This window comes from Nicotiana tomentosiformis, chromosome 10 (assembly GCF_000390325.3).
Source record: "Nicotiana tomentosiformis chromosome 10, ASM39032v3, whole genome shotgun sequence".
Classification (NCBI taxonomy): Eukaryota; Viridiplantae; Streptophyta; class Magnoliopsida; order Solanales; family Solanaceae; genus Nicotiana; species Nicotiana tomentosiformis.
In genome coordinates this window covers 40155578-40227666 of record NC_090821.1, presented here as the reverse complement: position 1 = coordinate 40227666, position 72089 = coordinate 40155578, and the positions used below count along the sequence as shown (strand labels likewise).

At 38.0% G+C, this 72089-nt stretch overlaps 1 protein-coding gene across 2 annotated transcripts; it reads right to left on the bottom strand.

Annotated features, from left to right (window-relative positions):
- Nucleotides 1-45021: 45021 nt before the first annotated feature.
- LOC104096221 (N-methylputrescine oxidase 1, peroxisomal-like) lies at nt 45022-53010 on the bottom strand. 2 transcript variants are annotated; one of them, XR_001969275.3, is made up of 13 exons: nt 52481-53010; nt 51168-51277; nt 50775-51080; nt 50346-50458; nt 49902-50232; nt 49598-49813; nt 49260-49496; nt 48753-48938; nt 47334-47474; nt 46549-46817; nt 46076-46157; nt 45378-45607; nt 45022-45265 (listed from the first exon to the last, which is right to left on the bottom strand). XR_001969275.3 is itself a non-coding variant. In XM_009602560.4 (12 exons), the coding sequence occupies exons 1-12, from the start codon at nt 52701-52703 to the stop codon at nt 45482-45484; spliced, it is 2340 nt and encodes a 779-aa protein (XP_009600855.1). In that variant the 5' UTR covers nt 52704-53010; the 3' UTR covers nt 45318-45481. The 2 variants fall into 2 exon arrangements, 1 of the variants encoding a protein (XP_009600855.1); XM_009602560.4 differs by lacking the exon at nt 45022-45265 and having other exon boundaries at nt 45318-45607.
- Nucleotides 53011-72089: the final 19079 nt, after the last annotated feature.

Sequence of the window (72089 nt, the reverse complement as noted above, 5' to 3'; positions counted from 1 at the left end):
GTGGTTTCGTTATACTTTGGAGTTTTGGGCATACAGAACTTTTTCGGGATTGGTTTCAGTGCTGCACTCGGAGTGAGGCTTTTGGACAAATTTCTTGGAATCCAGGCCTTTCAATATCGGAGGTGCTCCTCGAATTTGATCAACCCTGGAGTTATAGGTCTCTAATATTTTGTCGTTGGCTTCAATCTTCTTTTTACCCCGATTCTACGCTTTGTCAGTTCCTAAGGCATCTTTATTATTTCAGGGTTGGTCCTGGGTTCAACTTCACCCGGCCTTTCTGTGGTTGGTTCATTTCTTCGGATGTTTTTCCGGGATGGTTTAGGCTCAACTCTGCTGGGGGCGCGTCTTTCATTCTGTAGCTGGTCTATCGCTGCATGTTGAGCTTGTAATATTTCAAAGATCACCCACAAATTGATCATATCGCCTTCACCATTATGCGTAACCTGGGCTATTGATTGGGCTCCTCCGCGAATGCTGTTCTCGGGGTCGGTAGGCAAGTTTGCGTCGAGAGCCACATGCGAGTTGGCATCGATTAGGTCCGCGACCGGAACTCTGTTGGGGTCAACAGGAGGCACCTCATTGTTGGGCACTATATTGTTGTTCTCTCCATGGTGGCCAGACTCAGCATCAACGTTCAAGTGGGCAGATTGAGAGTTTGACATTCATAAATTGACCTAAAATTAAAATCTCAAAGAACAAGCGTAAACCAGAGTGCGTTATGAAAATTTGTATCAAATTATCACTATTATCCTTAGCCCCACGGTGAGCGCCAAACTGTTTACCCTTAAAAACGGATAACAATTAAATTTATATATTTTTTAAGAAAATGTGGGTTAATTCAATACAAGTGATCAATGACGTTAGATTAAGCAAATAAAAGACGTAATAAATGACCAAACCAATGATAAAGAGTGATCCCGAGCTCGGTTAAAGGCTTAACGAGGAACCTGCCTTCGGTTCCGAGCTTACACTTATGAAGAACTTATTAACAAAAATAAGAACTTTGAATAACTTTTAGAAATAGAGAAAATGTGAATAAATTGCCTTGGTATGCGTGTTACAATGTGTCTAATGAATAATAAGCTTCCCCTCTATATAGCAGGGGAGTTTTACCCTAAGTACAATCATAAGAAAGGTAAAAATCTTCCTTTTCGCTAATAACTGATTTTCTGCCGATACGGACCGAGATTCACGCCGTGATATCTGATTGGGAACGGACATTACGGCCCTTTGTTAGTCGTGTACGGTTGTTTGGTAATGCTCTCCAAAGTCTTGGGACTCGAACCGGATCCGGAGGACGCAGTCCTGATGCCTCCGAGGGCAGGTGTTTTGCTCAAGCCCTGATACGAGGGACTTCTCGCTCTGATTCTGATTCCTTACAGTCACGTCCTTGCTCCGTTTGCCTCACCGAAAAATCGGGTCGCTCATTGAGCTCGATTTTACCCGTATACAGAGACCTTTTATGTGTTAATATAGAAAAGTTGTTCGTTGAAAAAAAAGTATTATACTGCCCATGTTTTAAAAAAGCCACGAAGCTGATTTAGGGCTATTAGCCAAAATCTACCCCCACATGCTATTTTTCTTGCAATATGTTCTTCTATTTGCGTTATTTGAACTATGTATAATAACTATAATGTTTCCTTCGTGTCGAAGAATCATTAGAAATTTAAAAATATACCTTTTAAAAATTGATTGTCGTTTAATTATTTAGAACTATGAAATTAACTAAAATTTTAATTATTTAACCTTGTCTTTTGTGAATTATATTCGAAATCCTAATTATGTAGTATTTAGAAATAATATCAGATTCTACCTTATATAAATCCTTTATTAATTTGAACTGCTCTAAGTTCTACGGAAATTTGGCAGCCATCATTAATATTTAGGATTCAGCACTAATATTTGAGAATTTGACACCAAAAAGATCGCTTACTTTGATTGACATAAGGATTGATATCTTAGGAGTTAGGATTAAATGCAAGTTTTTACTAGAGGCACGAGGAGCAACAGTTTACTGGCATACTTGCAAGGCTCGAACACTGAAGGAAAATATTGATTGTTTTATACTCTTTAACAGAATATTTTATTTCTTCAAAACTATAATCCCATATTGAATAATACGTATTATCAATCCTGAATATTTCATAACTAGATTTTGAAAAAGAGAGCAGATATTCAGCACAACTTGGTGGGTCAAAATGCTCAAGTGATCTTTTAGTAAAAAATTTAAAACAAAAAAGAATAGAAAAGAGTACTGAAAAGTTCTTTTTTAAAAAGAAAAACCTCAAATAAATGAAAATATAAAATTTTTGAAGCATAATATGCAAATGAGCATTAAAATGTTTAACTGACAATTCGCACAACTTGTTTATAATTACTTCACCTTTTTAATAATTGCACAACTTGCTTATAATTACATACTTTATTTCTTCTACTTTTGTTTAAGGTTTTATAGTCCAATGTTTTATTTTTTGTATAATGGTTTTCCATGCATATGTAGGTTACAGAAAGAGCAAATCTTAAGCTACATTATTTTGCTAGCTAGTTCTCCCTCCCTCCCCCCCCCCCCCCCCCCAAAACATATGTTGCATTGACTTAACAATTTTTTTCTGTACAGCTCTTGATCGTTTGTAATACTACGAAAAGATTTATTTATTATGACATATTTTATGAATTAACCAATTTTAAATTTGCAATTTTACGTTGTAAAGTCAACATTTTAAGTTGTATTGACAAAATTTTTTTACTCTTTTTTTTTTTTTTTTTTGGTGTGTGTATTGAAGATAGGGTTTCCATATTACTTTTGACTTTAATGCCGAAACAAAGAGTTGCTGTTAGTTTATCCATATCACTCAATGATAGCAAGATGTTAGCTTTTTGGTTTAAGCATTTATTTATTTATATATATTCTAGGCCAACGGGCAATTCCAAAATGTGCCAGTGTTATTTGACAAAGGTTAATGTTTTGACTTTCTTTTTTTCTTTTAATCGAGGAAAATAAATTAGAGCTAAACTATCTATGGAACCTTATAATGCAAGGTAGGATTTCTAGAACTTGGGTATATCACTAAATTATACCCAAAATAAAGGAGAAAATAGAAGTATTAAGTAGGAATCGATTTCTCTAGATAAATAGTTCAATATTCAACTAAGTTGTAACGACCCGACCGGTCGTTTTGCTTTCTAGATCTTTGTTCCCGTATTTAACACTCCCCGTATGTATTTTTACTATTTTATGACTTGCGGGGATGGTTAGTTTGATTTTGGAAGGGTTCGGGTTGAAATCGGAATACTTAGTTCCTTAATAATGGCCTAAGGTGATCAAGTTTGACTTGAGTAAATATTTTGAGTAAAAGACATCAGAACCAGGATCTAATGGTTCTAATAGGTTCATATGATGATTTTGGACTTGAGCGTGTGTTCGGATCGAGTTTCGGCTGACCGGGAGGGTTTCAGCGCTTAATGTTTAAAGTTGGCACCTTGAAGGTTTTAGAGTTTCTTAAATTTGGTTTGAAGTAAACCTTGTAATATCGATGTCCGTTTGGGATTTTGAGCCTAGGAATAGGTTTGTATGGTGATTTATGACTTGTACGCAAAATTTGACTTCAATCCGAGTTGTCTAAGTATGGTTCGTCGTATTCGGGGCTAGTTGACAAAGTTTGAAGTTCATAAATTGATTTTAGGGGTTGATTCTTAGTTTTGATGTTGTCTTATGTGTTTTGAGGTTGCGAACAAGTCCGCATTATGTTTATGAACTTGTTGGTGCATTTGAAAGGGGTCCCGTGTGGCTTGGGTATGTTTTGGATCACCCGGAGCTAAGTCCAAATTACTGAAATTGTTGTTCTAGTTTCCTTCTTCGCGAACGCGAAGAAGGCCTCGCGTTCGCGATGAAGGAATTGGGGCTGGGGTATTTAGTGCTTTGCGTTTGCGATAGGGCAGTTGCGTTCGTGAAGGCTAGAGACTAGTAGCCATCGCGTTCGCGATGGTTGTAACGCATTCGCGTAGAAGGAGGGAGTTGGGCCTGCGAAGCTAGGTCGTTACTCTTTGCGTTCACGAAGGGTTGACCAGGTTGACCTTCGCGTTCGCATTAGCCATGTCGCATTCGCAAAGAGTGTTGGGCAATGGTAGATTTTTGCCTTCGCAATCGCGAGAGGCCTATCACGATCGCAAAGAAGGGAGCACCGGGTAGAAACATGTTTTAAATCGGGACTTTGGCTCATTTTCTCTCATTTTACTTTGGGTTGGCCGATTTTGGAGCTCTTAGAGAGATATTTCTCACCTAGCATTTTAAGGTAAGTAATTTTTACTTAATATGAGTTTAATACATAGATTATGGGTAGATTTATTTTTTAAGGTAAGTAATTTCTACTTAATATGAGTTTAATACATAGATTATGGGTAGATTTTAACATGTAAATTGTGGAAATTATAGGATTTTGTTGAAAAATCTAGGTTTTGGTTAAAAAAATGGGCTTAAACCACGAAAATAATTATGGAATTGAGTAAAAATTATATATTTGAGTTTGTAAAGTTATGGGTAACATTTATCTAAAACAAATCCGGAATCCGGGTACGTGATTCTGGGGGTGACTTTTAGGAATTTTTTAAATTGGGTTGGGTAATGACTCGAATAGTTAAATTATGAACTTTTGAGCACATATTGATTAGTTTGTACGATCTTTGGCTAGTTTCGGATTGCTCGACACCAATTTGAGTCTATTAATGTGATTTGAGGACCGGGAAGATGGCTTGGAAATGAGGTAAGTCTCTTGCTTAACCTTGTAAGAGGGAATTAACCCCATAGATGTTTAAATTATTATTTGCTAATAATTTATAGGTGCTACGTACGCACGAAGTGATGAGAGTCCATACGTAGCTAAAATCATGTTATGTTCGGGTAGATGTAGGACCTTATTATGCAATACTTATACTATTTGAACTCAACTTGTTAGTTTAATTACTTGTATTAATAAGTGAAACTTGATTAGAAATTATATTAGACCGAGCTTCATTACTTTGAGTTTTGGCAGAATGTTTAATTATTGATAAAGAAATTTATGTTCCTTTATGTGCTTATCTTGGCGTTGTAAACATATGTTCCATAGTCCGGAGAGTTTTTATGTTCCTGTGGATCGGGCTGTACGACCTCGGCATAACTCGTGCGTTATGTCACTAGGAGTTCGATTATACAGGATATTTCCTTCATGACTTGAGAAATAATAAATACTTGATGGAGTATATTTGTTGAAGTTGGCATGTGATATTTATAGCTTTTAAATTGATATTTTTTTAAGGAATCATCTATTTAATGCTTCTTATTCCATTATTACTATTGTATTTCCTGCCTATTTATAATTCTTGCACTTTATTTATTGACCTCTAGTAAGCATCGATGTCCACTCATCGTCATTACTTCTTCGAGGTTAGACTAGATACTTACTGAGTACGTATTGTTTTACGTACTCATGCTGCACTTCTGCACTTATTATGCAGGTACTGAGGAAGGTACATTTGGTGTTTGTCCAGGCGCGCACCCACATTATTTGGAAGCCTAGTGGTGAGCTGCTTTCCATGCTCCCTTCTGCAGCACGCGGAGACTCCTCTTGTTGTACTTATTATTTTGGTCTATTTTACTTCAGACAGTAGTTGTAGAGGATTTTGTATATTCTACTAGATTGCTCGTGTACTTGTGATACCGGATTTTAGAAATTTCTAGTAGATGTTCATGGTTTTGTCTATTGATATTACTGCTTCACTCTCATAAATTTATTTTATGCCTTATATAACCATGTCCTTTTATACTTATTTTCTTTATTAAATAAAATCTATAATTTTAAAAGTAATAAAGTGAATAATTAAATGGATAGTTCACTGTTGGCTTGCTTAACTGCGACGTTGGGCACCATCATGGGCTATAGTGGGAATTGGGTCATGATAGCTTGGTATCAGAGTAATAGGTTCACATAGGTCTCTCAAGTCATGAGCAGGCTAATAGAGTCTCGTGGATCAGTGTGAAGACGTTTGTACTTATCCTCGAGAGGCTATGGGGTATTAGGAAACTTCTCTTTCTTCATCTCCTATCGTGCAGTTGATGTTGTGCTAAGTATTTTTCTCTTATTCTCACACAAATGGTGAGTGCGTGCACTACATCAATACCCAACGGTAGAGGGGCTGCTCCCCTAGCCTTCAGAGGTAGAGGTAGATGCTGCGGGAGGGCCGCAACTCCTATTAGAGGACCAAGGCGTCCTAGGGTTGCTCCTGTGGTACCACTTGTGGATCCAGTGGAGGATCATGTGATCAAGGATCAGGATGAGATGCCTGCAGCTGAGCCGGCCCCGGCAGATTTCATGACTGCGCTGGAATTTTAGGAGGTCATGGGCCGTATGTTACGGTTCATGGATTCTATGACACAGGCTGGTTTATTTCCAAAGGACCCAGCCACATCTTAGGCAGGAGGGGGAGCACAAATCCCTACCGCTCAAGCTCCAAGGCATGCTGCTGCCATTTATCAGACCCCAGGTGCACTACCTACGCATGGGCCCCAGCTAGTCGCAGCGGTTATGCCAGAGCGCAAACCAGTCGTGACCGTTGAGCAGTAGAAGTGTCTAGAAAGATGGACCAGGCTGCATCCTCCTACCTTTGGCGGTGGGCGATATGAGGACCCACAGGACTTTATTGATCGTTGCAGGGACAGGCTAAACAACATGGGAGTATTAGAGTCCAACGGGATGGACTTCACCATATTTCAGTTGGAGGGTAGGGCCCGTGTATGGTGGCAGTCCTATCTTTGTAGCAGGTCAGTAGGTTCACCTCCCTTAACTTGGGACCAGTTCACACGCCTCTTTCTGGAGAGGTATATTCCACCCTCTCAAAGGGAAGAGCTACGGGATCAGTTCGAGTGGCTTCAGCAGGGTCAAATGTCTGTGACCGATTATGAGGCGAGATTCTCTGAGTTGTCTCGCCATGCACTTATGATACTTCCCACAGATGTAAAGAGAGTGCGGAGGTTTATTGCGGGCTTGCACTATGCTATCCAGGCTACTATGGCTCGAGAGGTTGAGATGGGGACTCCTTATGGGCAGGTTGTGGAGATAGCAATGAGGATTGAGGGTATCCGCAGCCAAGACCTATTGTATACGACCAAGGAGAAGAGACCTCGGCATTCGGGAAGACTCAGTGGCACCCTGTCTAGGGGAAAAGGTCAGTTCATTAGGCTTCAGTCCAGCAGGCCCACGTATTCGGCACCACCACCTACTCGAAGTGCCCCCGCGCGGCCCTACTTAAGTGCCATTCCATAGAGCTTATACTGTCCACTGGCCATTCAGGATTCTTCTAATGGGTATTCGAGTCCCTAGTTATCTTCCGCACCAGAAGGTTGCTATGAGTGCGGGAAGCTTGGTCATATGAGGAGGTTTTGGACCAAGCTTCAGGGCAAGGCAGTACAGTAAGGCCATCAGCCCATAATCACTCACCAACTGTCGCATTGCCTTCCTGGCCAACCAGAGGTGGAGGGTAGGTGGGTAGGGGTCGCCCTAGAGGTAGAGGCCAGCCAGGTGGCGCTCCGACTAGGTTCTATGCCTTTCCGGCCAGACCAGATGCAGTAGCCTTAGACTCCATGATCACATGTATTATTTCTTTCTGTGGTAGAGATGCTTTGGTACTATTTGATCCAGGGTCTACATATTCATATGTGTCTTCTCTATTTGCTCCTTATCTGGATGTCTCTCATAATTCCTTGGATGTTCCTGTTTATGTGTCCATGCCGATGGGTGATTATGTTGTTATGGATTGGGTTTACCGGTGCTGTGTAGTGACTTTCTATGGTTATAAGACTAGATCGGATCTTTTGTTGCTTGATATGACCGACTTTGAGGTCATCCTAGGCATGGACTGGTTGTCTCTGTACTATGTCGTTCTTGATTGCCATGCCAAGACTATTACTTTGGTGATGCTAGAGTTGTCGAGATTGGAGTGGAAGGATTTGACTATCAGTACATCTAGCTGGGTTATATCTTTCTTGAAGGCTTGACATATAGTCGAGAAGGGATGTTTGGCATATCTAGCTTATGTCCAGGATACTGCCGCAGAGATTCCCATGATTGATTCAGTTCCCATGGTGCGGAGTTCTCCGATGTATTTCCTTCTGATCTACCAGGCATGCCAGCAGATTTTGATATCAATTTCAGTATTGATTTGGCGCCAGGCACCCAGCCAATATCTATTCTACCGTACCGCATGGCTCCAAAAGAGTTGAAGGAACATCTTGAGGAGTTTCTCGCGAAGGAGTTCATCAGGCCGAGTGTGTCTCCTTGGGGTGCACCAGTGTTGTTTGTGTAGAAGAAGGATGGTCGTATACAGATGTGCATTGATTACCGCCAGTTGAACAAAGTTATCATTAAGAACAAGTACCCATTGCCGCGCATCGATATTTTGGTTGACCAGTTACAGGGTGCCAGGGTTTTCTCTAAGATCGACTTGAGGTTTGGGTATCATCTGCTGAAGATTTGTGCTTCGAATATTCCGAAGACGGCTTTTCGAACTAGATATGGGCACAATGAGTTTTTACTGATGTACTTCAGCTTAACTAACGTCCTGGCAGCATTTATGGATTTGATGAATCCGGTATTCAGGCTATATCTTGACTCATTTGTCATTGTCTTCATTGATGACATATTGATCTACTCTCGTATTATGGAGGAGCATGAGCAACAATTGAGAGTTATGCTTCAGACCTTGCAGGAACAGAAGCTATATTCTAAGTTCTCCAAGTGCGAGTTCATGTTGAATTCTATGGCATTCTTGGGACATGTTATATCAGGCGAGTGTATTAAGGTAGATCCTAGGAAGATCGATGCAGTTCAGAGTTGGCCTCGACCTACCACAGCGACTGAGATCAGGAGTTTCTTGGGGTTAGCAGGTTATTATCGTTGGTTTGTGGAGGGTTTCTCGTTTATTGAAGCTACTTTGACTAGATTGAACCAAAAGGGTGCTCCATTCAGATGGTCCGATGATTGCGAGATGAGCTTTTAGAAGCTCAAGACCACATTGACTACATCACTGGTGTTAGTGTTTCCCTCGGGTTCAGGGATGTATATTGTATATTGTGATGCTCCACGCGTTGTCTTGGGTTGTGTATTGATGCAGGAGGGGTGAGTTATTGCATATGCTTCACGTCAGTTGAAGCCCCACGAGAACAATTACCCCGTACATAATTTGGAGTTGGCCATGATAGTTCATACTCTCAAGATTTTGAGGCATTACCTTTATGGGGTGTTGTGTGAGGTCTACACCGATCACCACAGTTTGCAACATTTGTTTAAGCAGGGGGATCTTAATCTGAGGCAGTGCATTTTGGCTTGAGTTACTAAAGGATTATGATGTTACTATCCTTTATAATTCGGGCAAGGCAAATGTGGTTGCTTATGCCTTGAGTAGAAAGGCTGAGAGTATGGGTAGTTTGGCATTCATTTCAGCAGACCATTGGCCTTGGACATTCAATCCTTAGCTAACAGACTTGTGAGGTTGGATATTTTCAAAGCCCAATCAAGTTCTTGCATATGTTGTGGCTTAGTCTTCTTTATTTGAGTGGATCAAGGCTTGTTAGTACGATGATCTGCACTTGCTTGTTCTTAGAGAGACGGTGCTACAGGGCGGTTCCAAATAGGTTACTATCGGTGATGATGGTGTTCTGTGACTCCAGGGTCGCCTATGTGTTCCTAATCTTGATGGCATGAGGGAGACGATTCTAGAGAAAGCACACAGTTTGTGGTATTTTATTCATCCAGGTGCTACAAAGATGTATCATGACTGATGGTAGGCTATAATTGCGTGTTTTAGTCTCTTATTGCACTCTAATTTACTGCACTTTAATTGAGTTTGAGCTTTAATCACTAGTGTTTTACACTAATTGTACGTTTTATGTCTTGTAGGAGTGATTTCGAGCTTTGTAGATGTTATGGAATGAATTCAAGCTATTCCAGAGCTTTGAAGTCTGAGTAAAAGCCCACAGATATAGTTGGGATCGTGTTTGGGGATCAACGGACAATAGTGAACTTAATGAGAGAAATGAATAATCGAGCAGGAGGCCACTTAGGTGTGTGATCGCGCACTGGGCGCGCAAGTAAGGCAGTACACTGGTCAAGGTGCGCGGCCAGTACGCGAGCACACCTCCAGGTACGTGGCCGCGCACGTCCAACTCCGGAAACTCCTCCTAGGCCTATTTTTGTAATTTCGAAGATGAATCTTTTGGATATATATGAAGCCCAGCTTACCTAAAAATAGGGGGGCTCGGAACTTTGGGAGATTTTTGGACCTAAAGAGGCCAAGGAGGCTAAGGAGGAGTTGGAAGAACACAAGCACAAGGATTTCATCATTCCTTCCTAACTCAAGATCTGGGTTTGGATTGAATTTATGTTTTTCTATACTTTAGTTATTGTTGTGAAGAACTTCTCTATGTCTATGGAGTAGATCCTTTTGGGTTTTGATGGATTTGGTGTATTGATGATTGTTTGTGTATTATAACTCTACTTTTATGTATTTGAATCATTTTTGGAAGATTTAATTGTTTCATCTATATTCACTTGTTCTTGTAATCGAAAGAGGCATAACTTGTGATATCTTTTCATTTTATTGTTGGTTGAGTTCATAGATTCTTTTAAGTAATCGAAAGAGTCTAGTTGAATCATTGATTAATCTAGTTAGGATACTAATCGAAAGAGGTTTCCTAAAGACCGATCCACTATGCATTCTTGCATATCTTCACAGTGCTTAAATTGGTTCATCTCGTGAGGTTAAGACTTAACCGAGAGAGGAGTTTTCACTGAACGTTTGAACTAATAATAGAGTGAATTCGAGAGACTCACTTGAATATTATAAATGAATTATCTAAAGTTAAATCCTAGACAATTATCTTGAACCTATCCTATCAAAACCCCATTTTCTCCCATTGATATCTTCATTTGCTCAATCCTTGCTTTGATTGTCATTAGTCAATTAGCTCTAGATTCTTAATTAATTTTAGTATTAATTATATAAATCTCAATTGTTGATCCTCCTGGATAGCAATCTAGCTAAAAACTACGAGAATAGTATTTGAGTATGAGTATGTGGCAAGATGCCTAAATTGCTAGCAGGTTAAGTATAAGTACCAGAGGCCAGGTGGCCTACTTCAACAGATGGTTATACCGGAGTGGAAGTGGGATCGCATCACTATGGACTTCGTAGTTGGGTTGTTGTGGACGTTGAGGGAATTTGATGTTGCTTGGGTCATTGTCGACAGACTTACGAAGTTGGCACACTTTATTTTGGTTGTGACTATGTACTCTTCGGAGAGATTGGCCTAGATTTATATTTAGGAGATCGTCCGATTGCATGGTGTGCCTATTTCCATCATTTCAGATAGAGGCCCTCAGTTCATTTCGCATTTATGGAGAGCAGTACGGAGTAAGTTAGGTACCCGGGTAGAGCTCAGCACAACGTTTCATCCGCAGACCGACGGGCAGTCGGAGCGAACAGTTTAGATTCTGGAGGACATGCTCAGAGCGTGTGTGATTGACTTCTGAGGGCAGTGGGATTGATTCTTACTGTTGGCCGAGTTTTCTTATAACAACAGTTATCAATCTAACAGCGAGATGGCTCCATTTGAGGCTCTATATGGTCAGCGATGTTGTTCCCTCATCGATTGGTTCGAGCCCTACGAGGCTAAGTTATATGGCACTGATTTGGTAAAAGATGCCTTGGATAAGGTAAGGTTGATTCAGGTGCGGCTTCACACAACACGGTCCAAACAGAATAGTTACACGGATCTAAAAGCGCGTGACTTATCATTTATGGTGGGCGAGAAAGTTCTCTTGAAAGTCTCATCGATGAAGTTTATCGTGAGATTCGGAACAAAGGGCAAGCTGAGTCCGAGGTTTATAGGCCCATTTGAGGTGTTGAGGAGAGCTGGGGAGGTTGCTTCCGAGCTTCCTTTCTCTCCCAGTCTATCGGGAGTCCATCCAGTTTTTTACGTGTCTATGCTCCGGAAGTACTATGACGACATGTCACATATGTTAGATTACAACATAATTAAGCTAGATGAGAGCTTGGGTTATGAGGAGGAGCCAGTTGCTATTGTGGACAGGCAGGTTCGCCAGTTGAGGTCTAAGAAGAATGCAACGGTAAAGGTCCAGTGGAGGGATCAACCAGTCGAGGAGGTTACTTGGGAGACCGAGGAGGACATGCGAAATTGATATCCACACTTATTCAGCACTCCAAGTATGATTCTAGACTCGTTCTAGAATGAATATTTAAGAGGTGGAGAATGTAACAACTCGATCGATCGTTTTACTTTCTAGAGCCAATTCCACTTATGTGCTTTTACTCTTTTATAATTTGCGGGGATGGTTGGTTTGATTTTGGAAGGGTTCGGGTTGAAATCGGAACACTTAGTTCCCTAATAGTGGCCAAAGGTGGCTAAGTTTGACCTAAGTCAACTTTTTAAGTAAACAATCTCGGAACCGGGATTTGATAGTTCTGATAGGCTTGTATGATAATTTTGGACTTGGGCATGTGTTCAGATTGAGTTTCGGCTGGCCCGGGAATGTTTCGATGCTTAATGTTGAAAGTTGGTGCCTTGAAGGTTTTAGAATTTCTTAAATTTGGTTTGAAGTAGACTTTAGTGATATCGATGTTCGATTGGGATTTCGAGCCAGGGAATAGGCTCGATGGTGATTTATGACTTGTACGCAAAATTTAATGTCATTCCGAGTTGTCTAAGAGATACCTGCAAAGTTTTATGGTTTGAAGGGTTGAGACCTTCAATTGCATAAATTGAGGTTGATTTTTGGCAATAGTTTTTGATTTTAATAAAAATCAAAAGGGATACACTTAACTCCTTGATGCAGGATGAGAGTAGGTAAAGTGGCATAAAGAACTTACACAATAAAAATATCATCTTCGAAAATACAATCACATTCGTGTTTCTACATTGTATTATAAATAAAAAATGTTTTCTAATTAACTTAATTAAGTCGATCTGTTTTTGAAGGTTGAAACAATAGTCATTCATTTTTAGTGCAAGTATTCTATTGATTTAATAACATTGATTTTCAGCACTAGAAAAGCTATTGCATTTTCCACGTTAAATGCTTCAATTACAATGATTTTATCAATGTATATAATCTTGCTAAATTTAATTTCTTATATTTTTTCTTTCTTTTCACCATTTAATTTATTATCCTTTCACATAAATAGTTGATTTATATTACATGCAACGCACGTACATAGAGACTATATCTATTTATCTATCTATATTATTATAAAAGTATGAATAAAATATCGTTTTATAAAAACAACCTTATAATATTAAGCATAATAACTCACAATAAAAGGATATAATTGGAATTCTAGATACTAGCCTTGTAATCCTATCAGTTTTAGAATATAATACTACATGTTAGGAATCCTACATGATTGCCTTTAGGAATACTATTAGTATAGTTAATTTCGGGCATAGACATATAATACTACTTGTTATCATGTAAACCTAATACCTTTAGGAACACGTTAGATTTCCTTTTAGTATAATTACTTTAGGGATAGACACATATTTTTAGTCATGTAATCCTATTACTTTTAGGATATACTTCTTAAAAAATTCTATTACTAATTTTTACAAAAATGAGAGCCTATATATTATAGCACGAATACAACATTGATAATAGCCCTAAAATATTAAACAGAATAACTCATAGGGAAAGGACATAACTATAATAACTTATTTTTTTGGACTATAATACCTTCTATGTTAGTTTTTTAATATATAAGATTTTAAAATTAATAAATTTTTGTCTATTAAATTCTTATTAACAATATGCAGGAAGGTTTAATAAAATTAATTTCATAAGAAACCTCCATGTTGGAAATACATTACCACTCCATAATGTCCAATACCAAGAAACAATAAAAGTAATATTAAATAGACCGCAAAAAGCGTGTAAATTGAGAAAACAATATCCCCGTGATAATATATTTTTTATCTTATGTTAGAATTATTTTCTTACTCAAATAATATTTTTTATCACTTTTTGTGTAATATTAAAAAATATACCATATTATTAAACAACAACTAAGAAAATATTTAAGAATATAAATGTGTGAGAAAGAGAAAGAAAATGGATGATAATAATCAATACCACTAATGATTCTGTATATATAAAGATCTAAAAGTGGAACGTTAGATCGATCTTTTTACTTTTTGAAAATAAAATTTATGTGAGGATAAAATTATAATTAAGATTGAATATTCAAAACAAAAGATGAACTAATATTGTCACGACCCAATTCTCTTATGAGCCGTGATGGTGCCCAGCGCCGCCGTTAGGCAAGCCAACAATGAACTAACCACGTGATTTCTCTTTTTAATAAATTCTCAAGTAATTAAATTTCATTTATTAAGATACATAAGAAGTAGAAAGTTTAATAAATAAAACGGGAGCAACTGAGTGCAATCATAACCATAAAATAATCCAAAACCACAAAGTGTGCTAGTGTGTGCCAAAACCTGGTGTCACAAGTATATGAGCACTAATAGATTATACAAAACTCTAGCTATTGTCTGAAATAAAAATAGACAGAAATAAATGCAAAGGAGAGACTCTAGGCGCTGCGGAATGGCTCAGGAAGCAGCTCACCACTAGGCCTCCGGGTAAAGGGGATGCGCGCCGGTGTGATCGCCAGGTTTACCTGCCTCAGATCTTGCATGGTCAGTGCAGAAGTGTAGCGTGAGTACATTAACAACATGTACCCAGTAAATATCAAGTCTAACCTCGAAGAAGTAGTGACGAGTGGTCGACATCGACATTTACTATGGGCCAACATTAAAAATAAAGAAACTCCAAGTAACCATGGGTTATGTATATATCTACGGCAATTCAATAGCAACCAGGAAAATAAATAATTCCTTTACATATGCTAAATCTCAAATAGCTTTCTGTCTGATATTATTTTATCCTCTCAAGCCATAACATGATATCAAATAAATAATTAAAATCCAAGTATTATCACGCACGATTATGCCGAGGACGTACGACTCGATCCAGAATAACGTGTACACTGCCGAAGGTTGTGCGGCACGAACCATAGATGCATCTATCTACTGTCGAGGCGTTCGGCATGCTCCACAAGAAGAGAGGATACTTTATGAACATTTGACTTAAATGCTATTACAAGTCTAGTACACAATGTAATTCAATTTCCATTAACGGTCAAGTAATCCGCTCAAAATTCAAGCAAGTGAAACTCGGTCTTTTACAATTCCTATAACAAGTTCTAATAATTTAGAAACTTTAATTAACAAGTAGGGTAAAAATATTACAAGTAATTCATGATTTGGGTCCTAAACTACCCGGACATAAGCATAAATAGTAGCTATGCACGGACTCTCATCACCTCGTGCGTACGTAGCCCCCACAATTAGAGGCAAATATTAATTTAAATCACATATGGGGCAAATTCCCTCTTACAAGATTAGACAAGAGACTTACCTTGTCTCAAAGTATGCTTTCTGGCCTCAAATTCACCCTAAAGCCTCAACTCGGTGCCGAGCAAATCTGAAACTAATCAAATATTGCATAAACTAATCAATATATGCTCAAAGGTTAATGATCTAGCTATTAAAGTAATTACTCAACCCAAATTGGAAGATTCTTAAAATTCACCCCCTGGCCGACGTGCCCGAATTCCGGAGATTTTCAAAGAAAGTCGTTACCCATAACCTCACTAAACCAAATAGATAATTTTTACTCAATTCCATAAATATTTTCGTAGGTAAATTCCATTTTTATCAAAACATAGGGTTATTCATCTAAATCCATAATTTTCACAAATTTACATATTAGGTGAAAATCTCTCTCTAGGAAGCTCCAAAATCGCCCCAAGAAATGAAATAAATGAACCAACAATGACCTAAGTCCAAAATAAATGACCTCACTGCCTCCAGGACTTAGGTATCTGCGGAAGGGTCATCGCAGATGCGGTCCTCTCTTAGCTGGCGTAAATCCACATCTGCGGAAGACTGACTCGCTTCTGCGAGCCCGTTCCTGCGGCGCGAGAGCCGAACCTGCGCCCTTCTTTGCTTCTGCAGTCGCGCATCTGCGCCCACCGCGTTTGCATCTGTGATTCCTAGGCTGCCTAAGCTAGGATGCTTCTGCAGCTGCTAACTCGCTTCTGCGAGCTCGCACCTGCGGCTGGCCCTCCACAGGTGCGATTACACCATAAACTGGATGCTTCAGCTGATCATCCAAGGCCAAACGACTTTCGTGCATCGTCCGAATGGCACCCGGGGCCCCCAAGGCCCCGTCCAAACATACCAACAAGTTTGAAAATATAAAACGGACTCGCTCGCACCCTCGGAATGCGAAAAACAACATTAAAACTAAGAATCACAACCAAAACCAATAGGATCATCTTATGAATTTTAAATTCTTCCAACTTACTTCGAACGCGCTGATTCATACTTCAACTACTTAGAATGACACCAAATTTTGCGTGCAAGTCTTAAATCACCATACAGAACTATTCCTAGGCTCAGAATCCCAAACGAACCTCGATAACGCCAATACCTACTCCAAACCAAATTTAAAGAACTTGTAAACTTTCAATAAGCCAACTTTGAGCATTAAGCGCTGGAACGCTCCCGGGTCATCCAAAACTCAATTCGAACATATGCCCAAGTCCATAATCATCATGTTAACCTATTGGAACCATCAAATCCCGGTTCCGAGGTCGTTTACTCCAAATGTTGACCAAAGTCAAGCTTAGCCCCTTTAAAGCCAAACTAAGGAACCAAGTGTTCCGATTTCAGCCTGAACCCTTCCAAATCCCGAACTAAACATTCCTGCAAGTCATAAAACATTAAAAGCACATGCGGGGAGTCTTATTTAGGGGAAAGGGGATCTAGAAAGCAAAACGACCGGTCGGTTCGTTACATTCTCCACCTCTTAAACAAACGTTCATCCTCGAACAGGTCTAGAATCATACCTGGAGTGCTAAATAGGTGGGGATATCTGCTCCGCATGCCCTCCTCGACCTCCCAAGTCACCTTCTCGACTGGTTTTCCCCTCCACTTAACTTTTACCGCATAAATCTTCTTGGACATCAACTGGCGAACTTGTCTGTTAACAATGGAAACTGGCTCCTCCTCAAAACCCAGGCTCTCATCTAGTTGAACCGTGCTGAAGTCTAACATACGCGACCTACCGACATGATACCTCCGGATCATAGACACATGGAAAATTGGATGAACTCCAGACAGACTGGGAGGCAAAGCAAGCTCATAAGCAACCTCCCCAACTCGTCTCAACACCTCAAATGGACCTATAAACCTTGGGATTAACTTACCCTTCTTCCCAAACCTCATGATTCCCTTTATTGGTGAGACTTTCAAGAGAACCCTCTCGCCCACCATAAATGATAAATCACGCGTCTTCTGATCCACGTAACTATTCTGTCTGGACTGTGCTGTGCGAAGTCTCTCCTGGATCAACTTTACCTTTTCCAGGGCATCCTTCACTAAATCAGTACCATATAACTTAGCCTCGCCAGACTCAAACCATACGATGGGCGAACAACATCGCCGACCATATGAAGCCTCAAATGGAACCATCTCGATGGTGGAGTGATAACCGTTGTTGTAAGCAAACTCAGCTAAAGGCAAGAATCGATCCCACTGCCCTCAGAAGTTAATCATGCATGCTCTGAGCATATCCTCCAAGATCTGAACTGTCTGCTCCGACTGCTCGTCGATCTGCGGATGAAAGGTTGTGCTGCGCTCTACCCGGGTCCCCAACTCACTCTGTACTGCCCTCCAAAAATGCGAAGTAAACTGAGGGCCTCTATCTGATATAATGGAGACAGGCATACCGTGCAACCGAACAATCTCCAGAATGTAAATCTAATCCAACCTCTATAAAGAATACGTGGTAACAACCGGAATGAAGTGTGTCGACTTGGTCAACCTGTCGACAATGACCCATACTGCATCAAACTTCTGCAAGGTCCGCGGTAACCCAACTACGAAGTCCATAGTAATGCGCTCCCATTTCTACTCAGGTATAGTCATTTGCTGAAGTAGGCCACCTAGCCTATGATGCTCGTACTTAACATGCTAGAAATTTAGGCACCTCGCTACATACTCAACTATGTCCTTCTTCTTCCGCTGCCACCAATAATGTTGCCTCAGTTCGTGATACATATTCGTAGCATCTGGGTGAATAGGATACCGAGAACTGTGTGCCTCCTCCAGAATCTTATCCTTCAAGCCATCAACATTAGGAACACATAAGCGACCCCAGAATCGCAGAACACCATCATCACCGATAGTAACCTCCTTGGCACCACCCTGCAGTACCATCTCTCTGAGAACCAACAGGTGCTGATCATCAAACTGGCGAGCCTTGATCTGCTCGAATAGTGAAGACTGGGCGACAACGCATGCAAGAACTCTACTGGGCTCTGAAATATCCAACCTCACAAGTTTGTTAGCCAGGGACTGAATGTCCAAAGCTAGTAGCCTCTCCTCTGCTGAAATGAATGCCAAACTACCCATACTTTCCTCCTTTTTACTCAAGGCATCCGCAACTACATTAGCCTTGCCCTGATGATAAAGGATGGTAATGTCATAATCTTTTAGTAACTCAAGCCACCTGCGCTGCCTCAAATTTAGATCCCTCTGCTTGAACAAATGTTGCAAGCTGCGATGATCGGGGTAAACCTCACAGGACACCTTATAAAGATAATGCCTCCAGATCTTAAGAGCATGAACAATCGCAGCCAACTCCAATTCGTGTACAGGGTAATTCCTCCCGTGGGGCTTCAGCTAATGTGAAGCATATGCAATAACTCACCCCTCCTGTATCAATACACAACCCAAGCCAACGCGTGAAGCGTCGCAATACACTGTATACATCCCTGAACCGTAAGGCAACACTAACACTGGTGCTAAAGTCAATGCGGTCTTGAGCTTCTGGAAGCTCATCTCACAATCATCGGACCATCGGATCGGAGTACCCTTTTGGGTCAATCTAGTCAAAGGTGCTGCAATAGACGAGAAGCCCTCCATAAATTGACAATAATAACCTGCTAACCCCAGGAAGCTCCTGATCTCAATCGTCGTGGTAAGACGAGGCCAACTCTGAACTGCCTCAATCTTCCTGGGATCTACCTTAATACCCTCGCCTAATACTACATGTCCCAAGAAGGCCACAGAATCTAACTAGAACTCACACTTGGAGAACTTAGCATATAACTTCTGTTCTCGCAAGGTCTGAAGTACCACTCTCAAATGCTGCTCGTGCTCCTCCATGCTACGTGAGTAGATCAAAATGTCATCAATGAAGACAATGACAAACGAATCAATATATGGCCTGAACACCCGGTTCATCAAATCCATAAACGTCGTCGGGGCGTTAGTCAAACCGAAAGACATAACTAGAAACACATAATGGCTATATCTAGTCTGGAAAGCCGTCTTCGAAAAATCAAAATCCCGAATCTCTATCTGATGGTACCCCGATCTCAAGTTGATCTTAGAGAACACCCTAGCACCCTGCAACTGGTCAAACAAATCATCAATACGCGGCAACGGGTACTTGTTATTAATGGTAACTTTGTTCAACTGGCGGTAATCAATGCTCATCCGCATAGTCCTATTTTTGCTCTTCACAAATAACACCGGTGCACCCCAAGGCGACACACTCGGTCTGACGAAACCCTTTGCTAGCAACTCCTCAAGTCATTCCCTCAACTACTTCAACTCTTTCAGAGCCATGTGATACAGTGGAATAGATATAGACTGGGTACCTGGAGCCAAATCAATACAGAAATCGATATCACGATCGAGTGGTATGCCTGGAAGATCAGAAGGAAACATATCGGAGAACTCCCGGACTACGATCACTGAATCAATCGCCGGAGTCTTTGTAGTAGTATCCCGAACATAAGCTAGATAAGCTAAACAACCCTTCTTAACCATGTGTTAAGCCTTCAGAAAGGAGATAACCCGACTAGACGTACTGACAGACGAACCCTTCCACTCCAATCTAGGCAACTCTGGCATCGCCATGGTAACAGTCTTCGCATGGAAATCAAGGATAGGTGATATGGAGACAACCAATCCATGCCCAGGATGAACTCAAAGTCGGTCATATCGAGTAACAGAAGTCCGTTCGGGTCTCATAACCATTTTCGTGGGTAAATCCCATTTTTATCAAAACCTAGGGTTATTCATCTAAACCCATAATTTTCACAAATTTATATGTTACAATCTACCCATAATCTATGTATTTAACTTACATTGGATAGACATTACTTACCTCCAATAGATAACTGGAAATCTCTCTCTAGGAAGCTCCAAAATTGCCCTAAGAAGTGAAATAAATGAACCAACAATGACCTAAGTCTGAAATAAATAACCTCACTGTCTCTAAGACTTTTGCATCTGCGGTGTAAGGGCCGCATCTGTGGAAGGGTCATCGCAGATGCGGTCCTCTCTTGGCTGGCCTAAATCCACATCTGCAGAAGCCTGGCTCGCTTCTGCGAGCCCGCTGCTGTGGCATGAGAGCCGCACTTGCGCCCTTCTTCACTTATGCGGTCCCTTGGCCGCTTCTGCGATCGCTCATTTGCGCCCACCGCATCCGCATCTACGATTCCTGGGCTGCCTAAGCTGGGCCGCTTCTACGGCTGGCCCTCCGCAGGTGCGATTGCACCACAAGCTGGATGCTTTAGCTGATCACCCAAGGCCAAATGACTTCCGCGCATCGTCCGAATGGCATCTGGGGCCCCCGAGGGCTCGTCCAACCATACCAACAAGTTTATAAATATAAAACGGACTCGCTCGCACCCTCAGAATGCGGAAAACAACATTAAAACTAAGAATCGCAACCCAAAACCAATAGGATCCTCTATGAACTTCGAATTCTTCCAACTTACTCCGAACGCGCCGGTTCATACTTAAACTACTCGGAATGACACCAAATTTTGCGTGCAAGTCTTAAATCACCATACGGAACTATTCCCAGGCTCGGAATCTCAAATGGACCTCGATAACGCCAATACATACTCCAAAACAAATTTAAAGAACTTTTAAACCTTCAATAAGCCAACTTTCAACATTAAGCATTGAAAACGCTCCCGGGTCATCCAAAATCCGATCCAAACATACGCCCAAATCCAAAATTATCATGTGAACCTATTAGAGCCGTCAAATCCTGGTTCCAAGGTCATTTACTCAAAATGTTGACCAAAGTCAAACTTAGTCCCTTTAAAGCCAAATTAAGGAACCAAGTGTTCTGATTTCAGCCTGAATACTTCCAAATCCCGAACTAACCATTCCTACAAGTCATAAAATAGTAAAAGCACATACGGAGAGTCTTATTTAAGGGAACGGAGATCTAGAAAGCAAAACAGCTGGTCGGGTCATTACAAATATTAAGAATTTGAATCAACATAAAATAAATTATTTTTTATGTTAAGACCAAATAATTAATTCTTTCAATTAATTATTTACCTAGAGAATCCAATTCAATTATTTTTTAAATTCATCATATGAGTAAAAATTAATTTTTAATTTAAAAAAACTTAGGGTACATAGATTTATTCCATAAAAGAGCGTTATAGATTACAAATATTATGTTAGTATAGTATTAAGAATTAAAAGGCCATACAAGTGTTTGAAGAAGCACAATCAAAATTAAATCCTGAACAAGAACATATTTTCAAGACTATATTATAAAGAGTCGACTCAGGTATAGCAGGATTATCCTTTGTAGATGCCTTAGATGGAATCGAAATATATTTTGTGTCAATTACTTGCAAATGTCACATCAAGAGGCATGATACTATCAACAATAATAACAAGTGGTATACCAGCAACAATTTTATTATGAGATCACTCACTTTAGATTTGATACACCTCTTCAAATAACTTAAATAACCATCACAAATATATCAAAATAGATAAATAATGCTAAATTTATAAGAAAAATTGATAATATGAGATGAAGCGCTTATGGAGAAGTGTCAAACGATCGAATCAATTGCTCGGAGTTCTAGAGATAAATTGGATATCAATGAACAGCTTGGTGAAAAATTAATGGTTTAGAAGGTGATTTCTGTCAAGTACTACCAATACTTCACACACCAAAGGAACTGATCATTGCCATAATCATGCCGACTCAACCTTATTAACCGACCTAACTTCTTTCAATTTACCCTTGACCTGACTTAGAAATATAATAGCTCCATTCACAACATAACGAGCATAATTCGCACTCATCCCGAGTGACCCGAATCGCGAGACCACATCGTCTCAATACCCATGAATCATCTCATACGTCCTTACGCACACAATAGCATCTCCAACTGGTGCACCTATTCTACAAGACCTTCCGCGAGTCCGAAGCTATTTCTTCCTTTCCTCTAATACTACACCTTAATTGCTGGACCCACTAGGACAGTTGTCGAGAGTCACCCACTCTGACCTGGTCCCGAATATAACCAAACTCCAATGCTCTACTAGCACATGATCATCCTTTCGAAGAAGCAACCGGCTGAACTCTTTTCCTTGTACATTACATCCACAAAATCATAAGCACTAAGTCTTCCCAAAAACCTGAACATGCTTAGATAAAGCCGAATATAGCACACATCCATCAAGTTCTTTGCTGAATTACCCCTGATGTTCCCTGTTCTTAGTCATAAATAATCCGCCAACGCACCGATAACTGGAAAACGCACAAGCAGACAACCACGCGGTCCAATAATAAACGGTGGGGCTCCCCCACTTAGCTTTAAGCTACCATCACATAATGCAGATCCCACAACGATTCCTCCTTCTCAATTACCATAATCTCGCATCGTTAACCCGCCACACTTCTCGAAGTCTTTTGTTAAGCTTTTCATGAACATCCTGAATCATCAGTCACAATCACATATTCGACCTCTTACTGGGTAGCAAGTAGTATTCTTCGCAGAAGCTTCATCAACATCACGCAATCGCTAACCTGCTCATAGGAGATAACCCACCTGTGGAATTCCTTGCCGACATCTTCCAACGACGTTGCACTGGGTACAACTACTATGTAATCAGTAAATTCTCCTGAGCCCATGCTCGCCCACCAGCTGTATAACTCTATTCCTTCCCCATAGACATCAACTGAAAGTTCAACAATACCTTCCAAACTCAAGTCATATTGCATCAGAAACGATAATCAAATCTTTACACCCATCTTCATTTCAAGCAACTCCTTTCTGCCATATTCAATCTTTCTTCGTACGGCAACTATCATTTCAAATAAAATTCGTAGACCAAATCACCTTCCATCACGACTCCCAAACCATTCTACAATTTCACAAGGGACGTGGCTCTCCAACCACAGAATCCATATACTACTCTGTCATTCCCACTTCGGTCAAACCATCTCCTTTAAGCAACTTCCTGACCTCTGTTGTTCATACTTGACCTGCTAGTAATTCAACTACCGCGAGACATTTCCTGCCATGTCCTCCCTCATACTTTTTTGCCCAACTGTTGCCTTATACCAACTCCCTATCTGTAGCATCGGAGCTAATAAATTGCCACCAACTCCAAACCTCCTAGAAGATCATCTTTCTCGAGCCATCAACATTAGAAATACCAATTCGATTCTAAACCGCTGCACACCGCTATCTCTGAAAACCTCCCCTCACGCACCATTTCTCAACACCCTACCCCGAAGGCAAAATCAAGAAGACCATACCACCGGCGAACCATAATGCATTCAAACAAGGACGGCGACACTGCATCACAATGAAAATTCCACCATGCTCGAAAATACCAAGTCTCGTTACTCCATCAACCAAAACCTGAACATCCATAGTCTAACTGCCTTTCCTTTGTTGAAATTAAATGTTGAAACTCTAAATCATGCACTAAAAAACCCTCCTTTCAAGTCATTCATTGCCTCAACACATAAATGAGCACCTTACCATCATACCAACATTGTGCAATAAGAATGCATAGACATCGTAGAAATTCGTGCACAGTCTCAAAACCATAGAAAATACAGATACTAAGCTGGAACAAAAGAACATCCTTCCGCAAGGCGACGATAATAGCCTGCCTGAACACGTAGGAAAAAAAATATCTTGCACCACGTCTGTAGTACCAATACAACTACTCGAAACCCAATTGATAACAAGCACCCCACGTCGCGTAAGATTGAGTAGGAAGAAAATAAAGGCACAAGCCTTAATGGAATCAAACCGCACGATGCGGATATCAAGAAGGGAAGTGCTCCTAACAGCCTATAGCCTCTCGAAGATAAGTACAGACGTCTCTGTACCGATCCGCAAGACTCTATTAGACTTGCTCATGACTCATGAGACCCAAGTGAACCTAATGCTCTGATACCAAGCTGTCACGACCCAAAATCCACTAAAGGTCGTGATGGTGCCTAACTTTACCGTCAGGCAAGCCAACGGTCATTGATCAACTTAATTACCTATTTTTGTATTTTAAAATCATAATTTTTCCTTAATTGAACAGTATAAAATAGAATTTACAGAGTAAATAAAAATATTTACACGAACCACAATAATGAATAACATGAAGGAACCTCCAAAACTCGGTGTCACAAGTGCATGATCTTTTTCTAAGAAGCACAACAGCAATACAACATCTGTCAAGAATATAAATAAGACAGGATAAAATAATTAGTATGATGGAGACTCGGTGGACTGCGATGCGTAGCCTGGGTTGCAACTCACGTAAAGTCTCCTCAACAGATGCGCCTACGCGCCAAGATGACCATCCAATGAGCCTGTCAGATCCTACACATTTAGTGCAGAAGTGCAGCATGAGTACGTAAATCAATGCGTACCCGGTAAGTATCTAGCCTAACCTCGGAGAAGTAGTGACGAAGGGTTGACATCGATACTTACTAGAGGTCCAAATAAATAACATGATGATTCATAACAGATATGAAGTGCACAACAATAGTGGAGGTTTATCTCGTGAACATTCGGACGACTAGCGATATAACGCACGATTCCGCCGAGGTCGTTCGACCCGATCTAGAATAATGTGTACACTGCCGAGGGACGTTCGGCACGATCCATATATGCATCTATATACTGCCGAGGTGTTCGGCCCGCTCCATAAGAAAGGAAAGAAGTTAACGAATTATAAAACACGTGTTTACAATACCGTACATGAGCACATAACGAATATAATCTTTACCGTTTCTCAAATAACACGCCCACAACTCAAGGTGTTAAGGCTCGGCCTAGTATACATATTTATTTCTAAATCAAATTCAGTTATAACTTTAATTAATTAAGCCAGAAGAAAGAGTTCAAATAATTCAATTATCACATAATAAAGTCCTAAGTCTACCCGGACATAAACATGTTTTAGCTACGTACGTACTCTCATCACCTCGTGCGTATGTAGCACCCACAACTAGTTGCACATAACAATAATTATCACCTAGGGGTAGTTTTCCCCTCACAAGGTTAGACAGAAGACTTACCTCGCTCCGAAGTTCCATAACCGGCTCCAAAGCCTCTCTAATACCTTGAACCAAAGCCTGTCGATCCAAACTATTCAAATAGTGTGCAACCCAATCAAAATGTATTCTAATACTCATAATTAATCAATTTAAATAATTCTCAACCCTGCTCGAAAAGTCGATAAACCAACCCTGCGGCCCACATGCCCGGATTCTAAAATATTTCAATGATAAACTTTACCCATAATATCACAAACTCAAATATATGATTTATTCCTAATTCCATGTTCAATTTCGTGGTCAAAATCGAAAAAAAATCAATTTCTAGATTTTTTACCAAAATCTTAAATTTTTATTAATTTCCATGCTTAAATCTGTATATAACCCATATATTTAACATGTAATAGGTGGGAATCACTTACCTTGTGTTGCTTGATGAAAATCTCCCCTTGAAGCTCTCCAAAATTTTCCCAACCAAGTGAAAATGAGAGAAAAAGGGCATAATCCCGCTTTTAAAAGAACACCTCTACCCAAACGACTTTCTACACCTATGGAACACCAACCGCACATGCGGCTCTACACCTGTGAAAAAATCCATCGCAGGTGCGATTCCCTCTAAGCCAGGCAAAATCCGCTTCTGCGGACCTATTTCCGCTCCTGCGCGACCGCTTCTGCGGTCCCCCACACGCTCTTGTGCTTCTGCACGTGCGGATATCCCTCCGCTTCTGTGACCCAGCTGCCCCTCTCGTTTTTCACTTCTACGGAGCACCTGCGGAAATAGCCTCGCATCTGCAGCCAACCCAGCTCAGTCCAATTTTCGCTTCTGCGGCCCCAACACCGCACATGCGAGCTCGCACCTACGGCCCTCAAAATGCAGGTGCGATTACACCAGCAATTGGCCAACAGCAGCATTCCTCAACGTTAAATATTTTATCCGATTTCAATCCGAAACTCACCCGAGGCCCCCGGGACCTTAACCAAACATACCCACGCATCCAAAAACACATTACGAACTTAGTCTAGGCCTCAAATCACTCCTAACAACATCGAAACTACGGATCGACGATCAAAATCCTTCTTTATGCTTTTAATTTTTCAAACTTCGACGAACGCGTCCGAACCGTACCAAAACATTCCGAAAAGACGCCAAACTTTGCGTACAAGTCATGAATCACAATACGAAACCATTCCAAGGCTCGGAATCTCAAACGGATATCGATAACATTAAAGCTTACTTCAAACCAAACTTAGGAAATTCTTAAGCCTTCAAAATGCCAACCTTCCATAATAAGCGTTGAAATGCTCCCGGGTGATCCGATACTCAACTCGAACATACGCCCAAGTCCGAAATTATCATACGAACACCTATTGGAACCTTCAAATCCCGATTCTGAGGTCGTTTACTTAAAAAGTCAAACCTTAGCTAGTTCTTCCAACTTAAGGCTTCCGAAATTAGAATTTTCTTTTTTAATCAACTCCGAACTTCCCGAAGTTCAATTCTGACCACACGTACAAGTCATAATACCCGAAGTAAAGCTACTCAAGTCCTCAAATCACTGAACGACACACTAGAGCTCAAAATAACCGGTCGGGTCGTTACATTCTGATGATGTCATTTCAATTTGAATTCAAGTATTATGTTAATGTAATAATATTTTTTGGTATTTAGATGATTGTTGTATTATTATACATAAAAATTTTCTCATTGATTAAATTTTGTTGTTACTTCATGAACCCCTAAAGTTAAAAGTTGAATTATCAAAATGCCCTTTTTATTTACCTAAATATTCTACTTCTTAATATAATTAAGAATAATATATTAGCAATACCATTTAAATAGGGAAAAAATATTTTGATTTAAGTGGATTTTCTAAAAAGTTGTGTTTATTCTTATTAACAACTAAGTGTTCTTTCAAAAATAGTTTAACCGTTGGCTTTCAAAAAGTCTTGTTCAACCGTTGCCTTGAAGGAGAAAAGCTTGCCTTAATATTTGTCTATATTGTCAAGATGTAGAGAAAAAACAATGCAATTATTAGATTTTTTATGCCAACTTTGCCAATTTGTCATTCTTCTCAAATCACTTAATCAATTCTTCCATTCACTTCTTACTATTTGCTTAGAGTTTTTGTCGTGAAGAAACTAAAATGGGTATTTTATCCTAGGGATAGATTTTTTAAAACCATTTCTACTGCATGAGGAGATACTATACTAAAGATTACTTCCTTAAAACACCTTGCCTATATACATTCTTTCATACTTTCATTACAATTCTCTAGCATAATTTACTCAATTGAAGGGATTGTAATCTTTCATATAAATCATATTAGTTTCTAATGTTCAGAATAGTTTGTAACTGCATGTTCCTTTTTCTTATTCTGTTATCAACTGTGGTTGCCTTTTCAAATAAGAACAGAGAAACTATTAGTTGGCTTTTAAAAATGAGAACAAAGCCTTGATGATCAGTATATAAAAAAATGATTGTCCTCCATTATAGAGCCGTAGAGTTCTTTGATGAAGGTAAGTGTACAAATTTATATCTTCTTGTCATTGATTGGGTTTGAAATAACCCCTTTGCTTCTACAGAGATGATACTACGTGAGATTTTACTAATATTGTATATGTGCGTGCCTCTATTGTATAATGTGAGACCTCCATCTATAGAGGAGAATCTATAGTTTTTATCAGATATATAATGTGGAACCTTAGCAAAAACACTTTTCATTTTCATTCGTTGATGCAAATCTCTTTGTTGCATACATATCAACATGGAGTTTAGAGTCCTTCCTTACCTCACAATTAATAGGATTAAGGGTTGTTCATATCATATGATAGTTATATACTTACGGTGCAGTGACGAAACCAGAAATTTCGCTAAGGGTGTATATATATATATATATATATATATATATATATATATATATATATATATATATATATATATATAAAGTAATATTTGATTTGTATATCCGGTATAATTTTTTATATATACAGTATAATATTTTGATGAAGGGTGTTCAACGGACCACCCTTCATTGTATGTGGCTACGCCATTGCTACGGTGCATCTCATTATCGTCGTGGATGTTGCGTTATGCTTATCATAAAAGTTTATCATACATGACTGGAGAATAGGGGTGGGTGTTCGGTACTTCAGTACGGTATTTAATAACTACGGTTCAGTACTTCGGTATTCGATATATCAATTATGCATATCAAATACCGTACCAAAGTAGTTCGGTACGGTTTGATATTTTCTTATTTGGTTCGGTACGGTTTTGGTATCATACCAAAGTCTTTCAAATCTCCCAAGATTATGCCTAACGTCTTTTCTGCTGAGAATTCAACCTCTTTATTTATGATTAGATGATGCTAGCATGTATTCTTCCTACACACGCATGTGCACATATATGTATTTTCTCTTTTGCTTTGATTTCATCAAGAGTTGCTTTGAGACCTCATTTTTTCATAATCTGTTTTTGTATCCTTTCAAGAAATGGTACAGAATTCTAAATTTGACATATATGTATTTTCTCTTTTTCTTTGATTTCATCAAGAGTTGCTTTGAGACCTCATTTTTTCATAATCTGTTTTTGTATCCTTTCAAGAAATGGTACAGAATTCTAAATTTGGAATAAAATAGTCTATTAGCAATTCATAGTGCACTGTGCAGGCTATGAAATCAATCTGTTAGCCTGTAACTTGTAAGTATTTGCATAATAATGAATCAACCCATCTCTAAAATACAAGGAACACAAAATAGTAAACCCAGGTGCCTCTAAGAAGGCCACGGATGAGCAGTTTCAGCAGCAGCAGCAATGTTAGAATTTTTTAGAGAAGTCTAGCTAAGAAAATAGAAAGGGAAAGGGGATAAGAGCAAATAGCCAGATACTGGACTGCCCGTAAGTCTGCTTGAGCTCTAAGCCTCTAAGGAATTAGGGAATTAGGGGGCTTGGGGGTGGGCTTAGGCTTATTGGGCTGGAAAATAAAAATAAAGTTGGGCTTGGACTAAACCGAAATACCGAAATATCAAAAACTCAATAACGTATACCGTACTGAATTACCGAAATACCGAAATTTATGTACCAAAATATACCGAAATACCGAAAAAATCGAAACCGAAATACTAAATTAATTCGGTTCGGTTCGAAATTTGGTTTTTTAGATTTTATGTTCAGCCCTACTGAAGAATGCTCATCTTCTTTTATTTATTAACTAATTAATGTGGTCGGATGACTTGTAATGCTATTGTAGAATTTAGAGATGCTAATTCCTTTATGTTTTGCAAGGGCAATAAATAAAGTATATGGTCAAACAATTCCTGTGTTGGATCTTCACAATATATTCTCACATGGCCAATATTATATTGAAAAGAAAAATTTTATGTTGCACTTACAAAAGGATATTAATATCGACAACTAGAGTATTGATCATGATCGAGCAATCAGAAAGGATGAAAAAAACATACACCAAGAAAATCAATCTATCAGAAAGTATTAGGTAAAATACGCTTTATAGATGGTTTTGCTTCATGAAATTAAAATAGCAAACTATCACATGTACATTATTAAATATTATTTTTTATTTTTGTAGATTCAAACGATATCGAAGCATCTTTACCCCGGCAAAACAAGTATCCATATATGACGATCCACATTGAACATACAACTAAACTTCTACTTTATTCTTCATGTATAAGTATTTATTTAAAATTTTATTTTAATAACATTGATATTATTATACAAAATTATGTATTACATCACTCGATGTATATACGTGCGATGCACGTATCGAAAAACTAGTATATAAAAAAATTGCGTTCCATTTTTTGAAATTGTGTTCTATTGATATATTACATTCTCAAAATTGCAGTATTAAGCATGCTAAAATTCATATGATTTTTTTATTTAATACTCCATCTGTTTTAATTTATGTGAACCTATTTTCTTTTTACTCCTTGCCAAAAAGAATGACCTCTTTCCCTATTTGGAAACAATTTACCTTTATATAATGATTTATAGCCACACAAAATATATGTACATCATTTTACACCACAAATTTAAAAATCTGCTCTCTTTTCTTAAATTTCGTATCCAATCAAATGGATTCACATAAATTGGAACGTAGGGAATATCACTTTTGTACTACGATAAATTGCAGCATTAAGCATGCCAAAATCCATTTTTTATGTACTACTATTTTCTTTAACACTTCTAGTACAACAATTAACCAACAAGTCTTTCATCCGACTTGGATATATGTGAACGTCTTCCCTTATCATGGAGATCGAACAACTCATCAAACAAATCACAGATAACTCTCCTTCCCTCGTCGGTCAATGCCGACTTGCCCACCATTGGATTGTTATTCCCGGTCAATATTGCTGTATTTATAAATATTAATTCTGCAAAATATAAGTTAACGTAATGAAACAATAATAATAAATTCGAGCCCACTGAATTCACAGTGTTTCCTTAAGGAATTTAATCCCCTCCTAGTACCCAAGGTAATGGATTATTTTCTCCCAGGATAGAACGAATAACACACTGGTGTAGCGGTACTTCAAACCCCAGTGTTTCGGCGAACACAAAGTTCGGTAGCAAATCACACTTACAGTTGCTTTGTTTGAAGTTAAAAAACAATGCAGAACGAAGGAGTATATACTCAGAAAAACGTATGGAAGTTCTGAGAGGAAGGAATGCAATGTATAGCCAATTTGTTGAGCGAATTGTATGTTGAGTTTTTGGTATCTTTCTTCAACATTTGCTGCTCATATATATAGCAGCCAAGAAGGAGTGCAAGACCAAACGTCCACCCTTCATGGTGGAGCAAGCATTACATGTTTGTGGAGCAAGCACTTCATGTTTGTGGAGCAAGCACTTCATGGTGGGAAGACCATTATCCGGCTGCCAAATTATCAATACACGGATTGGAAAATATCCGTTTACAAATACGGATAATCTTACGTTAATATTTACTATTAACAAATAAATTTGGTCCAAAAAATTAATCAATCAATCGATCATTTGACCAAATCCGAATCCGAATCCGAATCCGAATCCGAAGCCGAAGCCGAAGCCGAAGCCGAAGCCGAAGCCGTAGCCATAGCCGAAGCCGAGCGAGCGACGACGACGACGGCGCGAGGCTTGCTTTCTTCTTAACTCTTTAAGAGCTACAAGAAGAGCAATTATATATATACCCACCAAAAATGTCTTTCACTTCCAATATGGGACAATGTCTCATTGTTAAGAGGGGAAACTTAAAATTTTACTCAAAATTTCATTTTTCCTCCATTTCCCATTCACCCTCATTTTAAGAATATTACATCTTAAAAATAAAACCTCAACAATCCCCCACATGAATGGGGAATGGCTATATCACGGAAGTATGCATGAAAAACTGTGTGATTTACAAGCAAGGATTAATTGCATCTGGATAAGTAGGTTTTCCTTTGAACTTTCCGTAGTAAACTTATGTCGGATATACTCGGTCAATCGGTAGATTTGATATCTTTGAACCGTCGATCTTTGGTGTATACCTAGACAACCATAAGTCACACAATCAACCCTTAACCGTCTTTGGTTCTCATTGTTGTGTTCGTTTCAGCCATGAACACCGCCTGGTTTCATAAGTGCGTAGAGAACTGGCCTTACAAAGTTCTCCTTGAAGCGGCTCACACTTCACACTTAAATAGGTGATTCCTAAACGTGTCATCCTGTAGATACACTATTTGATATACCCCGTATCAAATTTAGAAATCATTAAAAAGCCTTAATGCTTTATCCTTGGTACTGAACATTGTCTCATCACGAGAATGGACTAAAATTTTATTTGACAATGTTGAACCGTCATTAATGACTTTGTTTGATCTCTTTGAACCTAGATCTTGGGATCTCCAGTCTTCTAGGTAGAGTTACCGCCACAATGACTTGTTCTCGGCCATAGCCCCATTCCCCTTGATGATTTCTCAACTACCTCTCTAGTTAGGCCTTTTGTAAGTGGATCCGACATATTATCACTTGACTTTACATAGTCAATTGTGATAATTCCTCTAGAGAGTAATTGCCTAACGGTTTTATGTCTTCGTCGTATATGACGAGATTTACCGTTATACATGACGCTCCCAGCCCTTCCAATTGCCGCTTGACTATCACAATGTATGCATATTGGTGCCAACGGTTTGGGCCAAAATGGAATGTCTTCCAAGAAATTCCGGAGCCATTCAGCTTCTTCACCGGCTTTATCTAAGGCTATGAATTCAGCCTCCATTGTAGAGCGGGCAATACATGTTTGTTTGGACGACTTCCAAGATATCGCTCCTCCACCAATAGTGAATACATATCCACTCGTGGACTTAGAATCAGTTGAACCGGTGATCCAATTTGCATCACAGTATCCCTCAATCACCGCAGGGAAATTACTGTAGTGCAATTCAAAGTTCTGGGTATGTTCTAAATATCCCAAAACTCGTTTCATTGCCATCCAATGAGATTGGCCTGGATTGCTCGTATATCGACTCAGTTTACTTATAGCACAAGCTATGTCTGGTCGTGTACAATTCATGATATACATTAAGCATCCCAATACACGAGCATAATCCAATTGTGATATGCTTTGGCCTTTGTTCTTTGCTAATGCAAGATTCACGTCAATTGGAGTCTTTGCAACTTTAAAGCCCAAGTGCTTGAATTTTTCAAGTACTGTCTTAATATAATGAGATTGTGACAATGCCAGACCTTGAGGAGTCTTATTGATCTTAATTCCCAGAATTAAATCAGCAACTCCCAAGTCTTTCATATCAAACTTGCTATTGAGCATACGCTTAGTAGCATTTATGTTGGCAATGTCATTACTCATTATCAACATATCATCCACATATAGGCAAACAATGACTATGTGATTTGGAACATTTTTAATGTACACGCATTTATCACATTCATTTATCTTAAAACCATTTGACAACATTGTTTGGTCAAATTTCGCATGCCATTGTTTGGGTGCTTGTTTTAGTCCGTAAAGAGACTTAACAAGTCTACATACCTTCTTTTCTTTACCTGGAACCACAAACCCTTCAGGTTGTTCCATGTAAATTTCTTCCTCCAACTCTCCATTTAAGAAGGTCGTCTTAACATCCATTTGATGAATTTCAAGACCATACACTGCAGCTAATGCTACTAACATCCGTATGGACGTAATTCTTGTAACTGGAGAGTATGTATCAAAGTAGTCTAGACCTTCTCGTTGTCTATACCCTTTGACTACGAGCCTTGCCTTGAATTTATCAATAGTGCCATCATCTTTGATTTTTCTCTTAAAAATCCATTTAGAACCCAAAGGTTTATTTCCAGGAGGAAGATCAACCAATTCCCATGTATGGTTGTTCAATATGGATTCTATTTCACTATTGACTGCCTCTTTCCAAAACAATGATTCCGAAGAAGTCATAGCTTCTTTAAATGTTTGAGGCTCATTCTCCAATAAGAAAGTCACAAAATCTGGTCCAAATGAAGTAGACGTTCTTTGACGTTTACTACGTCTTGGATTCTCCTGATTACATGTACTTTCTTTTGTTTCTTCCCGAGGTCGTTTAGATCCTTCACCAAACGACTCACATTCCTTTTTATACGGATATATATTTTCAAAAAACTCAGCATTATCTGATTCTATAACCGTATTATTATGAATGTCGGGATTTTCTGATTTATGAACCAGAAATCGATATGCTTTACTATTTGTCGCATATCCTATGAAAACACAATCAACGGTTTTCGGTCCTATCTTTACCCTTTTGGGTTTAGGAACTTGCACTTTTGCCAAACACCCCCACACTTTAAAATAATTCAAGTTGGGCTTCCTTCCTTTCCATTGTTCATAAGGAATGGATTGTGTTTTGCTATGGGGCACTCGATTTAATATTCGATTAGCCGTAAGAATGGCTTCCCCCACAAGTTCTGTGGCAAACCAGAACTTATCAACAACGCATTCATCATCTCCTTTAATGTGCGATTCTTTCTTTCCGCAATCCCATTAGATTGGGGCGTGTAAGGGGCTGTTGTTTGATGAATAATTCCATATTCTAAACATATTTCTTCAAAAGGAGATTCATATTCACCACCCCTATCACTTCTTATCATTTTTACTTTCTTGTTAAGTTGCGTTTCAACTTCATTTTTGTATTGCCTGAATGCGTCTATTGCTTCATCTTTACTATTCAGTAAGTAAACATAGCAATATCGAGTACCATCGTCAATAAAAGTTATGAAATACTTCTTTTCACCGCGAGATGGTATTGACTTCATGTCACAAATATCTGTGTGAATTAAGTCTAAAGGATTTGAATTCCTTTCAACTGACTTATAAGGATGTTTAACATACTTACATTCCACACATATTTGACATTTTGATTTTTCGCATTCAAACTTGGGCAGTACTTCCAAGTTAATCATTTTCCGCAAGGTTTTATAATTGACATGACCCAAACGTACATGCCATAAATCATTTGACTCAAGTAAGTAAGAAGAAGCTGAAATATTATTATTATTTTCAACAACCATTACATTTAGGTTGAAAAGGCCCTCGGTGAGGTAACCTTTTCCCACAAATATTTCATTCTTACTAATTACAACCTTGTTGGATACAAAAACGCACTTAAAACCGTGCTTAACAAGAAGTCCAGTAGAGACTAAATTCTTTCTCATTTCGGGAACATGAAGGACATTGTTCAAAGTCATGACCTTGCCAGAAGTCATTTTTAGAAATACCTTCCCATATCCTTCAACTTTTGCTGTTGAAGCATTTCCCATATAAACTGTCTCTCCGGGTTCAGCAAGAGCATAGGTAGCAAAAGCCTCTCTAACTGCACAAACATGGCGAGTGGCTCCTGAATCAAACCACCACAGTTTAGGATTTCCCACCAAGTTACATTCAGAGAGCATGGCACACAAGTTATCAACATCATCATGGTTTACTACCATGTTTGCTTGACCCCTTTTCTTGTCTTTCTTCGGAGCACGACACTCCGTAGATTTGTGTCCGGTTTTCCCACAGTTGTAGCAGTTTCCACTGAACCGCTTCTTGCTTGGGTTGTATTTCGGACCAGAAGCCTTCTTCCTCTTTTTGTTAGCTTCAACAATATTTGCTCCCATTATTGTTGAATTTCCACGGCCTCTCCTTTCAGCAGCTTTATTGTCCTCTTCGATTCTCAACCGAACAATGAGATCTTCAAGGGACATTTCCTTTCGTTTGTGTTTCAAATAATTTTTGAAGTCCTTCCACAACGGAGGCAACTTCTCAATCATTGCTGCTACTTGGAATGCTTCGTTGATTACAAGACCTTCAGCAAGTAGATCATGAATAATCACTTGCAATTCCTGGACTTGAGTAATAACAGACTTGCTATCTATCATTTTGTAGTCCAGAAATTTTGCGGCAACGAATTTCTTCATCCCGGCATCTTCAGTCTTATATTTCTTTTCAAGCGCATTCCACAATTCTTTGGATGTCTCCATGCTACTGTATACATTATACAGATTATCATCCAGTCCGCTAAGAATATAATTCTTGCATAAAAAATCAGAATGCTTCCACGCTTCAATCACGAGAAAGCGTTCATTATCTGGAGTTTTATCCGGCAGATCAGGAACATCTTCCTTGATGAACTTCTGTAGACATAACGTAGTTAAGTAGAAGAACATCTTCTGCTGCCAGTGTTTGAAATCAATCCCGGAAAATTTTCCGGGTTTTTCTGCCGGTGCCAACGCCGGTGTTCGGCTTGTCGTTGCGTTGGCAGTCGCCATCGGAACAACTTGGTTTTCGTTTTCAGTCATCATCTTTTCTGTAAAAGAATGACACAAACAAACGTTTAATACACATTTTCAAACTGGAGTAAAAATCACGTAGATTTTAATATCCAACAAAACGCCACGAAGGCTTAACTCTCCAAAACGGGAGTACACAAACCACAAAGGTTTTAGTTTGCAGAATAATAAGAATAACACAAGTACAGAAATAAATATTAAATTCCTTAAGATTGTTATTCCCGGTCAATATTGCTGTATTTGTAAATATTAATTCTGCAAAATATAAGTTAACGTAATGAAACAATAATAATAAATTCGAGCCCACTGAATTCACAGTGTTTCCTTAAGGAATTTAATCTCCTCCTAGTACCCAAGGTAATAACATGTTTGTGGAGCAAGCATTACATGTTTGTGGAGCAAGCACTTCATGTTTGTGGAGCAAGCACTTCATGGTGGGAAGACCATTATCCGACTGCCAAATTATCAATATACGGATTGAAAAATATCCGTTTACAAATACGGATAATCTTACGTTAATATTTACTATTAACAAATAAATTTGGTCCAAAAATTAATCAATCAATCATTTGACCAAATCCGAAGCCGAAGCCGAAGCCGAAGCCGAAGCCGAAGCCGAAGCCGTAGCCGAAGCCGAGCGAGCGACGACGACGACGGCGCGAGGCTTGCTTTCTTCTTAACTCTTTAAGAGCTACAAGAAGAGCAATTATATATATACCCACCAAAAATGTCTTCCACTTCCAATATGGGACAATGTCTCATTGTTAAGAGGGGAAACTTAAAATTTTACTCAAAATTTCATTTTCCCTCCATTTCCCATTCACCCTCATTTTAAGAATATTACATCTTAAAAATAAAACCTCAACATGGATTACTATCCATTCGTCCAATTTCTTATATTTTCCTCCATCTGGCTCAAGTGAGTCTGCGATATGCTTAATCGAATTGTTTTAGTTATTTCATCCCACTTAATTGAGAACAAAATCCTATCAATACTTGAAGAACTCCATTGATTATTCCCCCTTCTCCAGGTATACAAGCCCCCTACAAGATGAGGATCGATTAGTTCTAAATACTCTGGTGTTTTTGCCTCTGCATATTTTTTTCAATTGCAAAACTTATCATTTTAAAATCTCAACATATCACCCACGTACCCTCGCAAACATCCCTAGTTGCAGCTAATTCCCACCACAAATCCCCTCTCTTTTATGGTGTGAACCATAGACACAAGTGAGATGCCACATAAAATTTTGGCTCATAGAAAAAAATCTACAGGAAATACTATATGCTTCAGAGTTTAGTAGCTCCTCTTTCCATATCCTACAATACTAGGTTTTCACTGCTTGTCCCACTAGCCTCCAAGGATTGAAAATCAGTCCATCTATTATTCCATAATTGTTTAACAATCGACCCAATGTTTCCTTCCAGTTTTGTTTCTTGAAAGCATATATATATATTTGCTTTTTTCACTGTCATTGAGACCCCTAGCATTCCATGAAATAATGTTCAACTTCATTAAAAATTGATGCAAGAGGTCCTCCCCCTGATTCTGGACATCTCTTACTTGTACTTGACATCAAACATTATTTGTTTATTGACATATTAAGAATTTGCTCTTTTAAAGATATTTTATGGAATATTTGTTTAGGTAAAAAATCAAGACGTAACTGCACTGAAATTCGACAAGCTCTTTTCTTGTCTCTTTTGTGAGTTGGTGGATGATCTGTGGAGCCAAATATAATGGAATAAGAAAGATAGGCGAACTATCTTCATTGCTTTGGCCCCTTCTTCATAAAAAATTATGCATGTGATGTAGTCATTTTGATCTTCTTAATTGCATATCCTATTGATATGAGAAAGAGAAAAAGGAGTTTTATCTCTCTCGCTCTCTCTCTATAGAGCGCAACGCTGACTGAAACAATCGCGGGGTAGCTTTGGGGTCCACTTCAGATCAGAAACATGTTAACAATAAAAAGGGCATAATAGACAATTTAAGAACAAAAAATGACCAAAGTATCCTTATTAGCAAGCATGCGTGTCGACCCGATGTGTGTTTATTCCCTCTTATTAGATAGTAGAATAAAATAGGCACGAGTGTAAAAGGATATTTAAAAAAATCGATTAAATCAACCGAACCGTACCGTACCGAATCGCTTTTTTCTTTTAATAAAATCGTAGGTTTTTATATAAATCTATAACCGTATCGATAATTACGGTATATTTTTTATTTTATGAAAATAAACCAAAAAATACCGAACCACACCGAATAAATTTACAATGTGAAAAATATATTTATATATTAAGTTTAAAAATAATAAAATATTAAATTTTTTTCTTGGGCCTTGAAATTATGAAACAGTTACAAGCCAACAAGTAATTAAACTCAAAATCCTAATTTTCAAACCTATTATGCTACTTCTATTGAAACTAACCGGCATATTCACTAGCAAGACACAAGGTATTGTAGTGATTATGAGTAGCAAACTACAATGTATTAAATATGTTTCCTTTCATATGATTTAGATTTATATTTTTGAATGTTTAATCTTCTATACACTTTATTCTTGAATATCAATTTGGTTAATATCTTTCCACTCGTGTGATTTATATTTTCTTTGTATTTGCGCTTAGTTTCTTTTACGCTGTTATAAAATAGTTGATGGATCTATACTCTAACCATTTTTCATATTTTCCTAATTCATCACCTTTTAAACTGTAAAAATATCTAGAGAGTTTTTCTAAATCCTAATAAAAGTACGTATGTTATTGCATTCTACTATTGACTTTTACATGTCATTTAAAAAAATTATCGAAAATTAACCGAACCGTACCGATACCGAAGAGAAACCGATATGATTGTGACGGTTTTGAAAAGTCGAATTTTGGTTATGCATAATAGAATAACCGAAAAATTAATATGGTACAAATTTTATAAAATAACCGGTCGAACCGAACCATTGACACCCTTAACAATAGGTTAACACAAGTAAAAAGTTTAAGCTGGAGAGAAAATTCCAAGTACCTGCGACATGTCAAATTTTATTTTTATACGAGCTTGGGATTCGATACTCATTCGTGCAAAAGTATAATCCAAAAGGAGTCTCCACTAGAAATCTTCCAAATGTGATACCCTGGATCCATAAACACTACGTTCAATTATTCAGCTCTATTCATATGAGAATGAATCACCTTCCCAACCTGAAGAGATTCTAACAACACAAATTTCAGCAAAGCCAGAAATGATCTGCATGCGAGTATGGGAAATTCAACCATTGTGAAGCAAAAGGTAGCTAATACAAAACTTCCATTCTTTCGCCCAATGTTATTATTCTTCAATTTTCTTGGCAATCATAGAAAATACATGGGCAAGAACACTATGCAAAATGGGATTTGGCAACACTAGTATTTTTTCTAAGTTTCCACCTGCTTAGTAGAAACATTTTGAGTTCAGGAGCAACCAAGGGTTCTTCTTATATAAAGCAAGAATTTACCCTCGTGTCCCTCAATTTTACCCACTTTCATGTGGCCGCCTTATATAAGAAGAAAGAAAAATATATATACAGGGAAAGAGGGACAAGAAGGTAAATTCTGAAAAGGGTTATTATTATATAAAGCAAATTTACTTTCTCCATGTCTTTGTTTATTTCTTCTCCTTCTGTCACTCATCAATTATATGTCTCTTTTTTTCTTGCTATTTCTGTTTAAGGCACCCACATGAAAGTGCTTTCATTCTGCAACAGTTATATTCTACAGTAAGAAGATATTGCAAAATTTTGTATTGTGTTCTTTTTTATTCTAGGTAAGAATAAGAAAATGCTACAAGGTATTGGTAATTACCTTATCAGAGAGTATAGATTGGCTTGTGTTTTGAGAAGAGAATTTTGCAATGCTGTCCATTTTATCTCATTTACTTGACTAACATCTGCCATTTATTGCAGGATGCAGCCTATACTCCTCGACAAACAAGTGCAAAAGTGTGCTTAAACTTTGAAATCCGAATAGCTCTTTTCTTTTCTTATCTTTTCAGTGGAGCCTTGTAAACAGGACTTAAATTGTGATGTAGTGGGAAGGTGATTCATTCTCATATGAATAGAGCTGAATAATTGAACGTAGTGTTTATAGATCCAGGGTATCACATTTGGAGGATTTTCTGTGGACACTCTTTTTGGATTATACTTTTGCACGAATGAGTATCGAATCCCAAACTCGTATAAAAAAAAAAATTTGACATGTCGCAGGTACTTGGAATTTTCGCTCCAGCTTAAACTTTTTACTTGTGTTAACCTATTGTATTCTACTATCTAATAAGAGGGAATAAACACACATCAGGTCGACACGTACGCATGCTTGCTAATAAGGGCACTTTGGTCATTTTCTGTGCTATTGTGCTTAAATTGTCTATTATGCCCTTTTTATTGTTAACGTGTTTCTGATCTGAAGTGGACTCCAAAGCTACTCCGTGATTGTGTCAGTCAGCGCTGCGCTCTCTTGTTTAATCTGTTTTCTCTCTCAATTTTCTTAACTTCTTCCACAGTGAAATTCGTGTTTCTGCTCAGGCTTCTTCACATCGCAAGCTTTGTTATATCAAGGTAAACCCATTGTTCAAAAGTTAGTTTATTGATTATCTTTCCATTTTGGATCCACACTGCATGCGAAGCTTCATCTCTGTTCTTGTGACTTTTTTATTTTGTGTTCTTCCTGTGGCCTTTAACTCCTCTGTAAATTTCTTCTCTTAGATATTTTACTCCCTCTTTGTCGTTTTCTTGATGTGTATTGTTGTCTGTTATTTTCTCTCCTGTAATTGATTTATTTGATTGATATGCAAATGGGTAATTTGTATATATGAAAATTGGGTTGATCCTTGTATTTGGAAAACCACTTAATAATTAATTTGATTTTTATGCCATGGATCACCAAAAAGTTTATTGTCAGAGTTGACGCGAACTGCAGACCATCTAGGGTACTGGATGCCATTACATATAAAATGCGTGTCGACATGCATACAAGAAACTCGAGTACACCATCAATGGAAAATTGATGGTAAGATTAGGACGACTAGGATTTGTCTATTAACACGATGGTGTCCCTTGACTGCGTTCTTGAAGTTTATTAATGGCTTCAACTCACTACAACTTGATTTAATTAGCTTTGATGTATACTCATTGTAGCATCTTTTTTTTTTTGGTTCAATCTTTTTCTATTAGCACACTCCTTTTCTTTTTCTTTTTAAATGCAAAAGTTATACACATTAGCAAAGCAATAATGTCAACTAATTATATGGGCAATGTCAATTTTTTATTTAGAAATTGTATGGTGATATAATTGCATGAGCGAAAAATGTACAGTATGAAATATGGGGCTATTAATTGCATTGGTACATTTTCCTCGTAACGTTTCTGTTGTTCCTTGTAACATTTCTGTCGTGGACCCCAAATTTGATGGTTACATGTTTTCTGCCTAATGTTTTCGAAGCTTTGCCTTCTACATTTGGGTAAATAAAAAGATTTTGAGCTCATAAGTTTTTCGCACTTTACTTAGTTAATCATAGAGGAAAATTTACAGTGATGGGAAGTCTGTGTGTAGAACAGAGGTTTCTCACTGTAAATAGTTAAGTTATGAGATCACTTAAGACTTGGCACATGTTCTTGTTGCAGAAAAGCTTCTATGAAGCAGTGTTAAAATCAAAGCTTCCTTTTTACTTAAACATTTGAAAAACATGTTGAGTAAAAATCCCTATAGGTATGATTACTAAGTGAGAATAGTTAAAACAGTTGTGTACATGATCCTGAGTACTTTATGCAGCGAAGAACATGACTCAGTCACAAAGTTCATAACCAAAGGAAGAAAAAATCTGAGTATAGCAGCAGTAAGCCTTAGGAACTACGATCTGCCTTATTATTTCTCTCTTACAAGCTTGTAAGATTTACAGTGATGAATGACTAAATTTGTTCAGTAGTCTTGATGCTTTGGTTTGGCCGAGTTAATATTTCGTGTAAGAAGACATATCAGTTATGTAGGGTAAGAATGGTGATGAAAGAAACACGAAAATTGTGGTTAGTAGTAGCAATAGAATAACTGCATACACGCGAAAACATTTTTCATTCTATCCATCTTCTCTCTAATCATTAATTATATGTATGTTCTCAACTTCACCTAACGCCTTTCTCTTGCTTCTCCACTTTCTTGATCTACTATCTTTAGAGGTTTTTAAAGAGAGAATCACGAATTCAGTCCTTTGTTAGAAGCAGCCCTTACTGAGTAAGAATGTTGCTCTATTTGTTAGCTGAAGTTCACACTCATATATGACTGTTAAGGAGTCAACTCTCAAACTAACAGTTGCTGTTGTTTTCAACACATAATAAGAGTTCTTTTTTCTTTTTGATAAGCCACATGATTAGTGCAAGTTATGGATGAATTTGACTGTACCACCAAATAGTCCTTGAAAAAGTTCGATTACTAAAGCTTGCTCCTTTGACAGAACGATACAAACTCACCATCTTAAAGATCTTGTACAAGTGAGAAGGAAAGCTGAAAGAAAAAACAAAGGAGTTAGAAACATCAGCTTTGAGTAAACTAAGAGGACTGAGTCCTCAGGTTGAAACTTTTTTTTTTAATAAAGAAAAGGGTCTTCCGACTGAGCACGTTGACTGACTTAACTATGGATAGCTTCTCATCTTGATGGAGTTCCCTGTTAGTATATGCTCCTTCACTCAATAGTCAATACCAATACTTGTATTTAATAGTGGATGACATTCCAAAAGGTGTAATAAATTATGCGGGTTTTCTTGGCCTGTATATTTTGACATGGATAAGTGCAAAATCAGTAGAGCTAGAGCTGGACTTAAAGCAACAGAAAGCTGCTGCTGTAACAGTTTTTGTGGAACCTAAGTGTTGAAGGCAGCAAAGCAACTGGAAAGAAGTGTGAGCTATGGCCATATGTGCCATAGGAGCTCAAGGGGCATATTTCAACATCTTGTATACTAACAGAAGTAGGCAGTATAGACCTCTGTATAATGCTTTGCCCTCCCATCAAATCTTTGCCAATTCCTCCAAGAGCAGTCAATACTACATGTTTGATAATCAAAAGACAACAATTTCACAATTATACTCTCCCTAGCAAAATCCTGGAACTATGCTCGTGCCACTAAACTAGCCAAACTAACTTGTACCCTAATAGTGATATTCACCGATACTTAATTCATTAATAATTTTGCAAACCCTTTCTTCATCATCAGCTAAAATCACGTATATGCGCTACTGCAGCAGCAATTTCAGCTTCAAACAATAATCAACAATGGTTGAATACCGCCTCAACTAAAAACAAAATTTCTTGTACCTATCATTATCTATAGCTAGTTAATCTAGTTCGTTAGCAGCCTCAATATTATCACTTCATTTAATCATGAGTTACTATTTTGATTTTACCTGGGTTTTTTTTTTTTTGGCTACAATTTCCAAATTCTCATTTCATGATCATATATTTCAATTGTATGAATTTCTTCAATGAGATACGACGAATGCTATTCCTCCAGCTGATTTTGAATTTTTACTTATTTAAGTTTAGCATCGAGTCGAACCTGAAAGAATTTCCAGGTTGCCAGTGGCCAATGCAATATGTCAAAAACAAAGTTATTGCGAGCCTCTTCACATATGGAACAAGTTATTATATCATAACTTCGCCTTAGAAATCATGCTTGAGTTAGCTTGTAGACCACTGTTTTGCCTCCCACATCACAGGGGCAAGTGCATGGATAGCCGATTTTGAGACCCTCATTTAAGGCAATAGCCGAAATTTAGAAATTTTTGTAAGTTTAACTACTTCAGAATCACTTCAGACATACGCGATTAAAGTTGCAAAATTTTCGCCTGTGAAGTTTGGCATATTGCTTATGCAAGCAAACTTCAAACATTTTTATCTGAACTTTAGAAATACGCAAGGCAAATCTCATACATTTATGCCTAATTTCATACCTAAAAGTTACTACTTAAATATTAGACATATTATCAAACACATTCCAAAGACAAACTTCAGACACTTATTCGTGAAGTTTGCCAAGAATATGGAAGAATCTTTTTTATTACCGACACCTTAAATTTAAAAAGCAACTCCCGAACCTAATTCTTAAGATCACATACCTGTCGCATAAAAAGAAAATGCATAGATGCATATATAGGTGGAATCTCCAATGGAGCAGACATCAATAAACTGGAAGAAAGAAATCGATTTCATCGAAGAAAGATATGAATAAATCAATTTCATGGAAGCAAGATATTATGAAGGGATTTTTTAAGTGTAGGTGTACAGAATTTTTATTGACGAGGGAATGATGGGACTCCCCTTATTAACTTCTGTTGATGCGGGGATGATGGGGATATTTGTAATTCCACCCATTGTGGGTGGTTTTTCCTTTTTTTTCTTTTGAAAGCCAAGTTTCATGTATTCAGTAAAAAAAAACACACTGAGAATCTCAACCCAAAACAGAAAATATAAAGTCCAACGTTGAGAAGAAACAATCATGTATGTGCAGCACGTGTGAGTTCGACCCTGCCAAGTATGTGGTGACATTGAAAACGACTGGAGATGAAAGGAGTGCTACAGTCAAACAACTGTCTTCCTTACCAAAGAAATTCACAAATAACAGATACTACAAAGAGGAGAAAAAGAAGAAGATAAAGAGGAAGTTGTGTCTGAAGTTTACCAACGCATGCTACAGGTGATATAGCTTAATTAACATGATGAAAACTACACATCCCATTAAAAGTTTTACCACATCATAAGAGTTTACTCCAGAATAGTCTATGCAATACTCCTCTAATTGAGCTTGGGCTTCTATAGCATAGATATCCGATGGTTCTATAAAGCCACTTTTGAAAGGGACCACTCTTTCAAAATTAGTTCGGATGGGTGTGTATATCAGAATAATATACCCAGAAAACCATGATATATGCTTTACGAAGCAAATGGAGGGGGGGGGGGGGGGGGGGACGAACTTGGTCCACAGAACAATAATGCCAACTTGCAGTCAATGTATATGTTCTTAAGAAACGGCTACTATATTATACAGGCTCCAAACAGGAAGATGACCCAATTTATGCGAAGTTACATGAACCAATCCTAGAAGGCAAAGCTAGCTTGAATCTATCAAAGCTTAGCCATTATACCACCGTCGTGACAAGACTTAGTCACTACCCCGTTTTCCTTAATATCCGAGTCAGCTGTGCTGGGAGGAACATCAACAGCTGGGGAGCAATTGAAGAACCCATGAGGCTGCATCATGAACAACATTAATCTACATTAGTGACGTGAAGCTAGGATCTAAGAAGACTCATTGCAGTTTTAACAAATGATGGATATATCCTCGAAAGAAACAGATTGCTTCAAAAAGAAAAGAACTTGAGGCAGAGCCAACCAAACAAATCCAAAAGCAAGTATATAAGTTCAATAAATCTTCTACCAACACAAACTCAAGGACAGATTCAGGGACAAATGTCTTGGTCAGTGCTTGCGATGATGTTCCCGAGAAACACTCTCCAACCATTCCCAGTCCAAATTCATAATGAAAAAGTAAATGGGACAAGAATTAGATAAAACTAAACACTTGTGAAAGGAAAGTTTAAATGGGAACACAGTCCATCAGTCGTTTCAGATGCTGACCAGTCAAATGCGATTTATATTGTATGTCAGATGACATTGCCAATCAAGAAAGAAAAATGTCATAGCCCAATATTATTGTACCTGGAGCATAAAACCAATGTGCTCCACAGGCATAACAGGCCAGTCTTCTAGGCGCGGAACATGTATAAGTCCAAAAACATACCTGGAAAATTAGAAAACGTAGTCAGCACCCAATATAACCAGAAATATATAATAACGACCTCGATAGAAATGCAGTGTCATTTCAGCGGTTTCTACCTCATGTTTTGTCCATTTTCCCATCATTAAACCCCAACCCACCCACCCCCACCCCCCCGGTGGCCCAAAACCCATTTTTGTGCATGTTAACAGCATATTTTTCAGTGGTTCCTCTTTTGCAAGTCTTGTCATTGTGAAGTTCTTTCTTCAGATGATAGCCATTGAAATTACAAATGTGACACATGAGAATGGCCAAAACACAGGATAAAATATGTATTTATGCAGTTTATCATATCAACTAGCATACTTTTAGTTGCCATAAGATCTTTAATCTGTATCAAGGAGGATGGACTAACCAAAGAACTATCTGTGTTTCTTCCAGGGATCGATTCTGCTTAACCCAAGTAGCCAATCCCTCACCAACACGAGGATTTTGATTAGGAAATTCTCCTCCAGGAAACATCTCATCACCAGAGTAAGGGGTGACCCAAAGATTATGCTTTAAGAAAGCAGCTCTTCTCAAGAATTTTGCCTCTGATCCAGCTAGTGGCAGACAGTTTGTACCTGGTACTAGCTTGTAACCAGTTAACTGCCCCGTGCGATTGACTGTTCTTGTATTCCGGATCTAAATATTGAAACGGAATATGGTTCAACCATCATTTCCAAAAAGGAGGCAAAACTACTGCCCATAACACACCACACGTATACAAATACAGAAGACAATGACAAATAACTTAAATTAGACAGACGATGATTTTTTTTGGTAACAGACAAACGATGATTCTTAAGGTACAGATGATAGAAAAGTAAAATACCACTAGAAAACATGTGCTGACTTCACAACTACCATAACAAATTAGATAAACATTAACTGTGGCAGATTTGCAAAATGTAAAACTATGTGCCATTATCTATAGATTGCAGTATTCTATGTAAACAGAATAGACAAGTTACAGCCTCCGCCTTCAGCTTTTGCTAGAAGGATGAAGGAATACAATACATGAAACAAAAATTTCATACCATAACATTGTTTAGGCAGAGAATAGGAGCTTCAGCATTTATGTAAAAGCATTACATAATCCTTTTAAGCTTGAGTTTATCCTTTGAAAGAAAAGCCTCTGCAGGAGAGAAGGAAACTTACAATCCAATGGCGAGCAGTTAGAGGATTACAATCACGCATTGCTTCCAATTCAGTTCTAAGCAATCTCTCTGCAGCATAAAACGCATTATTGTGAACATTATTTTCTCCTGGTGGCTCAACTCTTGCATTTACTTCAACCACCTAATTATAAGAAACCTTACTATCAGATGTCACTTGTAGGTCAATGTCAAAATGAAAGAAGAATATAAGAGAAAGGTGCAAGATATGTATGTGCCTGTAGACAAGAAGTGAAACATTAGAGATGTATACATCGATTTAAAATTAGGCAAATCACATTCTTTTGAGAATGAATTAGGCATATCACATTCTCTGGTCTTTTTTAAATGAAATTTTAGTTCATTCACCGATATGAGGGTGTATAAGGAGGATATTATTTTGTCCACAGCAATGAAATTCAGAGTATTATTACTTCGGAAAATTATATTCAAAAGTAAAATCAGTATCCCGTACATAAATCCTGTTCCCAGTCATCAATATTTATTTTTGATAACCGTGGTGTCTAGGCCAGCTTAGACGCACCTCGACTAATTCCACCGGATACCTGCTACCTCCCACCAACAACAGTGTGCTTGTTCCCCCTTACCCTGGCAAGTCTTTGTGAAATTACTCCAATGAGAAGAAAAAAGAAGGCGTTAAGAGACCCTCCTGGCCCAACCCTAGACACTCTAAGATCCTTTTTCAAACCTGCTCCCATGACCACCGTCCACCAAGGCTTGGACAGATGGGAAAAAATCACCTAGTGTTTTTGTCTCCGCTAAGAATTGAACCTGAGGCCTCATGGTTCTCACCCCACTTCATTAACTACTAGGCCACACCCTTGGGTGCTTCCCAGTCATCAACATTTGAAATGGTTCAAATGGTTCAAGTGGTACGTCAATCTCTGTTGTAGGAGCACCAGCCAAACAGTTTCACTCTTCCAGTCCAACAAAATTTGGATGTTCCAAGAATTTTTCCAATTTTAGCAGGTGTCTAACAACAAGAAACAGATAGCTATGAAACAAACAAAGTTTCTAGCAAGAAAGAGATGAATTGAAAATGAAATCTAAGTTGAAGCAATGCAAGACATTTGCGCCCATAAAACCAGAAAGGTCCGATGCCTTCCAAAATGGTACAGAGTTCTTAGAAATGTTATAGGAATTGAATAATAGAGGTGTGGGGAAGCAATCAGAAAGATCTGGAAGGAGAAAAGGCATTTGAGAAAAACAAAAGAAAATCTTTAAGGTTATACATGCCCCCACGGCACCAAATTCTCCCTTCCCTTCAAAAATAAAGAAGTAAAAGCCACAAAAAAGAAAGCCAAGTTGGGGAGGATTCCCAAGGGCTTGTGGGAAGATCAATCATCAATGCAAGGGTGTACTAGTAACCATAAGTCAAGATCACTTGCATCAAAGGACATACCTGATTATGTGCTTCCCCTGGTTTGCAATCAACAGCCATATCCATGCGAGCCACAAAGAAGTGCTGATGTACAGGTGCATACAAGCCAGGTGCAATAGTTGTCCCATATTTTCGAACTTCCCCAGGTAGAAGGGCACCTAAGCTGAGAATTCCAGTCAGCTTAACTTCAGCCTCGATTTTCCCATCCTGTGGTGAGAAATAGGAGATTCATGTTTTAATATTCAAATCTCAAAATCAACATGGACACTAGATCCACATTTTCTCCTTTTTTACCGGGTCAAAAAGGAACTATGGGCTTCTAATGTGATTTAAAGCGGCATCCCCCCTTATTGAAGTAATGAGTGTGCAGTTTAAAAACATGGAAACGCATGCCCAAATGATAAAGAGATAATGCTACAAATGACGCACTGCCAGCTGAACTTAGTTAAAACAAGTAAATCACATTGGGAAGATATAATGCAACCAATGAACCAACAAGTTAACTCTTACTTAGAAAGGGTAGCCAACCTGATAAAAGTGCCAGTAAAATCCATATTCATAGTTTGCGACAGTACAGATGAAAGACACTGTTAGCCGTCGCGAACGTCGTACTTCAGCTAAACCTGTTCTCCAATCTTGATGCTTCCATAAGATTCCATGATCCTCCTCATGTAGGCAGACACAATTTTCGATTGTCTCAACACCACCTGTGAAGTTTGTAAAATGCGCATCGAAATACTTAATATAGCCTAAGCAATCACAACCCTGCAATCAAAGAAAACATTCGCATGTGATCCCGAAGTTCATCTCACTGAATATAATGAATTGAAAATGAATTGTACAATGCCAATGACATATTTCCTGACCTTCTTTAAGGAATGTGCATTTTTACCAAGCCCATCTTCCCCTGCATCAAAAGCATTTTTCCTGTAATGTGGCTCATTTGGATCCCCATAGGGGACTACCATTTCAATGAAGCTCAGCCTATGCGCAACAGGTCTACGGCCTCTGCTACCATCAACATATGCAACAGAATAGATAACCAGACCCTCCCTGGGGGTAAAACCAATACGAAAGTTCCACTGCATAGGATTATATTGGTTGTCGAAGTAATTAAATCATCCACAGAAATACAGAAAAAATGATATATCATGCTCTGTAAAAAAGTACCTTCTGCCATTCAACAAAGTGCCCACTGACACGGAAGCTAGGACCTTCAGGCTGACTTATAAGAAGAGGTTTAACATCACTTCTGTCAACCCCTCCTCTCGTTTCACCAGGAGTGTAATTTCTCAATGGATCAGCTGGTGGTAACGGAACCACTTTACGATCTTCAAACTCTATCACAACCATATTCTGCATATCAACCAGTATATGAATTCCTTCAACTGGTCGAGCATAGCCATTTTCCATTGGACAGTCGCTTTCAGTTCTGCAAAAGATTAGAGGTTTTCCTAGACGGCGGTTAGGTGCATCAGCCTCGCTGAAGTAACCTGCACACCTGAATGACTAGGAGCGTTATAATATATATGTCAAACTATAGAAAATGCAACGCATACTAGGAGATCTCATGCATGTTGTTTACAGAAAAAGGTAAAGAACAGAGAGACCAACCAGGCATCAACCATCACAAGTTCCATATCATCGATTCCTCTCTTCTTCATTGCATCACGAAAAGGAGGGAAATCCTTCACAACAGCTTCACATTCAGCATATTCAGCAGCGTCCTACAATCCAATTTACATATGATAGTTCTCTTTTGGGTGCAACAAGAAAACATGGATCTCATTATCACTAGATTTCTTCCATTTGGAGAAAAGGTCACAAGTTCCTATAGAAACTAGTGCAGTCATTCGTTCTGTGGCAAGCAAGTCACTAGTAAACATGAGCACAGAAGTATTCCAAGTATTAAAATAGCTTTCTTATGGCTTTTGATAAACAATATGTGGAAAAGTTAATCAAAACACAGACAATATAACCTAGCAGCAATGCTTAAAACTTTCAGCATGATATTCGACTTATAAGTTTATCAGAGGCACCTACCATTGGAGGCTGTATATCAGGCACAACCTTAGATGAAATGACTTTGCCGCGGTGGTGGCCTCCTCGAGTCACAGCATGAACCTCCGAGAGCTCAACAATCCATATGCTGGTCTCATTTGATTTCTTATTATAAACAATTAGTCTAGCCTTCCTTGGAGGAAGTTTACTAGGAATTACAGGCCCACCTTTCGTTCTCGGCAACAAAGATGGTTGGAAAGGAGGGAAGAAGTATGCATCAGCTAAAGCAATCACACTCTTGTCTGGTTCCACCAAAACAGCCTCGACAAAGCGCATGCTATCTCTCACCTAAACATCGAAGGTAAGTGTTAATTGAATATTGATGATTGGAGAGGCAGAAACAAAAACATCTATATTAATAAAGCAAATAATGACCTCAGGAGTACTGCCAGCTGCCCTGACAGTTGCAACAGCCACGGCAATTTCAGCAGCAGTTAGGGGGTCCAAGGGATGGTGACTTTGAGCCCTCAATAAGGTAGGCAGTCCTGTAAAATTCAGATTATAGCAATTTTCATAAATGAGCCAACAAATTTTCTCAACATTCCTTACACGCAGGCTCTTGATATAACCTTGTCATGCCAAGTTGATTACTAAATAGTCCAAATATCTACAATGCATTCCAGCCAAGCCTTGGATTATTTGAAAAGTCTCAAGTCTCGAGCTCTGCAATTATATTATCAAAAATTTGTTCTGTATATTCTTTGGTGCTTACAGCTTACTGCTGAAGTTGTGAATGATTTAAGAAAACTTGAAAAGGCTTACAACACACTCCACTGCGAAATATAAGAGTAATTCATATGCATAAGCCAGAGTAGCCTAAGATTTTTAGGCATTTGCGCCGGAGAAGTTTTCCTGGAAAAATGGAAATAATATTTGGAGGGAGGTAGCAGGGAACTAATCGAGGTGCGTACAAGCTGGCCCGAACTCCACGGTTATCAAAACAAAAAAGTAAATAAATACTCCGTAATAATATTTGGAGAAACAAAATGTCTTGAGACACTTTGTGAACCAAGAAGAAAAGTCATCATCCAGGCGCAGAGCACTCAAAAAACTCTTGAGAATACACAATTCTTTTTTCTAAAAGATTATCACATACTCACTTTTTTCAAAAATTGCCCAAACGAAAAGAAAAATGGAAAATGAATAATTTCAAGCAACTTCAAAACAAGCAAAAAATCATGTAACTCGTGTAAAGATTGAAAAGTAACAACCACTGAGATAAAAGGGAAGACAGAGAGTGGAGTCTATCCCCTGGCCAGGGAACAGAGCACAAGAGTGAGATTTGTGCTTCAAGTAGATTCCCAAATGATACTTAAAAAAAAAAGCGATAAAAGTCACGATTTTTCACTTTTTTTTTTCGTTACCTCCAAATTTACTGTACATGTGAATCGGTGATCAAGACAATAAGGTGAAGGATGTAAGTTTTATATGCTAAAGAAAACGTAAAAGGTTAAAACAACTAAAATAAGGCTCCGTATAAAGAATAAAAAATTAGCTTAACATGTCATACGTATGTATTTCATATGTTTTGATGATTTTCAGAAGCACCGACAAGGAAAAACCAGCAGGCACCTACAAAAAGCAAAAAGGCTATACGATCCACAATCGCACGAACGCAGAGCATGACGTATCACCTTTTGCATGTGTGGCACAGAGCAATAAATTAGTCAAATCATGAAAACCAATACCTTTAACGGCAGGAGCATTTGGCAGAGAAGGACGATCAATGGAGTCGATCACAGCAACAGCAGCAGTGGCAGTGGTTTTGGCGTTGGCCGCTGATCTGGTGGTAGAGGAACGATCGGAAATTTCAGCTACGGTTCCGGCGGCAGTCCATTCCGGCGAAAACTGAGCGGCTGAAGCATTTCGTGAAGGGGAAGAAGCCGTCGCCTTTTCCTGAGTTGAGGCCATTGCAATGGATTCGCGAGTTCACTGTAACCGCCGTAATACTTGTCACTGTAATAGTAGTAGTAGTCGTCTGACATACAGCACTTACAATTCTGCCGCTCCGAATCCACAATTCCACCGCCTCCGATTCCCAAAACTCAACTGATTTTTCCCTCTGCTTCTGCTTTTTCTCTCTCTCTTTGTGGAAAGTTCTAGAGTTTTAATGGAGAAATAGGAACGGAGCAATGAAGAAGACGAAAAAACGTGAGTGGAGGAAAAATTGGGTGGCTGGGTGGTATTTATAGTCGAGTGCGCAGGGGAAGAAGGAAGAAGACTAGGCGGGGGTGGGGGAGCTGGGTGGGTGGGGGTATTAATGGATACGCATACCTCTATTACTAGAACAGCCGAAAAGGGAAGTGTTATAATCCAGCTCATCCTTGTTCTGGCTCTGTTTAGTTGAAGGATCAACAAGTAATTGTTTGGTACATTATGCTCTCTTTAATTTTTTCCAAAATAAACATGCACTTTTAAATTTAAAAATAATTCAACTTTAAATTATTTATTTTACTTATTTTATTATTAATAAAAAAATTTTATAAATACATAAATATCATGGTCCGATAAAACTTTTACCCCTTAAGCTTTTAAGATGATAATTTTTAAAAGTCTTCTTCTTTTTCTTAAACTCCGTATCTAGTCAAACTACCTCATCTAAATTAAAACGGAGGGAGTAATATTTTTTTCTTATTTTAATCCTGCAAGGGATCTCTATTTTATGTGGGATTAAATTTTTTATTTAAATTGTTAAAGGTTATGTTGTTATTATTCTATATTGCTGTAATAAACAATTAAACTTTCTGAAAAAACAAAACAAAATGTTAGTAATACTTGTTTAACGAAATAGATTCTGAAAAAAAACAGTATAGGAATAAATCGAGCCCACTGAATACACAGTATGTCCTTAAGGAAATTATTCCCCTCAAGTACCCGAGGTGCTGGAATATATCCTCCTAGGATAGAATGATTTAACTCACCAGTGTATTGGTACCAAAACTCTGATGAACTGTGAACTACTCAATGGTCGTAAAATATACTGAAAAATATTGTGCAGAAGAAAAAGAAGCTCAGAAAAATTCGTAAGGAAAGATTCTGGGATTCAAACTCTATTTATAGAGTTGCTGGCATTGTTTCTGAAAAGATTTGACCTTTCAGAAACAGTCATGGCTGTTGGAAAAGAGGTGTTTGGAAATATTACGGGAAAAAATATATTTAAAATAATTCGGAAAAGAAAACGGGCCTGACCGAACCCGGTCACGGGTCATGGGTTATTCCGGATTGAATTTTTTGTTAATTATTTAATTAATTAATTAATTAATTGAAAGAAATTTTGTCCAAAAAGATTAATCAATCAATCGATCTTTGACCAAATATCCAAATCCAAAGCCAAATCCAAATCCGAAGCCGAGCGACGACGGCGACGGCGCGAGGCTTGCCTTTTTTCTTAACTCTTTAAGAGTTAGAAGAAGAGCAATTATATATATACTCATCAAAAGCCTTTTCTTTCTCCGATATGGGATAATATCCCTTTCCCAAGGGAAACTCAAATATTTTATTTTCCCTCCATTTCTCATTTCCCTTCTTTAAGCTACACAAGCTTAAAATCCCAACAATCCCCCACATGAATGGGGAATGGCTATAAAATAAAGGAATGCACGGACGCGTGTGTGTTTTACATGCAAGAATTAATTGCATCTGGATAAGTAGGTTTCCCTTTGAACTTTCCGTAGTGAACTTATATCGGATATACTCGGTCAATCGGTAGATTTGATATCTTTGAACCGTCGAGCTTTGTTGTATACCTAGACAACATAAGTCACACAATCAATCCTTAACCATCTATGGTTCTCACGGTTGTGTTCGTTTCAGCCATGAACACTGCCTGGTTTTATGAGTGCTTAGAGAATGGGCCTTTACTTTCATTCCCCTTGAACCGGCTTACACTTCACACTCACATAGGTGATTTCTAAACGTGTAATCCTATAGACACACTATCTGGTCATTTCCTACCAGACTTAGCAAATCATTAAAAAAACCTTTAAGCTTTGTTGACTCATCAAAAATCCTTAATGCTTTACCTCGATTTCTGAACATTGTCTTCATCACGATAATGGGTTGAGTTATTTGACAATGTTGAACCGTCATTCATAACTTTGTTTGATCTCTTTGAACCTAGCTCGTGGGATCTCCAGTCTGCTAGGTAGAGTTACCATCATGATGACTTGTCCTAGACCGTAACCCCATTCCCTTTGATGATCTTTCAACTGCCTCTCTAGATAGGCCTTTTGTAAGTGGATCCGACACGTTATCTCTTGACTTTATGTAGTCAATTGTGATAACACCACTAGAGAGTAGTTGTCTAACGGTATTGTATCTCCGTCGTATATGACGAGATTTTCTGTTATACATAACGCTCCCTGCCCTACCTATTGCCGCTTGACTATCACAATGTATACAAATAGGTGCCGAAGATTTGGGCCAAAATGGAATATCTTCCAAAATATTTCGGAGCCATTCAGCTTTTTCACCGACCTTATCTAAAGCTATGAATTCAGATTCCATTGTAGAACGGGCGATGCACGTTTGTAGAGTTGCTGGCATTGTTTCTGAAAAGGGTTACAACCTTTCAGAAACAGCCATGGCTATTGAAAAAGGGATGTTTAAAAAAATATTGCGGGAAAAAATATATTTAAAATAATTCGGGAAAGAAAACGGGTCTGACCCGGGTCGCGGGTCATGGGTTATTCTGGATTGAATTTTTCGTTAATTATTTAATTAATTAATTAAATAATTAAAAGGAATGTTGTCCAAAATGATTAATCAATCAATCGATCTTTGACCAAATTCGAAGCCGAACCGAAGCCGAGCGAGCGACGACGACGACGGCGTGAGGCTTGCCTTTTTTCTTAACTCTTTAAGAGCTAGAAGAAGAGCAATTATATATATACTCATTAAAAGCCTTTTCTTTCTCCTATATGGGACAATATCCCTTTCCAAGGGAAACTCAAATATTTCATTTTCCCTTCATTTCTCATTTCCCTTCTTTAAGCTACACAAGCTTAAAATCCCAATAATCCCCCACATGAATGGGGAATGGCTATAAAATAAAGGAATGCACGGACGCGTGTGTGTTTTACATGCAAGAATTAATTGCATCTGGATAAATAGGTTTCCCTTTGAACTTTTCGTAGTGAACTTATATCGGATATACTCGGTCAATTGGTAGATTTGATATCTTTGAACCGTCGAGCTTTGTTGTATACCTAGACAACATAAGTCACACAATCAATCCTTAACCATCTATGGTTCTCACGGTTGTGTTCGTTTCAGCCATGAACGCCGCCTGGTTTCATGAGTGCTTAGAGAATGGGCCTTTACTTTCATTTCCCTTGAAGCGACTTACACTTCACACTCACATAGGTAATTTCTAAACGTGTAATCCTATAGACACACTATCTGGTCATTTCCTGTCAGACTTAGCAAATCATTAAAAAAACCTTTAAGCTTTGTTGACTCATCAAAAAGCCTTAATGCTTTACCTCGATTTCTGAACGTTGTCTTCATCACGAGAATGGGTTGAGTTATTTGACAATGTTTAACTGTCATTCATAACTTTGTTTGATCTCTTTGAACCTAGCTCGTGGGATCTCCAGTCTGCTAGGTAGAGTTACCGTCATGATGACTTGTCCTAGACCGTAACCCCATTCCCTTTGATGATCTTTCAACTGCCTTTCTAGATAGGCCTTTTGTAAGTGGATCCGACACGTTATCTCTTGACTTTATGTAGTCAATTGTGATAACACCACTAGTGAGTAGTTGTCTAACAGTATTGTGTCTCCGTCGCATATGACGAGATTTTCCGTTATACATAACGCTCCCTGCCCTGCCTATTGCCGCTTGACTATCACAATGTATACAAATAGGTGCCAAAGGTTTGGGCCAAAATGAAATATCTTCCAAGAAATTTCGGAGCCATTCAGCTTCTTCACCGGCCTTATCTAAAGCTATGAAATCTGATTCCATTGTAGAACGGGCGATGCACGTTTGTTTGGATGATTTCCAAGACACTGCTCCACCCCCAATTGTGAAAATATATCCACTCGTGGATTTAACTTCAGATGATCCAGTGATCCAATTTGCATCACTATATCCCTCGATCACGGAGGGATATTTGTTATAATGCAAAGCGTAATTTTGGGTATGTTTGAGATACCCCAAAACTCGTTTCATTGCCATCCAATGTATATGATTGGGATTACTTGTAAACCGACTCAGTTTACTAATAGCACATGCTATATCTGGTCGTGTACAATTCATGATATACATCAAACTTTCCAATACTCTTGCATAATCCAATTGTGAGTCACTTTCACCTTCATTCTTTTGAAGGGTATAACTCACGTTAATTGGAGTCTTGGCAATTTTGAAATCCAAATACTTGAACTTGTCAAGTACCTTTCAATGTAGTGAGACTGTGATAATGCTAGACCTTGTGGAGTCTTGTGAATTTTGATTCCTAAGATCACATCAGCAACTCCTAAGTCTTTCATATCGAATTTGCTAGCCAACATGCGCTTAGTAGCATTTATATCTGCCATATTTTTGCTCATTATCAACATGTCATCATCATATAAACAAACAATGACTTCATGACCTGGAGTGTTTTTAATGTAAATACATTTGTCGCACTCGTTAATTTTAAACCCACTTGCCAACATTGTTTGGTCAAATTTGGCATGCCATTGTTTGGGTGCTTGTTTAAGTCCATAAAATGACTTTACAAGTTTGCACACTTTTTTTTCTTTACCAGTTACCACAAAACTCTCAGGTTATTCCATGTAAATCTCTTCCTCTAATTCTCCATTTAAGAAAGTTGTTTTAACATCCATTTGATGGATTTCAAGACTATACACAGCCGCTATTGCCACTAACACCCTAATAGATGTTATCCTCGTTACTGGCGAGTAAGTGTCAAAGTAATCAAGGCCTTCCTTTTGTCTATAACCTTTGACAACAAGTCTTACCTTATATTTGTCAATAGTGCCATCAGCTTTCACTTTCTGTTTAAAGATCCATTTCGAACCTAAAGGCTTATTTCCTGGAGGAAGATCTACCAATTCCGATGTATGGTTATCCAAAATTGATTAAATCTCACTATTGACTGCCTCTTTCCAAAACGCTGAATCAGAAGATGACATAGCTGCTTTAAAAGTTTGAGGCTCATTTTCAAGCAAGAATGTCACAAAAATCTGGTCCAAAGGAAGTAGATGTTACTTTGACATTTGCTACGCCTTAGATCTTCTATACTTGGAGTATTTTCCTTTGGTTCTTCCCGAGGTCGTTTAGGTCTTTCACTTAACGACTCACATTCAGTTTTATATGGATAGATACTTTCAAAGAATTTAGCATTATCTGATTCCATTACCGTATTAATGTGAATTTCGGGATTATCAGATTTATGAACCAAAAACCGACATGCTTTACTGTTTGTAGCATATCCAATGAAAATGCAATCAATAGTTTTTGGTCCGATTTTAACCCTTTTAGGTAAAGGAACTTGTACCTTTGCTAGACACCCCCACACTTTGAAATATTTCAAGTTGGGTTTTCTTCCTTTCCATTTTTCATATGGAATAGATTGCGTTTTGCTGTGGGGTACTCTGTTGAGTATTCGGTTAGCTGTAAGGATAGCTTCGCCCCACAAACTCTGCGATAATACCGAACTTTCTGCAAATGGAAATTCATATTCTCCACCCCTATCACTTCTAATCATTTTGATCTTTTTATTCAATTGATTATCCACTTCATTCTTGTATTGCTTAAATACTTCAATTGCTTCGTCCTTACTATTAAGCAAATAAACATAACAATATCGAGTGCAGTCGTCAATAAAAGTAATAAAATACTTTTTCCCACCTCGTGATGGTGTCGACTTCATATCACAAATGTCAGTATGAATTAAGTCTAAAGGATTTGAATTCCTTTCAATAGACTTATAAGGATGTTTTACAAACTTAGACTAAACACATATTTGATATTTTGATTTATTACACTCGAATTTAGGCAACACTTCTAAATTAATTAAATTCCGCAAGATTTTGTAATTGACATGTCCTAAACGAATATGCCATAAATTATTTGATTCCAATAAATAAGAAGAAGCTGCAATTTTATTCATACTGTCAGCAACCATTACATTTAGTTTGAAGAGGCCCTCTGTGAGGTAGCCCTTTCCAACATACATTTCATTCTTGCTTACAACAACTTTATCAGAAACAAATATACATTTGAATCCGTTCTTAACAAGCAAAAAAGTAGAAACTAAATTCTTCCTAATAGTAGGAACATGAAGAATATTGTTGAGCGTTAACACCTTGCCGGAAGTCATCTTCAGGAATATCTTCCCATAACCTTCAATCTTGGCTGTTGCAGTATTTCCCATGGAAAGCTCTTCTTCGGGACCAGCAGTAGAGTAAGCCGCAAATGCTTCCTTGACAGCATAAACATGTCGAGTGGCTCCAGAGTCAATCCACCACTCCTTCGGATTTCCAACTAGGTTGCATTCTGAAAGTATTGCACACAGATCATCAATGTCATAATTATTCTCCACTATGTTGGCCTGTCCCTTCTTCTTATACTTTTTTGGGAGACGACAATCAGGGGCTTTGTGACCGGTTTTTCCACAATTATAGGAGCTGCCCTTGAATTTCTTTTTGTTCTGCTCCTTAGTCTGTCCAGAAGACCTCTTTCTCTTCTTACTTTTTGGAGCAGTCTCCTCAACGATATTAGCTCTCATGATCGTTTAATTTCCACGAGACTTCTTCTTGGCTGTTTTGTTGTCTTCCTCAATCTTGAGACGAATCACAAGATCTTCCAACTTCATTTCTTTGCACTTGTGCTTAAGATAGTTCTTGAAATCTCTCCACGAAGGAGGCAATTTTTCAATCATTGCAGCCACTTGAAATGCTTCATTCACGACCATACCTTCAGCAATAAGGTCATGAAAAATAAGTTGAAGCTCCTGAACTTGGGTTCCAATAGTTTTACTGTCTATCATTTTATAGTCTAGAAACTTGGCAACCACGAACTTCTTCAAGCATGCATCTTCAGTCTTGTACTTCTTCTCAAGTGCGTCCCATAATTCTTTCGAAGTATTCATCGCACTGTACACATTGTACAAGTCATCCTCTAAAGCGCTTAAGATATAGCCTTTGCAAAGAAAATCTGCCTGCTTCCATGCCTCAACAATCATGAATTTCTCGTTGTCCGGCATGTCCGCAGCAGGCACTGGAGGTTCTTCACTAGTGAATTTCTGCATACCAAGTGTGGTAAGCCAGAAAAACACCCTTTGCTGCCATCCTTTGAAGTTGGCTCCGAAAAATTTTCCCGGTTACTCTGCCGGTGGAACAACAGTCCGGCTTAACGAGGCTATCGTCATTGCCGTAATAGTCGCAGAAGAATTTCTGTTATCAATTGTCATTTCTCACTGTAAACAACAGAAGAGTTCAATTAATGGCAAAATCAAAATAGTACACAATACTGTTATTAACAAAAAAAACAGTATGTATAATAAATAAAACCGAAGTTTCTATATACTGTTTTACAGAAAAACGATGAAGTTTTTATGTTCTTCAAATCGTTTTACGAATTTCAATACTCTGATGAAGTTTTTATATCTTCAAATCAGAATAGTAAAATTCAGAAGGAGTAGAAAATCACACACGTTTTAATCTCCACAAACAAAATACAGAATATAAAAAAAATAATTTCCTTAAGATTGTTATTATTCTGTATTGCTGTAATAAATAATTAAACTTTCTGAAAAAATAAAACAGAAAGTTAGTAATACTTGTTTAACGAAATAGATTCTGGAAAATAAAAAATAGTATAGGAATAAATCGAGCCCACTGAATACACAGTGTGTCCTTAAGGAAATTATTCCCCTCAAGTACCCGAGGTGCTGGAATATATCCTCCCAGGATAGAACGATTTAACTCACCAGTGTATTGGTACCAAAACTCCGATGAACTGTGAACCACTCAATGATCGTAAAACACACTGGAAAATATTGTGCAGAAGAAGAAGAAGAAGAAGAAGCTCAGAAAATTTCGTAAGAAAAGATTCTGGGATTCAAACTCTATTTATAGAGTTGCTGGCATTGTTTCTGAAAAGGTTTGCAACCTTTCAGAAACAGCCATGGCTATTGGAAAATGGGTGTTTGAAAATATTACGGGAAAATATATATTTAAAATAATTCGGAAAAGAAAACGGGCCTGACCGAACCGGGTCGCGGGTCATGGGTTATTCTGGATTGAATTTTTTGTTAATTATTTAATTAATTAATTAAATAATTGAAAGAAATTTTATCCAAAAAGATTAATCAATCAATCTTTGACCGAATCCGAATCTGAAGCCGAGCCGAGCGAGCGACGACGATGACAGCGCGAGGCTTGCCTTTTTTCTTAACTCTTTAAGAGCTAGAAGAAGAGCAATTATATATATACTCATCAAAGGCCTTTTCTTTTTTCGATATGGGACAATATCCCTTTCCCAAGGGAAACTTAAATATTTCATTTTCCCTCCATTTCTCATTCACCTTCTTTAAGCTACACAAGCTTAAAATCCCAACAATCCCCCACATGAATGGGGAATGGCTATAAAATAAAGGAATGCATGGACGCGTGTGTGTTTTACATGCAAGAATTAATTGCATCTGGATAAGTAGGTTTCCCTTTGAACTTTCCGTAGTGAACTTATATCGCATATACTCGGCCAATCGGTAGATTTGATATCTTTGAACCGTCGAGCTTTGTTGTATATCTAGACAACATAAGTCACACAATCAATCCTTAACCATCTATGGTTCTCACGGTTGTATTCGTTTCAGCCATGAACACTGCCTGGTTTCATGAGTGCTTAGAGAATGGGCCTTTACTTTCATTCCCCTTGAAGCGGCTTACACTTCACACTCACATAGGTAATTTCTAAATGTGTAATCCTATAGACACACTATCTGGTCATTTCCTGCCAGACTTAGCAAATCATTTAAAAAAACCTTTAAGCTTTGTTGACTCATCAAAAAGCCTTAATGCTTGACCTCGATTTCTGAACATTGTCTTCATCACGAGAATGGGTTGAGTTATTTGAAAATGTTGAACCGTCATTCATAACTTTGTTTGATCTCTTTGAACCTAGCTCGTAGGATCTCTAGTCTGCTAGGTAGAGTTACCGTCATGATGACTTGTCCTAGACCGTAACCCCATTCCCTTTGATGATCTTTCAACTGCCTTTCTAGATAGGCCTTTTGTAAGTGGATCCGACACGTTATCTCTTGACTTTATGTAGTCAATTGTGATAACACCACTAGTGAGTAATTGTCTAACGGTATTGTGTCTTCGTCGCATATGACGAGATTTTCCGTTATACATAACGCTCCCTGCCCTGCCTATTGCCGCTTGACTATCACAATGTATACAAATAGGTGCCAAAGGTTTGGGCCAAAATGAAATATCTTCCAAGAAATTTCGGAGCCATTCAGCTTCTTCACCGGCCTTATCTAAAGCTATGAAATCTGATTCCATTGTAGAACGGGCGATGCACGTTTGTTTGGATGATTTCCAAGATACTGCTCCACCCCCAATTGTGAAAACATATCCACTCGTGGATTTAACTTCAGATGATCTAGTGATCCAATTTGCATCACTATATCCCTCGATCTCGGATGGATATTTGTTATAATGCAAAGTGTAATTTTGGGTATGTTTGAGATACCCCAAAACTCGTTTCATTGCCATCCAATGTATGTGATTGGGATTACTTGTAAACCGACTCAGTTTACTAATAGCACATGTTATATCTGGTCGTGTACAATTCATGATATACATCAAACTTTCCAATACTCTTGCATAATCTAATTGTGAGTCACTTTCACCTTCATTCTTTTGAAGTGCATAACTCACGTCAATTGGAGTCTTGGCAATTTTGAAATCCAAATACTTGAACTTGTCAAGTACCTTTCAATGTAGTGAGACTGTGATAATGCTAGACCTTGTGGAGTCTTGTGAATTCTGATTCCTAAGATCACATCAGCAACTTCTAAGTCTTTCATATCGAATTTGCTAGCCAACATGCGCTTAGTAGCATTTATATCTGCCATGTTTTTGCTCATTATCAACATGTCATCAACATATAAACAAACAATGACTTCATGACCAAACAGGTTTTAATCTCCACAAACAAAATACAGAATGTAAAAAAAATAATTTTCTTAAGATTGTTATTATTCTGTATTGCTGTAATAAACAATTAAACTTTCTGAAAAAATAAAACAGAAAGTTAGTAATACTTGTTTAACGAAATAGATTTTGGAAAATAAAAAATAGTATAGGAATAAATCGAGCCCACTGAATACACAGTGTGTCCTTAAGGAAATTATTCCCCTCAAGTACCCGAGGTGCTGGAATGTATCCTCCTAGGATAGAACGATTTAACTCACCAGTGTATTGGTACCAAAACTCTGATGAACTGTGAACCACTCAATGGTCGTAAAACACACTGAAAAATATTGTGCAGAAGAAGAAGAAGAAGAAGAAGAAGAATAAGCTCAGAAAATTTTGTAAGGAAAGATTCTGGGATTCAAACTCTATTTATAGAGTTGCTGGCATTGTTTCTGAAAAGGTTTACAACCTTTCAGAAACATCCATGGCTGTTGGAAAAGGGGTGTTTGAAAATATTGCGGGAAAAAATATATTTAAAATAATCCGGAAAAGAAAACGGGCCTTACCGAATCGGGTCGCGGGTTCGTTAATTATTTAATTAATTAATTAAATAATTGAAAGGAATTTTGTCCAAAAAGATTAATCAATCAATCGATCTTTGATATATCCGAAGCCGAAGCCGAGCGACGACGACGGCGCGAGGCTTGCCTTTTTTCTTAACTCTTTAAGAGCTAGAAGAAGAGCAATTATATATATACTCATCAAAAGCCTTTTCTTTCTCCGATATGGGACAATGTCCCTTTCCCAAGGGAAACTCAAATATTTTATTTTTCCTCCATTTCTCATTAACCTTCTTTAAGCTACACAAGCTTAAAATCCCAACATATGTTCCACCATTTCCTTAAGATTTGACGGAAAAAGTTCTAACTTATTTTTTCTTTGTCATAAAATAAGATAAATTTACGATATCAAGTACAAATAGAGACATTCTGAGATATTTAATTCATATTTTTTGGTACGAGTGTTGTAAATTTGAATCGTGAATTTTTATATATAGAGAGAATATCAGCATAAAAATTTAAAATGAACACAAACTATTCTTTTATTTAAAAAGGATAGTTTTTATTCTTCTATTCTCACAGTTGCATGCACAGGCAAAAATGATCCCCTCTACAATCAGTAACAAGAATATGAAAATGAAGGAACGGTAGCTTTTGGGGGAAAAATCCTTACGCTTACCAGAATTAGTGATCAAATTTAAGGTGAAAATGTGTAGTGATCAACTATGATTATTTTGGAGTCTATTTTATGAAAGAAAGATCTGGTGGAGTTTATATTAAAATTGGAAGTTTAAATATTTTGGGATTTCTATTTAAGACATTGAAAACTCAAAGACGTAATTATAGAAAACGAATTATTGGTCAATATTTGAGTACATGGTAAAAACATCAAATTCGATTGATAGGAAATAATTTGTATAACTTCCCATAAAATTCAATGTTAGATACAGATATAGTATTCAAAGGTGTTAACATATATGAATATAATTGGACAAAACATTGAACATATTTAAAATTTAGTGTAGAGGAGTTATTTTAAGGAAAACATATAGAAAGTTTGAAACATTAAAAGTAACAATTAATTAAAAGTTATCGTGAAGCCCATTTTCGGTTAAAAAAATGACAAGTGGTGTTTGAAAATCCAAACAAATATTTAGAATATATAATAAATTGGTTTGAGTATATATTCGACTTTGCTATTACATGTGAAAGAAAAACAAGGACCAAACGGATGTACTTGTCTTTAGAATTTTACTCGTTAGGCTAAACCCCTACCACTGTAGGTAGTCCTAAAAAGAAAAATAAAGACCAAGCAAATGTACATTTTAGTGTATAGGTTGACTCCTTACCAGTATAGGTAATTTCTAAAACGAAAAACAAAGACCAAACGAATGTCTTGTCTTTAGAAATTTTAATGTATAGGCTAACACTCGACCACTATAGTTAGTTCGAAAAAGAAAAACAAAGGCCTACGGCGCTCACTGAGTTAATTTCCTAATATGAAGGCAAAAAGTCTTCATATTTTAGTTAAAATCGTATGCGGATGGACGATAGACTGGATAGGCTCTCACAACCCCAATTTTTCTCTGTAGGATGTTGTGATGATACCCAATCTCTAACACTAGGTAAACCTAATACTTATTAAATAATTAGGAGAATTCAACCGGTAGTACAAGTCATAAGCTCGGTGGAGTAGTGACGAGCGACAATCAAGACACCCACCGGACTAAACAACTTGAACAAGTGTGTAGATGAACTAACAGAGAAACAATATTAATATAAAGCTAAGCAGGATAAGGAATACAAGACAATACTTGTAATAATACACTAGCAACAACAATATTCAACAAGAAGCAGTCAGGTAATAATGTTGTAGAGTAACTGATCACAGTCTAAGTCCGGGGAAACCAAATAAAGGGAAACCAACAACAACTCAATAAGAACAACCGCTTTCACACCAGATCTGTTCAAGCATTTCCACGATGTACCGAACCGCATAATCACAGCTCACGGGTCCTAATTCATAAACCCTAATCACTTGGCATCTTGTGCCCACATTACAACTCATAATCGCACGGACGACTCACGTGCCAATAGAACAATCCTCACACAGAAGGCAAGAAGACAAGAGTACGTATAATGGTTAATGTCGTCAGGATTCACCTTTTAAAACCGATATGGGTGATTTAACTATGTGTATGCTTGTGCAAGTGTTCTACCATAATTTCAGTCAACAAATAAGAATAGAGTCAATGAATGGCACATATGAAACGATCACCACGAAATGTACAGTGTAACAAAAACAACAATGAAGTTTGAAGCAACGACCAGCACAACAAGATTAGCTACATAGAACTGAGCAAATAGTGTAACACGGAGGAAAATAATTAATAGTATGCTAAGGAAAACAACAATCAAAGACAAGTGCACAGAAAAGGAGAAATGATAACAAGAGCCCTCCGGAGGTAATGCATCGTAGTCTCAAATCGTAAAATGAATCAAAACTTTCCTTATATCACCGTGGGAGCCTTTATATTTAGTTTTGAAAAATATCTTTTCCGAAATAGCATCCCACGTTTTAGTCCACCATATCACACTGCATGACTTCTAGTAGTTCCCCTACTAACCACGCGTTTCAAGCCCACCTTATCTCACCGCATGCGTTTCAACAGCCAGACCTTATACCACCGCATACATAAAATAAAAATAATAGTATAGCAGAAACCTCGTGCAACACAATAACAACCGCACGACAGAAACCTCATGCAACACAATAATAACCGCACGGCAGAAACCTCGTGCAAACACATAAATAATTTTCTCAACAAAACACGTATGCCAAAAATATAACAACTCAAATAAATAACTTTCACAATATGTGCCCACATGCCACAATATTTTCTTAAAACAGTTTCAATATCACAATCACGTATGGCCCTCGGCTCAACAATAATGAATACAACAACAACAACAACAACAACAACAACAACAACAACAACAACAACAACAATAACACTGGAATACGGCAAGTATATCAATACAAGAACTTCAGAACAGAAAGAAACGGAAGAACGAACTCACATAGAAAGACACAACAGGGAAATAATAGTCTCAACAAAAAATTTTCAACAAGGAAGAGGTAATGTGTAACAATGATTCCACGAAAGTGCAATTCGATAACAAGAGAGATAACATGAATCAATGACCCCAAATAAAAATATGTCAACAATGAAAGGGGTAACAAACTTCCATTAAGGCTAAGCAATTACTGAAGAGATAATAATAATTTTAATTAAGGTTAAGCAATTACGGAAAGATAGCATGACGATAAAAGAAGCAACAACTTCAGTTAAGGCACATAAGAGTTTAATCGACAATAAGGGTAGAACATAAAGTAATTAATTTCAATTAAGACACGTAAAGGTGAATTTAGTAAATGGGGGATTTAACATGACAAACAACTTCATATCGAGTGAACATAAGAACTTAAAAGCCCTAAACGGTCAAATTTCCACAAATAAGCCGGAGCACGTACTCGTCACCTCGCGTACACGGCGTTCACATGACACAATTAGCACAAATGACTCAAATCCTAAGAGGTAGTTCTCCCACACAAAGTTAGGCAAGATACTTGCCTCAAAGAAGCTAGACCGATACTCTAAAATGACCTTCTCGCGTGAAACAACCTCAGGACGGCTCAAATCTAACCAAAATAACTTCAATTCATAAATAAAACTCATAGAAAATAAATTCGGATAATAAAGCTTCGATTTTTAATTAAAACTAAAAAGTCAACTCAAAAGTTAAACCCCGGACCCGCACCTCGAAACCCAATAAAATTTACGAAACCCGAACACCCATTCCGATACGAGTTCAACCATACAAAAATTAATAAATCCCGACAATAATTCGACCTCCAAATCTTCATTTTACATTTTCGGAAGATTTCACAATTTTTCTCAATTTCTTCAATTAAATTCGAAATAAATGATGAATATAACCATGGATTTATGAAATATAATTACTTTCGGATATAGAACACTTACCCAAGACGAACTCGTGAAGAACTCCTCCAAAATCTCCCAAACCCAAGCTCTAAATATCCAAAACAAAAATGGAGAATTGACCAAATTCGATCCTTATGTTTCTGCGCAGTTTCGCACCTGCAGACAGATTTTCACGCCTGCGAGCTCGTTTCTGCGAGAAAAATTTGCACATGCGGTGACCACGCAACATCCCTCTCTCGCACCTGTGCTATTTCTTCCGCTCCTGCGTAATCGCAGGTGCGAGCCTCATTTGCGCATCGGTGATGTCAGCCGCTTCTGCGCCCCAAATTTCCGCACTTGCGCAATCGCAGGTGCGAGCCTCATTTGCGCATCGACGATGTCAGCGCTTTTGCGCCCCAAATGTCCGCACCTGCGGAGCCTCTCCAGTCAGCCTTCCCAAGTCGCTTCTGCGATGAATTCCACGCTTCCGCGAGCACGCACCTGCGGTCCTTCATGCGTAGGTGCGAAGGCACCAGCAACCAAAATTTCCAGCAGCTTCAACAAGGCTCCAAACAATCCGAACCCCGTCTAAAACTCATTCGAGCCACTTGGAACCTCGTCCAAATATACCAATAAGTCCCGTAACATAATACGACCTACTCGAGGTCTCAAATCACATCAATCAATGCCGAAATTATAAATTGCATCTCGAATCGGACTTGTGAATTTTTAAATTTCCAAACTCTATATCTTGTGCCGAAACGTATCAAATCAATCTTGAATGACTTCAAATTTTGCACATGAGTCACACTTGACATAATGGAGCTGTTCTAATTTTTGAAATTGAAATCTGAACCCGATATCAATCAAGTCAACCTTCGGTCAAACTTATAAATATTTCAAATCTCCAACTCTTCCAACTTTCGCCAAAATGCGCCGAATTTCCCTACGGACTTCCAAATCCAAATTCGGACATACGCCTAGGTCTGAAACCACCATACAAAGCTATTAAAATCATAAAAATTCTATTCTGGGGTCGTTTGCTCAAGGGTCAAACTCCGGTCAACTCTTTTCATTTAAGCTTCAAAAATAAGAATTGTTCTTTCAATTAAATCCCGAATCATCTAAAAATCAATCTCGACCACACACACAAGTCATAATACACATTACGAAACTTCTCGAGACCTTAAGTCGTCGAACGGGGCGCTAATTTCCAAAACGACCGGTCGGGTCGTTACATAGGCTCAATTTAATTAGTATTATTTTTTATGTGGAGTATAGATATATATGTGAAAAAATCAATAATGTAAAGTGACATGCCATGTATATGTTGGTTGGTGTTAATACAAAGAATGGATAGTTTTAATAATACAGTAGTAATAACTTTGGAAGTTAATTTTAGGAATGATTTGGTGGGATTTTATGTTAAAATTGGATGATTGAACATTTTTCGAATTCTATTTAAGACATTGATAGATCAAAGATATACAAGGATTATAACGGCAATTTACACAGGATTTTATTACAATATTTCCCCTTCCTTTTTGATTTGGAATGATTAGTGTCAAACAATAAAAGGCCGATTGACATGGCAATCAAAGGTATTAATTTGATATAATTGGACAAAATATTGGATGTATTCAATTTTAGCGTAGAGGGGTGATTTTAAGGAAAATATATTAAGTTTTAATGTCCTTTTTGTTAAATTGTGACAACTGGCGTTTGAATATCCAAAAAAAAAACTCAATTTTTATTACAGTCTGGAAACATGTTTCGAAATCTCTATGAAATGTTTTAGAAAAGGTTATAAAATTATTATGAAACATAAAATCTTCAAAATCTGCAGCGGATATTTTTCGTTGTATGATGATTTTACCACATTTGATTGCATTTAACTTAGTGGACGTTTGGACATAAGAATTGTGAAATTACGGAAAAAAGTTTTAAAAAAATTAAGTGAAAATAGTATATGAAAATTAGAGTTGTGTTTGGACATAAATACAATTTGGAGCTGTTTTTGAATTTTTGTGAGTGAGTTGAAATGAAAATTTTGAAAAACAGTTTTTTTAGAGTTTTTCAAATTTTCGAAAAATTTCGAAATTCAAGTTCAAGTGAAATTTAAAATTTTTATGGCCAAATACTGATTTCTAAAAAAGTGATTTCCTTAATATCTTCTAAAGTCAACTCGAAATGAATTGCTCTTACTACTGCAGTTTTCATTTGATAGTTCAATTAGTGTCATAGTCATGGTACGTATTTCTTTTGGAGTAAATTCATTTTATTCCATAAAACTTTGAATTAAAGAATAGGGAACAAAGTCCAAATATGCCTTTACTATACAGATATCTTAATTTCACTTGTTTAACATATTTTGGAGTTATCCCTACCTTCGTCACTAACAAATTATCTCGTTTTTTATTTTTTATTTTTTTATGGGGTGAAATTGGTTGATAACAAGTGGGTAAATGGCGAGGTGACACATGGAACCGAAACACGCAAAAGATGAGCCAACAGATAACTAGCACCGGGTGCGAAGTACGTAACTAGCACCGAGTGCGAAGTACGTAACTGGTACCGGGTGGATACCGAAGAAAGCATAGCCGATAATAGAGATTCAAAAGCTTGACATCGGATAAGTATTTAATGAGCAACCGTTACAAAGAATATTTGCATTCAAAGACAGCTGTTATACACCCATCAATGACATTTTTATTCTCATTCAAAAAGAGCTTGATTTTAGGATCTTGTCTCCCAAAATAGAGCTATAAATAGCAAGATTGACAACTATTGTTGGGGATATGAAACGTTCTGCACACAAAAGCTTTAGTCTACTATTTTATGCTCAACCTAAATAGTTCTATCATTACTTTATCATTGTCTTTACTTTTTTTCCCGGAAAGATCGAGCTCGAAACCAGGCTTGCTATTTCCTTTAATTTCAGTCGTTAATATTATTTTTATTTTTATTTCTTTATCATTTTTGGATCAAATAGATTCGTTTGTCTATAAACCACGCAATAAATTTAACTTTACTGTTTTACGGGTAAACAATTTGGTGCCCACCGTGGGGCATAGACAGTTGCGTAATTGCTTTGATCCATTCGTATATTACTAACGAGTTTTGATTCTTTCCTTAGTAAAAATCATATATGGCAGCCAATGAAGTCAGCAACACTCACAATGTCGGAGCACACGATGAACGGGAAAAAATATCCCAGCGTGATGACTCCATCAACGAGACCCCCAATGAAGGGGATGAAACAACCAGTTCGCGAAGGACAATATCCCAGGCATGTGCGGGGTCCAACCCCTTGGTGATGAGGAAGACGAGCACATTGCTGAAACAGTTAAACTCCTGAGAGAGCAACAAAGAGCAATCATGGATCACCTTTTGAGACAAGATCGCGTGATGACGAAATTGAAACATGTGTTATCGGGTGCTTCTAACAACGCTTGTGGAGGAGCCCCGATTCATCCCAGCGCTCCCGCAAATCATATGACACAAATAACCGATAACAACACACCAAGGGATGAGGTCGGTTTTGACGGAGCCGGGGGTACAAATAGTGGATCTAGGAACAATAACGTAAACTACCTTTTCAAAACTGAGATCATAAGATTCATAAGAGAGATGAATGAGCGAATGGATCAGAATGCGAAGGAGTTTCACGCTCAGATGGACCAGATTTTGGGTGTGCCGCCGGTGTTAAAGGGTCCAGATTCAAAAAAGTACACGCAGTTGCCGTTTAAGCCAAGTGCGACACCATATTTAATTACGAAGAGATTCAAGATGCTGAACATACCAAAGTATGATGGGACTTCGGATCTACACGAGTAGATCATAACTTACATCACGGTAGTGAAAGGAAACGATTTGGCTCAACATGAGATCAAGTCGGTTCTGTTGAAGAAGTTTGGTGAAACCTTCACAAAGGGGGCCCTGACATGGTACTCCTTCTTACCTGAGCATTCAATCGATTCTTTTGAGATGCTTGCAAACTCATTCATTAAGGCCCATGCTGGAGCAAGAAAGGTTCAGGCCAGAAAAGGCGGACATATTCAGAATTTCGCAAGGAGAATCTGAGATGTTGCAGGAATTTGTAATCCAGTTCCAGAAATAAAGGATGCTACTGCCGGCGGTTCCGGATAAGTGAGCATCGGAGGCATTCATGAAGGTTCTAAATCCACTGAGTTCCGATGCCTCCCGAAAACTAAAAGAGAGCATGCTCGAGTTTCAGGCAACTACATAGGCGGATGTCCATAACCGCTATGAGTCAAAAATAAGGATAGAAGACGATCAACTCGGTTCATCGGTATCAACCAAGGGACGGGGTCGAGATAAAAATCAGGATAAGCTTAAAAGTGACTTTGAGGTAGATCGGAGGTCCTCTAGGGGTCGTTTTCTACCGTACGAAACCGATGGGCATATAAGTAACAGATTTCAGACATCAGATAGGTTTGCTTCCAACAGAAGGGCGGATCGTGGATGAAACAACATGTCATTGCAGGAAAAAGAGATACCAGAGGCCCGAGATCCCGCATATCCCAGATTATTGGATTACAACTTTAACATCAGCTAGGTAGAATTGGT

Excerpts from the sequence above, each read along its gene's own strand:
- LOC104096221 (XM_009602560.4), bottom strand. The coding sequence starts at position 52,703 with ATGGCCTCAACTCAGGAAAAGGCGACGGCTTCTTCCCCTTCACGAAAT. Across the intron at positions 51,081-51,167 it reads CAGCTGGCAGTACTCCTGAG|GTGAGAGATAGCATGCGCTT; the intron begins GTCATTATTTGC and ends TTCGATGTTTAG. Across the intron at positions 50,459-50,774 it reads CTGATATACAGCCTCCAATG|GACGCTGCTGAATATGCTGA; the intron begins GTAGGTGCCTCT and ends ATTGGATTGTAG.